General features: G+C 44.4%; 4 protein-coding genes and 2 long non-coding RNA genes across 8 annotated transcripts in view; 3 read left to right on the forward strand and 3 right to left on the reverse strand.

Moving 5' to 3' along the window:
• Positions 1 to 1,509, reverse strand: part of LOC8070645 (probable F-box protein At2g36090) — a 1,532-nt gene extending 23 nt beyond the window's left edge. Inside the window, exon 1 of the mRNA XM_002450256.2 lies at positions 1 to 1,509. This exon is cut by the window's left edge and continues 23 nt beyond it. Coding sequence (XP_002450301.2) covers positions 208 to 1,407 — 1,200 coding nt within the window. The 5' untranslated portion in view covers positions 1,408 to 1,509 and the 3' untranslated portion in view covers positions 1 to 207.
• On the forward strand, positions 21,987 to 26,717 carry LOC8058562 (cationic amino acid transporter 6, chloroplastic). The gene is made up of 5 exons (XM_002448972.2): positions 21,987 to 22,495; positions 23,665 to 23,887; positions 24,647 to 24,998; positions 25,363 to 25,594; positions 25,847 to 26,717. The coding sequence occupies exons 1-5, from the start codon at positions 22,063 to 22,065 to the stop codon at positions 26,431 to 26,433; spliced, it is 1,827 nt and encodes a 608-aa protein (XP_002449017.1). The 5' UTR covers positions 21,987 to 22,062; the 3' UTR covers positions 26,434 to 26,717.
• On the forward strand, positions 35,783 to 37,768 carry LOC110436038. The gene is made up of 2 exons (XR_002453743.1): positions 35,783 to 36,351; positions 37,233 to 37,768. It is a non-coding gene; the product is annotated as an uncharacterized LOC110436038 (long non-coding RNA).
• On the reverse strand, positions 39,754 to 41,442 carry LOC8070646 (B3 domain-containing protein Os11g0156000). Its single transcript, XM_002450257.2, has 3 exons — positions 40,557 to 41,442; positions 40,292 to 40,469; positions 39,754 to 40,206 (listed from the first exon to the last, which is right to left on the reverse strand). Exons 1-3 carry the CDS (start codon positions 41,188 to 41,190, stop codon positions 40,194 to 40,196), a joined length of 825 nt encoding a protein of 274 aa, XP_002450302.2. The 5' UTR covers positions 41,191 to 41,442; the 3' UTR covers positions 39,754 to 40,193.
• On the forward strand, positions 40,373 to 45,160 carry LOC110435433. Of its 3 annotated transcripts, XR_002453093.1 has the most exons (5): positions 40,373 to 40,500; positions 42,768 to 42,957; positions 43,131 to 43,177; positions 44,431 to 44,674; positions 44,918 to 45,160. It is a non-coding gene; the product is annotated as an uncharacterized LOC110435433 (long non-coding RNA). The 3 variants fall into 3 exon arrangements; XR_002453094.1 differs by lacking the exon at positions 44,431 to 44,674; XR_002453092.1 differs by lacking the exons at positions 44,431 to 44,674; positions 44,918 to 45,160 and having other exon boundaries at positions 43,131 to 43,502.
• Positions 55,178 to 57,957, reverse strand: LOC8058563 (lysosomal Pro-X carboxypeptidase). Its single transcript, XM_002450258.2, has 6 exons — positions 57,136 to 57,957; positions 56,822 to 56,934; positions 56,150 to 56,657; positions 55,862 to 55,941; positions 55,663 to 55,712; positions 55,178 to 55,511 (listed from the first exon to the last, which is right to left on the reverse strand). Exons 1-6 carry the CDS (start codon positions 57,910 to 57,912, stop codon positions 55,378 to 55,380), a joined length of 1,662 nt encoding a protein of 553 aa, XP_002450303.1. The 5' UTR covers positions 57,913 to 57,957; the 3' UTR covers positions 55,178 to 55,377.

A 71,340-nucleotide genomic window follows, 5' to 3' on the forward strand; every position in this document is an offset into this window, starting at 1 on the left:
ATTTCATAAACCTCGCTGTCTAGAAAGGAAAATGAATAGTAGAAAAAAAAAGTATGATGTTGACTTTCCCTGTTGTACATTTCTTTGACAGCCGACCGTATAACCTACAGCACAATCATATATTCACATTCCCTGAACTACACTGTACATGTCAACGGCACTCTGAATGTCGCTTCGGCGTCGCCCGGTGAGCCGGACGACGAGTGCTCACCGGAACGTGAGCACGGCCAGGAAGCCGAGGAACGCGGCGGCGCCGACGCTGGAGCAGCAGAGGTCAAGGATGCCCTCGCGCCTGGCCTTCCACTCCTTGCGCGCCCTCTTCCCCCTGACGAAGTCCTCGTACCTTTCCCTCGCCGCGTCCTCCCCGCACCCGCGCCGCCTGGGCGCGGCCATGGCAGCGGCGACGGCGGCGAGCCCGTCCCTGCCACTGACGCCGGCGCCATCGGCGTCCTCGACGCGCAGGCTGACCTCGCGCACGTGGCCGTACCGCTCGTCGCACGTGACGGCGGCGTCGAGCGCGACGCCGGCGGAGAGCACGACGGCGAAGCGCGCCACGGTGTCCCCCGTGAGCCACTTGCGGTCGACGGCCACGGCGCGGCGGCTAGACGCGGCGAGCGCGCGCCCCGTCGCCGGGTCGAGCAGCACCCAGCTGAGCTCGAGGTCGGCCGGGGAGACGGTCGCGGGTCCGGAGGAGGAGGCGCCGCCGGCCGTCGGCGACGTGAAGCCTTCCTGCACCATCGCGTCGACGCGGAACGGCGCGCCCAGGAACCAGTCGGAGGCGGCGGCGTCCGTCTCCACGACGCGGGACAGGATGCTGACCCCCGCGTGCCGCAGGTCGACCGCCGACACGAGGCGCGCCGGCAGGGTCGGGGGCTGGGACGGGGATGATGAGTCCGGCGAGCACGGGAACGGGAAGGCGTCGGCGAAGAGCGCCCGGTGGTCGACGGTGTAGGGGAGGAGGTCGCGGACGGCGGGCCACATGGCGAGGCAGAGCGCGCGCCACGTGTCCGGGTCGGTGGCGAGGCCGTGGAGCCCCGAGCTGGCGCACCCGACGGCCGCTAGCGACGCGCCGTCGAGGCGGCGGAGCACGAGAGCCAGGACGTCCGCCGGGAGGTCGTCGATGGTCGTGCCGCCGCCGTGGTCGAAGGCGGCCGGAGAAGAGGCTTGTTCCATCGCGCCAACAGCCATGACGACAGCGATGGCCGGCCGTGGATAGGAAAGAGGGGGCTTGTGGCGGTGGTTGCGCGCGAGTGTGGTCGCCGTCCGGCGTTGGAGGCTTGGCAAGCTACTGGCTGGCTCGTTGGTTGGTTTATAAATGGGTAGCTGCGTTGCCTTGTCTGGGGAGGGAGGGAGGGGAGGGCGAGAAAGCGAGGTGTTTCTGCCTGCCGGGCGGCGGTGTGCGTGCATGCCACGACCGACCGGTCGCCGGTCGCACGGGGAGAGACGCGGCAGAGCTGACGAGAAGAGTAGACTCTAGCAGCTCGCTCTCGCGGTGGCCTTTGCGTTCCGGGAAAGGAAGCCCGGAAAAGTCCGGGTTTTTATTTTTGGTTTATTTATCACAGACACGGAGGACGAAGTGAAGCTTCTTCTCTTCTCTAATGACGGCGACGGCGGCGACGGCTCCCGCCCACCATCTGGGATCACACGGCCGGACGTACGTGGCTGGGCGACGTGTCAGCCAGGTAATTGGGGATGAGGCTGACGTGGATAGTAGTACGTCGTGGAGTGAACCAGGCGACCAACCAACCAACCGTGCGCGGTGGTCACAGAAAGGCAAAACTGCTTTGCACGCAGCCGTCGTCGTCGTCCGGCCCGGCAGGCGGCTCGGGCGTCGCCGTCTGCTACACCGGCAGGCAGCAGCCGTCGTCCGGCCCCGGCTGTGGTTGTGGCGGCAGATGCACGCTGTGGCAGCAGCCGCCGCCATGCGCGCGCGCGCATTGGGATTTGGGAAGGATCGGAATCGGAGGCAGCATCGACCCGCCGTGATCCCCTCACCGGCCGACCTGCCGCGATGCGATAGATGGGCATTCGGATTAGGGCATGTACAGTACAGTACTACGTGTCATGTTACGTTGACGCGCAGCAGTACGTACGTGCGTGCTTAATTGGTCCCGCGCGCGGCCACCGCCCGTTAATGAGTTTGCTCGCGCTAATAACGGACCACTAGTATGTGTACGGCCGGCCTTGATTCGCTCGATGGCTAGCGGATCATCATCAGGCATCAGCGCGTACGTGTGGATTACTAGTATGTGTTGATCTGCATCGGGCTCGTCTCGTCTAGATGCCTAAGTACGTGCCAAAACCACGCGCGCGCGCGGGTTCAAAAATTAAACCCGTGTGTGCTCTTTCAAGGTTTCGGCGCGCCGCGGCCTCTCTCTCTCTCTCTCTCTCTCTCTTGGCTTTGGGGGCGACCATGCATGCATGCATGGTTGCTGACCTGCAGCGTGCCACCGCGCGCTGGCGTTTGCCATGTCACGCTTGTTAAAGTTACGACGTTCCACCGTCGTACGTGTGAGGCCTTAAGTTTGGCAAAAATAAATAAATAAATTGGATCATTATCCAAAATTTTGAGCAAAATAGTTACCATTTTATATTCTGGATTTTGACTTTAAGAGCAAAAAAAAAACCCCAAAAGAGCAGCTTCATTTATTATTTTGGGCCCTGAAAATTTAAGCATTTTCGATGGAACTAAACAAACCTATAAAAAAATGATATTTTTGCATTTTATCATTGTGGGGGTATAAACCCCTATACCCTCATAGCCCTATATGGGCCGCACCATCAGAGGTGGCTCGGCCCACAGGATGAAGACGTGCGGCGCACGACTAGTCGGCGTGCACCGCAAGGCTACAAGATATTGTACCAAATAGGATACTTTGCTTGTAACTCTGTCCCTTCAGGATATATAAGGAGGGGCAGGGGTCCCCTAGGGGACGGATCACATATTATTCTCTCAACACAAATCAATACAATCAGACGCAGGACGTAGGTATTACGCCCACACGGCGGCCGAACCTGGATAAAAAGCTTGTCCGTGTCTTGCGTCACCATCGAGTTCGTAGTTTGCGCACCGTCTACCGATAAACTACTACCGTGGGTATACCCCAAGGTAGACTGCCGACCAGCTTTCGTCGACAATCATTCTAATCATATGTACTACCTTCATTCCAAATTGTAAGTCATTCCAAGAATCTTAGAGAGTCAAAGCATTTTCAAGTTTAACTAAAATTGTAGAGAGAAATACTAAGATTTGTAACATAAAATAAGTATATTATGAAAATATAATTAAGAAAGAATCTAATGGTACTTAGTTGGTATCATAATAATTATTATTTTATCATATAAATTTGGTCAAACTTAGGATAGTTTGACTTCAAGATTTTTAAAATGACTTATAATTTGGAATGGAGAGAGGACGTGTTAAAGAGCTAATAAAGCAAACTTAAGCCTACTTCCCTTCATCATTCTAGTTGCTTGTACTATCCCCTGTCTACTCTAGCTAGGTTACTAGACTGTGGCGCAATACTATCGATCACTTGGGCACAATGCAAGCAAATCCGCACCTCATCAGACTGTTCACTTGGGCACAACGCAAGCAAATCCGCACTTCATCAGCTGGTATGAGCTGTTTTTTATCAAACACTTACTTCTAAAACAGTTTCATGGGTGAAACTGTTTTTCTTCTCCTCTCACAAAGATATGAGTTGAGATGAAGCTGAAAAAAGTAGCTTATTGCAGTGCTCTCCTCTATTTTTCTCTCTCATCTATGCATAAAGTAGTTGGTGAAGATATTTTTACCAAACACTTTTTTCAAAATAGCTCAGCTTCACCTATAAAGTTGCTCATGAAGCTATTTTCTAAAAAATAGCTTCACTAATAAAGTTGAGCTGTGCCAAACATATATATCTTTTCCTCGTGGTGTCGATGATGCATTATATTGACACAAGTGGATGTCCCTGCTGCTTCTAGAATTCATAATCGCAATCGTCAACCATTTATACGGTCTAAGTTTGACACAATCGCCCTTAATTCTCTGATCCAAACATTTTTATTTGTCCACCGCTCTGAACTTGGCCAACTTGCATTGTTATGTGGTATTATTATCGGCAGTTTGGCACGCACAGCTACGTACGTGGTCGGCGCCTTGGCGGGAGAAACGGTCACGTCAAACTTCTTCTCTTTGCGAAAAAAATATTATTTACCTCACTTCTCCTGTATATATTCTATTGGTGTCAGATTTTTTATTGTTGTTGTTTATTACGGTTTTGGTTAAAAATATATAAATTATGCTAGTTGTTTATATTTTAGTGCTTTATTTGTTAACATATAATGTTTTCCATTGTTTGACTATGAAAAAAATATAAATAATCTCTTGTGGGTTATCCTAGAAATTATTTTTGGCGCCGGATCTGCCATATGGAGCAGTACCGCCGGGAGAAGAGAGCCGTCGTGTATCGCCAGAGAGGAGAGCCACCCGCGTTGCCGGAAGTGGAGGAGGGTCGCGTGCAAGAGAGGGAGAGAGGAGGCGCCGTGCTCCCCACGCGTGAGAGAGAGAAGCAGAGCCCCACGCCAGCGACCACCATGGTCCGCGTGAGAGAGAGAAGCAGAGGTGACACACGTTGTTGTTGGAGAGAGAGAGAGAGAGAGAGAGATGAGGTGAGGGAGAGGGAGAGGAGCGCTCGGTGTTGGAGAAGTAGAGGGAGGCGCGCGGTGGAGAGGCACTTGTGTATCGGAGAAGCAGAGGGAGGCGATTTGTGCGGCCGCGGGAGAGTGGAGTGGATGAGAGTTAGGGTTTAATGGTCTTTACGGAATCGTTATCGGGCCTACATGGCTAGTTGGGCTCAGCGATGATTAATAGAGACAGACGTTATAGCTGCCCGCCTCCATAAATACATTAATGGAGGCGGTTTCTATAAGGCAACTGCCGACGGTTTATCGGGTATTAACCGAGATGGTCACGTTAAGGCGACTACCTCCATTAAATATTAACCGAGACGGTCGCTCAAGAGGCCGGCCGGCTAGGGAATAAAGGTGGCGGGCAAAAGTTGTGTCTGCCTCCAATAAAAAAAGTGCAACGCCACTTAAAAGAAATCGTGTAGTAGTGGTGGCCGATAGGTCCTGTTATGAGCTCTGTCTCTTCTTTGATTAGTTCTAGCTAGAGATGGCAACGGGTACATACCCGACGGGTAGTGGCCACCCGTACCCGCACCTGCGAAGTCTAAATTTTACCCGTTGGGTTACCCGTACCCGCACACGGGTAGAAAAATAATTCCATACCCGCACCCGCGGGTAATTTCTACCCGACGGGTAACCCGCACCCGCTAGTATACTCGAGAATTACATATAAATATCATATATTTACACAAAGAAAATCATATTAAACCTCCAACAAGTTACAAACTAATATTCATATGACAAAATCAAATTCATATACATATATATTAGGAGAGTTTAGTTGGATTTAGACCAAATTCATGTGCTATATAGGCTAAAATGACAAGGGTGGCTAGTTATTTTGACGGGTATTTTTTACCCGTGGGTAGGCGGGTATGGGTAGTACACACCCACACCCGTACCCGCCATACCCGATGGGTATAGGATTTTGTTCAATAACATACCCACGGGTAGAAAACTCATTCCATACCCGTCTCTTTATCGGGTTTCGGGTAGCCGTTGCCATCTTGAGTTCTAGCATTTGGAGTGGCATTCGTGTCGAACCTTCAAAGATATCCAAATCAATATCGAAAATCATCCTTGAGAATCGATTTCTGATTTTGTCTACGTCCCAGTAAATGCCTCATTTTTACTATCGTCATTGCGTAGGCCTTGTTTAGAAACTTTTAAAGATTCTCCGTCATATCAAATCTTGCGGCATATGCATGAAGCATTAAATATAGATGAAAGCAAAAACTAATTGCACAGTTTGTCTGTAAATTGTGAGACGAATTTTTTAAGCTTAGTTGCTCTATGATTGGATTATTTTTGCTAAATAAAAACAAAAACGCTACCGTGTCAAAATTCAAAATTTTTCGGATCTAAACAAGGCTGTAGTAGCGGTTTCAAAAATCATCATTGAGAATCCATTTTGACCGCATGCAGATAAAAACTGTGTCTGCATCGTAGTGATCGTAATTCTTAGAACTTAATTGAGAACAAGCATGAAAAAAATTTTAAGTGGCCAAATATTAAGATTAAGACATAACAGTATTATAGCTAGCTAGTATAGGTAGATGAAAAAGATAGCGTAATCGTGCCCTTTCAAAAAGAAGGCTTTGAAGCGATGTGCAACCGATCGATCGTTACGCTTACGCACACGCACCTCCTCTCCCTTTCTCGGTGATTGAGCGATCGTGCCACGAACCTACTACTCGCTACTACTACCACACCAAAAGGAAACATCGGCGTCCGTGCCTGGGTCTTCTCGTCGTCGTCGACGACGACGACGACGCGTACTTGCACTGCACCGTCATCGATCATGCGTTGTTGTTGGCGCGTCGCTCTCTCCGGCGGTTTTCAGCTGCATGCGCTTGCGTGCACACACAGGCGACGGCCACGTCTCTGCACGTCCGGCGGCACGGTGTGTGCCGACGTCCGACGAGCCGCCGCCGCCGCGTTCTCCACTAGGCCAGGACGTGGCCGCACGTACGGTACGGGCAACCAGAAGCAGAGGAAGCGACAGGGTGCTGCGTGCATCGCATGCACTCGCTTGCGTCTAATAACGTTTATTAAATATGATTTTTTTTTGGTTTAAAATATTGTCATTTGGCGAGATTGTGGCGGTTAGGACGTACTATATACATACTTCAAATCGAGGTCCCTGTTTATTTGAAAAGGAGATTGCGTATGGTTCATGCATATATGATGTCAAGTAGTACATGCTCATCAGTCATCACGTTGATGATGGGTACGTCGTCCGATCGAGCGCAACTTGTCAAGAAAGAATGGTTCATGCATGTGTCGTCATTTTTTCTTCCTTCCCTATTTAATGCCTTAGAAAGCACAACTTCTTTTCTAAGAGCTTGTTTGCTTATCTGAAACTATTTTGCTAGTTTATTGTGAGAGGAAAACACTGTTAAATGATTGACATATTCGATAGACCTCCAATAGAGACACAAATGGTCATACTACCTCCGCACTGATTAGTGATCACGTTTATTTGTAAATGCCGGAGGGCGGAATGGTGGGCACATACCTAGAGCTATGAACATCAAAGAATAGTTGACACCTTATAATCACACTGAGGACGTGTTTGGTTCCTAACCGCAGTTTGCCATGCTTTGGTTACAGTGATACCATAACATGTACATGGTGGACGATTTGGGCGCCACATCCGGCCGTGTGGCGAGAGTAGAAAAGCTGTGGCAGCCTAAAGTAAATGAGCAACCAAACAATAGTAGCAAAAAGTGTGGCGGCCTTTAGGTGTGGCGGTGATGCATGGTGGCTGAGAATCATACACGGCCTAACTATCACTAATATAATCTGGATTATAAATATGATTATTGTAGTCTTTTGGGTTTGGATTGCTAGATCAAAGTCTATGTAGTTTTTTATTTGTAGGTTTGATATACTCCCTCCGTCCTATATAATATATTGCATTAAAGCATTCAAAAGTTGTATCCAAATATAAGAAGTTTTAGGGACAAGAGATAGTTTTGCATTACATATAGTAGCACAAATTTGGTTGTTATTGTATTGTTACTTGTCATTTATCAAACAATCTCCATTAATTATGCTGATGAAAGCGTCTGATCAGGAAATAAAGTAAGGATATATGTGTGATGTGTATTATTATCTCTTAATTTGTCATAAAAATATGTAGTATACACTATATTATATTATAGGACACAAGAGTACATTATATACATAGGATCGATTACAATGATATGTTGGTTAGATTATTATAATCCGATCCACGATGTGTAGGATCACGTAGAGGTTGATCCTTGGTGGAGAGAGTACAGCCAGCTCGATCGCTCCCAATTCCAAGGCTGCTCTGTTCTCTTAAAAGACTTGACAGGCACAGAGCATGGTCTTAAAATAGTCTCATCACTCAAGTTCAACCGCAAGCTACTGTTCTAAAAGCCCACTTCTTGTGATGCTCATATCTACCTCTCCCTTGCTAATAACTATTATTTCTGATTGTGACTAGATTAAATATACATACAGTAATAGACGGTGGTTAGATTCAAATCATCACTGAAAAGAGAGTGGAAAAGCATGCATGCAGACCCCCTTGGCTTGACAAGTAAACAAAAGTTTCAGAGGCTTTCAGACGAGTCATCTTCATCCCCTGTTCAACCTGTAACCACCAGCAATACAAATGCATACGCTATTGCAAGTGGCGAAGGCGACGCAGGAGGAGTTTTGCTTGGATTCGAAGCACGCACGCAGGCCTTGCAAGCATATGATACGTATATCGTAAGATCTTTGGATTTGGATTGGAAGAAAAGTTGAGCGTGAGGCCTTTTTCGTTTGGCAGCGTCCCATTTATAATTAGTGCAGTGACAAGTGACACGCACTGTTGAGCGAGCAATGGCCATTTCTTTCAGAGCTGGTTGCTGCGATATGGGCAGCGAGCTAGCAGCCGGAGAAGATTGCATTTTTTTAGTATTTGTTTACACACTGATAATGACATCAATCTCTCTTTTATTTCTATTTTGTTATATATGGGACGAATGTGACAGCGACATCTTATCAACAAGAACTAGAACAGTGCGCGGCGTTGCCGCGCGGAATGTGCCCGCACATTAGTTTTGGGCTAGCGAGAATTTCAGGCCTCTCAACATATTTTTTAAGAAGTCGTAGAAATACCGTAGCTCAAAAAGCATGAATAATAACTTTCTAGAGTTAGAAGTTCTAAAGACACCAACTGTTAGCTAGCATCACTCACGCCGAGATCCAAACAAATAAGGTCATTTTTTGTATCAAATCAAAAATATATAATTCAATAAATTTTGGTATGTTATTTGGCTTTGGTAATCAAAATCCTATACGATGTTGTATTTGTCCATTAACACGAAATACATAAGGACCATAATCTTGAAAATAGACTATTGTATTGCCTTATTTTGTCTAGAAAATGTTTTGATCTACTGTCATCATTCATTATATTGTAATAATGTGGATAAAAATTCAGGTGGCTCTTTAAAAGGGGGTATTTTAAATTTTCCTTCTTTGCAACATTGTGTGTAAAAATAATATTTTTGTCTCTATTTCTTTCATGTCTAATTTTTCCTCAAACCAAAATATAGCTCCACAATATTTGCAAATATTTGAAGCTTCACCATAATATATGAACGGTTAGGATAAGCTTCTTTTAGGTATTGTACTAGCAAAATATGCCCGTGCGTTGCTACGGGATCAAATAGACATTTGTAGAAAATGAGCACTTTGTTATATTTATTTGTGTTTTATCCTTTGTATTAAAATTGACAATTTTTAAGCTTTTACAACTGACTTTGAAGCAAACTGTCTATATATAGTTTATATACATGCTCTTAGACTTTTTAGGGCTTTTATTTCACGCACAATGGCACCTTATACTCTCTGGTTGAAAGGAGCCTAATAAACTTTTGAATTATAATTTTTAGATTTGATTTCGATTTTATATAGATTGTATAAGTTTCTGTCAATTTGTGCATTGTTCGTGAAAAGACAAGAAGCTAACAATACACTTTTTATTGGTAAGCCGAAGTCTATATATATCTTGAGATTGATTTTTATTATGCGTTGCAACGGAGGAAAGCATCAAATGGCCATAGAAAGTTATGACATAATGTTACATTCTATTTATGTTTATGTTTTTTTATAAAATTTAAAGTCTATAATTTATTTTATTGATAACCATGACATCTATGGTATTAAATAGTTGATACTTAAACTAATATACTAATATGTAGCTTGGAGACATATTTATTTAATAGTAAAAATAAAAATTAGTCAAACCTTCTCTTACTTTAATATTACCTCTTCATATACCTTAGTATATTATATTAAAAATAAGAAGTTTGTTGGTAGCTTTATTTTTTATTTAGATTAGGATTTCTATAAAATATGATATATCAGTTAAATGTATGTAGATTATAAACACATAGACTTATAAAGTGTTCACATAACATAACAACACATCATGCAAAAGTAGTGTAAGCATCCTCAAGCATAAATTTAGTTAAATTAGTAAATCAGTGAGATATATAGGAATTATGCTAAAATTTTTACCACAAATCAAGCATCACATTAAATAGGCTATTATAAAATTTTTATAATAATTGGAGCAAGATAACTACAATTTTAGTTTTACACTAAAAAGCATAGACAACCATCTACCAACAGAAAAATATACTAAAATTTATGATTTTTTTTGTTTACTATATGGATTTAAATATGTGGAGCTGAACAAAATTTGTTTTATAATTTTTATATTTTTCTATGAATTACTATATATTTATTAATTTTATAGAAGATTTTGCATTAGGAATCTAAAAAAACTTCTATTCTTTTCCTTCTTCCAGCCGAATAGATTGTCTGACAAATTTGCACTTAAGCCCCTGTACTTTCTTTAATTTTAATATGTTCTAATGTGTATAGAAGATTTTGTATTGGGAACCCTAGAAAAAATTTTATTCTTTTTTTCCTCCTCTACTAATTCCAAACGGAAACGGACATACGGACGGAGTAGCGGATATGTTGGCAGGAAAATATGAGGCAGACTGAAATTTTCTTCTTTTATAAATAGGTATAGATGTGCTTCGGAAGATAAATAAATCATACCACATGGAATAGACAGATGCACTATTTTTTCTGTATGTTAATATTTTTTTCGCTTCAGTCTGTTTTCTTTTGTATTTATGGAAGGTATATTTATATCTTGTTTTTGAATTGAACATGTACTTTCAAAATTTATTTTCTTAGAATGTTCATTTATATTTGATGTGGAATTTAAATTTATAGAACTATGTGTTTCTTTCATGTCCAACTTTATTTTCTTTCTACACCCTTCAGAATCATCACTGTTAGAAATAATACGTTTTTTATTTTTGTTATTAGTCATGTCTTTATATAAACAAATATATTACCCATAAGCAGACATATCAAAAGATTAGTAATTACACTATTTTTTATTTTTTATTTTGCTTTATGTTTTACAAGTGGCACAGTATGGAAGAAAAAACATTATATTGTGAGTTTACACAAACAATTTTTGTACTGAACTGGTGTTTATGTTGGTTATAACAATTTGTTGGAGACATTAGCTTTGAAATGATTGGAGGTGAAAAGGGAATACATATAATTTACTATAGTTTTCTAGAGTCCTCTTAACATTACTTTATGATGAAGATATGAAGTGCTGTCACGGTGTACATGTAATTTTTTATTTATCTATATCCTACGGTAACTTTCTAAAGTCCTGGCCAACGGTTCAGCATTATCAGATGATGTTATGATGACGTGGCTCAATAACTTTTGTTTACCGCGACGCGGTTTAAGTCTTTAAAGATCTGTTGCTTTTGATGCAGAAGAAGATACAAACTACAGTAGATTCCAAACAAAACCATTTTTATTTATAAATAAATAAATAATTAATTATCAGGCAATCCAAGCCCACCCACTGCTCATAAGGCCAGACCCCCTCACTCAGTCAAGCTCAGCCCACACGCTATTTCGTTCCTATACAGTTATATACTTCGGCCATTTCTTATTGCTATTGGGCTGGGCTACATGCCTACTGGTCCTCTATGCAATGCTTCAGTTTCCTCTGTCTGTTAGGTCAGCCGAAGGTTGAGACAGATGAAATAACACAACTTATTTCGATTATTATTATTAGTCAGAAGCTAACCAATTTACTTGGTTCCAGTTGTTTCGGTTTGGGTCTCAATTACTTTGGTTCAGTTTCAGGTCTTGGGTCTATTGTTCCCAGCTCTAATAGAGTAAGCACTCCAAGGACCAAAACCATCAGATTTTTTTCATCTCCTAATATACTTCGTTCGTCCTGTCAATCAAACATGGAGTACGGAACAGTGACTGTCAGCAGGAAAGCAAAACCGGTTGTTGTCGTGGGAGGCCTAAGATCATATTTCTGCTTTTCAGTTCTTCATCAGTCATCCCCTTTGTCTATCCTCATACCAGTGCTCTCCCCATTTATTTCATTCCATCTGTCGTCCATTCAGAGGTTCAGATAGAAGCCTAGTAGTGTTTTTCCAGCATATCTTTCAACTACACCAATAATCATTTCAGCTCGGATTAGTAGATTCAGATAGAAGTCGCGGAAGTAGACTAGAGCTAGCCCAGTGCAGATCCTTGGAAAGAATTTGGACACTGTCTCTCAATGTCCTGAATGCGATCTTATTTATTATTCAAACTTATACCCTATATAATCTTTATTTCATACTCTCTTTTTTTTTGAAGTAAAAGACTGTGGGGGAGATCCCCACAGTGAGATTAGATTAAAATTAATAAATGGCCCAAAAGGATTACAATCCTGAATTAACTAAAGGCGTCTAACCAAAAGCAGAATGAGGATCTAAGATCTTCCTTAAATCTAACAGACTGCAGAATACATTGATTTATGAAATTGGCAAGCCAAATAGCAACATTGGGGTCTCTCCTCTGGAAGACTTTATTATTACGAACTTTCCAAAGCTCCCATGCTGCAATGAGGGAAGCTTCTGTGAAGAACTCTAGATTGTGTGCATTGATCGCTGCAGTCCATCGTTCCAATATTGGCAAGGCGGTATCCCAGGTAAAACTGATGGAGTTCCAGCATTGCACAGCAAATGGGCAGTCAAAGAACAGGTGATCAATGTCCTCTTCTATGCCTGTGTCACATAGAACACAGAGTGTGTCGCCCTGTATGTTGATATGTCTCCTCAGCATGGATTTTGTGTTTAGTCTATCCACAAGTATCAGCCATGCAAAGAACTTGATCCTTAGTGTGCAGCTTGACTTCCAGAGAGTTTTATAAGACAGGTGGGCTTCTATGTTACTGAAAACATAAGCATTATCAATTTTCTATATGCTTATCCATCCCATTCATAATGTTTCTCCTTTGCACTGCACCTCCAAGTGTGTTTGATATATCTTTAGTTGACAAGCTTGCACTATGTGTTTTCACATATCAAAATTGATGTCCATAAATCCCTTCCTACATCCATGTATACGTGGTTTGCATGATTTTTATCTTTTTACTTTCGTCCATCCAGTGGCCGATTTAGGTACGGGGCGTCTGGATAGAACTCTTCGGAGCAAATTCTCCATGAGAATCACTCATTCTCAGTCAAAATGCACATTGATTTTGATGGTGAGCAGACAAGAATCACTTTTGCATCTACAATGTGTGAGCCGAGAGCTAAAATAAGTGTTCTCTATTCAATCTTCACTAGTATCATCAAAGAATACATTGTCACGTGCCCACCCATGCCCCCCCACTAAAATAAAGTAGAATCACTCCACAAAAGAAATAAGCAGAGGTAGAGAATCACTGGGAAAGGGCCTTAGCTAGTCTAGTGGTTATTAAATAGGTCTTGAAAAAAAATAGGTTAAGGTTTCCCCTGCTGACTTCGGTCAAAAAAAAGGTAAAGAATCACTCCACCAAACATGGTGTTAACTTGGGGACGGAGCGAGTAATTAGTTAGGTAAGATGCTAAACTAGTAGGTAGCCGAGTATAGCTAACTTGAGCTCAAGTTTAACACATGACAGGTACTAGACATGCACATTGGGTGTTGTTTCTGAAAGATGAGGGTGTGTGTCGATCCGGTGGTTGGATACGATCACAGTGGCACTGGTGTCTGTTGAATCTGACAGGAAATGGACATCATGATCATATTGTTGTGCACGAATTGTGGACGTAGCAAGCGTCGTCTCTCTGTAATATAATGTCTCCCCCTACCTCAAAGGAGGATTGCTAGATCGTTACACACCAGCAATATATAGCATCATGATTTCCGTTCAGACAAACAGCGCGCAGATGATTTACTGAATTCGTTATCTTCAGCTTTTGCACGAGCTGATGCGATGCGATCTGCGACCGATCACTCGTGATATATAGCTAGACGACGCCGTATGGTATGGTATGCATGGTCTGGTCACACACCGGCACTGATGCCCTTCATGGTCCCCAGCTACACACTGAATCTGAATACTCGTATTGTGAATGATCTGATCTGACGATGATCGACAGGCCGTATGGGCCTACAGTACAGTATTTAACTTTTGCATTGGAACAGGTTCATCAGGCCCTCTGCTGCCGGCGGTCTGGTTCCAACTTCCAACTGTGCACCCTGCTGTGTCGTCACTGGTCATTTCGTCAACACTGGCAGGCACACATGTGGCCATTTGGCCAATGCTCTTGTTGGCTTGTTGCCCTTTTGGGTCACCTCGCTAGCTTGTCTCGTTTCGTCAGATATCGTCGTACTGCACGCACGTAGGAATGATCGCTCTCATCGCGCCGGTGCCTCTCGATCCCATGCATGCACGTCTCGTCAGTCAGCAGTCAGTTCTCTCATCTCTTGGTGGCATTGCTGTCGATCGATCAACGGACGCAGCATCTAGCTTGCTGTCGATCGATCAACGGACGGATCGGACGGATTACTGTCGATCGGCTAGTAGGATCAACCCATGCATGTTTTCCCATTCATTTCCTCTCTAGGCAGCTCTATATATTTCCTTTTTTTTCATGTGCTTTTGCAGAACGAGCTGGGCTACAGCTACGCAAGGCCCAGCAGCATGGAGATGCATGGACGGTAGTGGTAATGTTAACCCGAAACCCGAAACGGAGAGGCGCGGTTGGGGGGTGGCAGACGGACATAGAGCGAGACAGCGAGTGAGTGAGCGTGGTGATGATGGGGATGCGTATAGGTGATAGGTTTTGGCCCTCGGTGGCTCATCAAGAGAGATGAACATGGATGGAGAAAATAAGTATTTAGATGTGAACATGGAGTTGGATTGTGGAAGTGGTTCTCTCTTTTAGATGATGTGGTAAACTATGAAGTAGTTAGCTGACTTAATTATTGGAGGTGTCTTAAGCGATGATCGATGCAGTCTCCGAGTTCTAGCTAGAAAGCCTTTTGGATAAACTTGCAAGTAGATACCTACTGCAGCCATATAGTATGTACTAGACCGCAAAGCAAGCGCTTTAATTTAGAGATGCTCACACATGTGGTGTCACTTTTTTGATAACTAGGCATCAACAATACATATACTATGGTATAATCTGGTCCAAACTATACTAAGTAAAATAATGAAGATTTGGTGCAGTATCGAGAAGGGTCCATGTATCACTGTTGACCTAACTAAGAAGGCTAGCTAGCTAACGGATTTGAACGTATCATTTGATGCCAATGGATCAAATGAGCAACCATAGTGGCAATTGCATCAAAGTTAGTGAATATATATTTATATGACTTGTCCAAAAGAATCGCAGAAACCATAGTACACTTTTGTTTCGAAGATATGTATGCATATTTTGCCGGTTGTTTAGATCAAGTGACAAGAGATTCAAGTCCCTCTAGACTAGTGCCAGTACATTCGCCAATATAAAACCATTTAGCAAAGTTGCTAACAAGCCAAATAATTAAGCTACCTAGTACTACAACTGCACAAGTCCACAGTACATGAAGAAGCATCAGATTTGGGAGACATATAACAAGTTGCAGGTTTCTAATAACTTTATAAGCTTTGTAATTGTAAATGCTCAATTGAGAATTTTGAAAAGCCGCTAGCCGTAGATATATAAAAAAATATCACTTCCCGGAGAGTCAAACAAATTATAGTTTGACAAAATTTATAAAAAATATTAGTAGTTATGATGCTACCGAAAAAAATTAATTATCAATTCCCGAGAAGCCAAACAAATTTTAGTTTGACCACATTTATACCAAAGATACTACTAGTATTTATTATGATGCCGAAGCTATAGATATATAGATGTTGTTTGTCTACACTCTACCTACTCCCTCTATAAAAAACAATTTTGAAACATGTTTGTCTACACTGTACCTACTTCTTAATAAATCAAACAAATTCAAGTTTGACCATATTTATAAAAAATAAATATACTAATATTTATGATGCTAAGTAGGTATCATTAAATTAATTATGAAACATGTTTTTATAGTAAACCTATTTGAAAATACAAATATTCTATATTTTTTTAAAAAATCCAGTTAAACTTTTTTTAAAAAGAAATTGCATTCTTTTCTGGGTCGAGCCTGTTCTTTTTTCCTTTCAGCCGTATTTTTTCTGTCAGACAGCAGTATTTTTCTTTCATAATAAATTAGCCAACAGTAATATAAGCCTTGACTTTTTAAACCAGCGAACATGCTGGTGTAGTCTGGGCAGATTCCGTGCTCCAGCTCACGACTCTCGATGGCTGTCACTTGTAAGTATACCCAAGCATACCCAAATTGTGGCATCGTACTATACAGTAGTACTTAGATCGAGAGAGTAATATAAAATAAAAGAAAGTAGTCGTACAGTACTGGTATAGTATAATGGCAAAATTTGACTGCTGAAGTGAGGATTAGAATCCAATATATTCAGGGCCTGTTTGGAACAAAGTTTTTTCACAGGAATTTTAGAGGATTTGGTTCCTTTGGAAAGGATTCATGTGATAGTACCTTTGGTTCAACTCAATAGAAAGCATTTTGCTTGCTCTCTTCTTCCTGCAATCCAAACAGCAAACTTTAGATATTCTTCTGTTTTAGATTCCTGCGGTTTTTCAGTTTCTACTATATCACATTCCTGTGTTTTTTCTTATTTCTCTGTTTTCTATTCCTGTGTTCCAAACAGACCCTCACATAAAAGATTGAAATAAAGGGTGCTCGTTGATCTGATGATTCATGATAACTTAAGTATCGCATGGCTCTCGTGCCGCATCATGCATTCAAAAAAGAACCCAGTATTCACACTTCGATTAGCTCAAACAGTGTTATGAGTTAGTATGACTCTCTGGCCGCATGCATGCCATGGATGTCTAGCCGCGTTAGGCGATGTTGGAGAGCTTTGCTTTGACTAATTGACTTGTGACCATTTAGGCATTCCATTCCAACTTGCCAGTTTTAATGGACAGTGTTACTGTACGGTTTCACATATTAACACGTTATCGAGATTGAAATGAAACCATCTATGAAATAACCCCAGCAACGGAGCATTTCACTTTGTTATTGCAAAATGATTGGATCACATGCAAGATGGTGAAACGATTTGGCCCTCAGTAGAAATTTCATCCCGTTTCACCGCGTGGGAAACAATGCCCGTGGAGTTTCACTATGATGAAACTACTTCCTTCTCTCTCCTCTTCGTTTCATGCAAAAAATACAGTTTTGCTGACATTGCGCTCTAATAAATGTGCATGGCATCCTAGTGAAACCTGAGACTGGCCAGCAAGTGTAGGAGCAAACATGCATGTGCTGAGGCAGAAACATATATAGTAACTAAAGGCTATAGGTAGGGAGTAGGTGTTAACCTTTGATTAGCCAAAAGTAAAGCCCAAAACAAGGCAAAGCACCCGCTGCGCGCCGGGGTTAACCTTTGATCTGGTGGTGTGTGTGCTCGCGGTGGCACACAGACACACAGCGTGGCAGGCGAACCGTACTGGCACTGGGAGTACGTACAAGGCCGCGAGGACCGGTGTGTACCGCCATGCATCGCGGACACGGACACGGCGGGCGTCGCCGCCGGCGCCGCCTCGGGACCCGTGCCCGTGGGTGGGACGGTAGGAGTAGAATAGAGGAAGCCAGGAATATTAATTAGTTGAGTTCTATTTTTGGCAATTTGTTTGTTACCCTCTTTCCTCTCCTCTCCTCTCTCTCTCCCCTTCAATCCGGACACCGGCCGTAGCCGTGACGTGATCCGCACGGGCGCAGCCGTGTCTAGAGCTAGAGCTATAGATCATACCCACACTTGGGTCCGCTGATGAGCCGGTTTGGTCACTTGACCCAACTCGGGTCCACCGATGAGCCGGTGATCGATGAGCAGGTTTGGTTGCTTGACACGACTGCTTCTCCTTTGGTTGAGCGCATGCATGCGCTATCTTGTTGTCGTGCCAAACCTGCTACAGTGGAACCTATCTCGAGTCCCTCTTCAGATGGGCGGGCTTCAATGTTGCTAACATCTTTCTCCATCGTATGTGCCCCTTGCTCTGCCATGCTCACTATAAAGATGGGGGCATACCGTCCTGCATACTTGTCGTTAATGATTATTCTGTTCTTTTTTTTTCCTATCCACGTCATGTTTCATTCGTTACAAGTCAGCTAGCTAGCTACCATGCAGATACGATACATCTATACTCCCTCTATACCTGAAAAAAAGTCATTTAGGATAATAACATGGTCTCCAAAGCCTAACTTTGACTTTTTATTTTTATAAAAATATTTATCAAAAAGTAGTATAGGTATATTTTTACAAAAGTATTTTTCAAGATAAATCTATTCATATAGTTTTCACATTTTTAAACTTAACAATTTAAAAGTTATTCATAATTTATATTCTCAATGTTTGACCCAAACCATATATCCAAAAATAACTTTCTTTATGCGTATGGAGGGAGTATATATCCTAAGATTCTATTGCCGAAAGGGGATGCTTTGATAACATTCCCAAATTATTTCTTTCTTGGCTTTTGTCATAGTACAATTGTTTGTGCGCTACGAATATCGAAGACGAATTTTCTTTTCTAGTAAAATGAACTAGGCTATACGGTACGGGGAATATGATTAAAAGCTTTCATAGCAGAGTTCAGATGATCACTCTCTTTCTTAGCACTGCATCTGCATTGGCTCGAAATTTGTTTATGCATTCCTAAGGTCTTTTGGCCTACTACTAATATGATGCATATGCTGCAACTTGTTGACAGTTGTATATTAAAACCTGTTGCACATGGGTTCTTGACGAAAAGAAAGTGTCCAAAAGTGTGAAAGGAGAGTGAGCACGAGTCGAGATGGATGGAAGATATGGATGAATGAAAATGGGCTTGGGTCACATGAATAATAAAGCTGGTGGAGACGGTTACGTAGGTTAATAATAGGACTCAACTTGCACCTTTTCTTCAACCAATCATGTGCATCAAGGGCCTGATAACACACACATCTATTTCCGTACGTACTACCTTCTTTTTCCCTGATTTGTAGAATTTGTGTCCAATGATTCGTCCTTGCAATTTGACCGACCAATGACTAAAAAGCACATGAATGTTGCCCTATGTAGTACTCCTTCTATATCTGAAATTCTTGACGTCTAAGATATGATTGTGGTATTTTTCCTCCTTTACTTTTATTAATTTGGTCTACAGATGCAATTTTTTAAAGAAAGTTATGTAGTTTAGACGGTTAGTGCGTGGCTGCAGAGGAGTACTCCCAAATTTTTCTAAATGTGCGTTAAAATAACAGAGGAGTACTCCCTCCATATCCGTAAAAGCTATGCAAAAACTAAGAAAAAAAAGGCATAGACTTGCATGGCTTGGAAATGCCAACCACGCACTAACCGTAAAAGCTATGCAAAAACTAAGAAAAAAAGGCATAGACGCACATTTTATGCTAATCACCTTGTCAGTTTTTTTTTTTTTTTTTTGCAAACAAGATTCTTAGATCTTGAATATAGGACGAGACCAGATTAAATGTAGCCCCTCTCGGGCCATAAAACATCACTAGGGTCTGAAAACCAAAAACTTTTTAAGATTTCCCGTCACATCAAATCTTGGAGCACATGCATGAAGCATTAGATATAAGATGAAAATAAAAACTAATTGGACAGTTTGCCTGTAAATCACGAGATAAATCTTTTGAGCCTAGTTATTAATCTATGATTGAATAATGTTTGTCAAATAAAAATGAAAATGCTACAGTGCCGAAATCCGAATTTTTTTCGGGAACTAAACAAGGCCTAACTAGCCATCAGCGGATCAGCCCATCACGCGTACGTGTGCTTGTCTCTGACAGAAGTTACTACCGATGCGCAGAAAGGATATATCAGATTATCAATCCCCGTATTATCCCTATCAGATATAATATCTTATATAGCGACTGAATATCGGACATTTAATCGCTCTCAGCAACAAAAGCAAAGATAGGAACCCGTGATATATAGTACTATTTAACTATTCAGATCCACTCATAGTAATAGTTACTTCTTCTCGTTTCTGTTTAGTTTACCCTGAAAATCAAAAAAATTTCAAAATTCTTCGTCACATTGAATCTTTCGACACATGCATAAAACATTAAATATAGACGAAAATAAAAACGAATTACACAGTTTACCTGTAAATCACGAGACGAATCTTTTAATCCTAGTTATTCTATAATTGGATAATATTTGCCACAAACAAACGAAAATGCTACAGTAACAAAATCTAAAATCTTTTCCCATTAAACAAGGCCTAAAAGACTTAGAATCCATGTCAGTCATTTTTTTAACTTTGATCAATTTTATAAAAAACAATATTAATATTTGTGATATAAAATGAGTATGTTATGAAAATATATTATATCATAAATCTAAATGTATGAATTTAGTACTATAAATCTTAGTATTTTTTCTAAAAATTCAGTCAAAGTATTAAAATTTTGACTTAGAACAACTCAAGAAGTATATATTAGAGTAGTTCCAATGCTAGAAACTATATATGGTTTCTATACCTATTAATTTCTATAGATACTACATATAAAATTATGGTCCCAATGGATAGTTTCTACACAATAATTTTATATCCAATCACATTCATTCTCTCTCCATTGTTGACCAATCATATTACTTCATATCTTGGTTCTCGTGTAGACATAGTTTCTAACTTAGACTCGGTTTCCATGTTTTTTGCTCTCTCTCTTCAATAACTACCTTACCACATAAGCAAAATGCTTAAGTGGCACTACAATTAATGTCTACAGAAATTATAGAAACTATAGATCCCAAATTAAATCTTTACATCCAAAACTTTTGGCTATAAACTTTACATTCCAAATCATGAGCATCTCTAAGGGTTTTGCATAATTGAGTTGTCATTTGTTGTTGTTTACAAACTCCCAAAACAAAATGCAATGTCTAAAAATAGGCAATCTCTAAGGGTTTTGCATAATTGAGTTGGCAATTAGCCAAAGTGGACATGGCCGTGATTTTTTTTCCTTCGCGTGCGCTCGCGATCATCTTTGAGTGCGACTTTCCTTCACGTGCGTAAAGTCGTCGTCGGTTCTCGCTTTTTCCTCATAGGTTGCGCCGCCAATTCTTTCTGCTCCCCACCGCTCGTTGCAGGTGCCGCCGCAACAACTCGTATCAGACTCGTTGCAAGTGACGCTCGTGGTTTTTCTGTCGCGATGGAGTCCCTCGCGAGTTCTGCAGCGAACAACGACGATGGTGTTGCTCGTGATCGATGGACCATATATGGCGCGAAGAAAAGTCCGGGTTGCGCGGGGGACCAGGAGTCGCGCGCGATTGTCCTTTTACCAAGCCGTGCGCGGCTTGGCATATATGCCAAGTTTGCTCTCTCATTACCAAGTTGCCCAAAATGCAAACTCCAAATACAAAACCATTGGATATCTCTTTTTGTGATTTTTGGCAAATTATAATAATGCAAAGTCCAAATACAAAACCCTTGAAGATGCTCTGCTTTCCAAATTTTTTTTGTCTACAACACACAAGACACGGGTCCCTAAGCAAATTTACTTTTAGAGCTCTAAGGTCCCAAATTTCAAATCTTTACAGCCCCTGTTTAGATCCATTCTTCTATAATATGCTTATTTTTCCAAAATTTTTGGCTGTTTGGATACATTTAAATAGGGCCTTAGTAAATTGTTTGAGTTGCTCCTAATATATATATAAAAAATACACGCAGATCTCGTATATGGTACTGCTGCATTTACTGTTTTATTTATTTATTACCGGAGATGCCCTTCCCAGCGAGCTAGCCACACGAGAAAATACCACCAAACCGCCACGCCCTCCTCCGCCTATTTAAATACCGCGCGCGGCCTCCAGTCCTTGTCCTTCCACTCCCCACTATCCTCGCCTCCTCCCGTCCCGTGATCCCGTCCGTCCCTCCCGCTCCCCGAATCCCGGAGCAACCGCCGCCCGCCGCCATGGACAAGGCCGCGCTGGTGTCCGAGAGCACCGACGACGTCGGTCCCGCGGGCGGCGGCTCGTCGTCGTCGTTCTCGGGGCTGCGCGCGTACGGGCGGGCGCTGGCGCAGACGCCGCGTCGGCTGGCGCGGCGCGCGTGCGCGGCCACGGCGCCGCACGAGGAGATGAGCCGCGTGCGGGCGCGGTCGGGCACCCGGATGGCGCGCGCTCTGCGGTGGTGGGACCTCGTCGGGCTGGGGCTCGGCGGCATGGTCGGCGCCGGGGTGTTCGTCACCACGGGCCGCGCCGCGCGGCTCTACGCGGGGCCAGGGCTCGTCGTGTCCTACGCCATTGCGGGGCTCTGCGCGCTGCTCTCCGCCTTCTGCTACACCGAATTCGCCGTCGACATGCCCGTCGCCGGCGGCGCCTTCAGCTACCTCCGCGTCACCTTCGGTGAGTGAGCACGTATACTGAGCCGCACTACCGTACCGCCGCCGCCGTTGCAGAGCCACTTTTGGCGATGTCGTACTCGCCGGAATTAAAAACCTTGGCTGGGCTTTGGCATTTCCGATCGATCCATTGATCAGCTGGATGGGAGTTTTTGTTTTTTTATAGTCGCTCGATTTCGTCTGGGTTCGATCCTGTTCGTGCGATTTACGGCATTGGGGACCGAGACTGACGACATATGCTGGACTGATCATACGTTAGTTGAGAAGGATGGTTTTGTTTTCTCATTAAATATTTGATGGTTATCTCAGCCAAGTGCATACGTGCTCTCTGCTCTCTGCTTTCAGCTCGTCAAGTTGCCAAATAAAAACTACTCCTGTATATAGTACAAGTATTCATGTCTCATGTGTATGAGTGAAGCCACCTTAAAGTATCCTTGAGCTGTCCCTGTTGATTCTTTGGACGTCTCTTTTCTTTTTTGTTAAATGTTAAAAAAACTAGAGTGATTTTCTATCTCCGACACCGTATACTACCTCTCCGTCCTAGAATAAATACATTTCTAGCTATGCACTTAGACAAACGTTTGTCTAGACACATAGCTAGAAATATGTTTATTTCGTGATGGAGGGAGTCCTTGATTGTTGACACTGTTTTTGGTTCTCTCTCTTCAGAGTTTCTCTACATTTATAGAATCTATCTAAAGAAGACCAACTTTCTCTAGACCAATTTTTCCCCATTGAGATTATCAGAAACACCAGCATGAACAACAGAGGAATGAAAAAGTTTGATTGCGACTCAACAATTTTTATGAGTGACTCACACAAACATCCATATCCAAATAATGCTGGAGCCTGGAGGTCCCTTTCAGCAATCTTCAGCGGGAGGTTCGCCCTTTTGGTCCCTCCCCTCATGGGACCTGGACTTCCTTCCAAGAAAGAGCTAGATGCAGCCATATATGCCACTCGTTTTCCACAACCACTATGAAAAACTGCCCTGTCCTTAATTTGGATGCCACTCTCTGCACTCCATCCATGTAGCTAGCAACAATGGACAGCGACTGCTCCTGCTGCTAATACTACAGTAGTTAGTATATGCGTGCATCATGCATGTTTCTTCAGTCCAGTCCAGTCCATGACCAAGAAAGAACCTGCTGTGTGGTTTGCCATGGCATGCAGGGGAGTTCGCGGCGTTCCTGACGGGGGCGAACCTGATCATGGAGTACGTCTTCTCCAACGCCGCCGTGGCGCGCAGCTTCACGGCGTACCTGGGCACGGCGGTCGGCGTGGACGCGCCCAGCAAGTGGCGGATCCCAGTGCCGGGCCTGCCCGAAGGGTTCAACCAGGTGGACCTTGTCGCCGTCGGCGTCATCCTCCTGCTCTCCGTCTGCATCTGCTACAGGTCCGTCCGTTACTATGTTGACTACTGTTACTTACCTGTGTAGTCAGAGGTCAATGCCTGGGGTGTGTCATTTCATTTACCTTTTTTTTGTTTTTTTTCTCTCAAAAGAAATATTTTGCTACGGAAAAAGGTTTTGCCTACAAGTGTCATTGTACTTGTCTTTTCTCTTGGTTCTCAGTCTTGTCTGTTCTGCACTTGCTGTAACAGAACTTTTTGGTCCTTTCCTGCACAGAGTCCAAACTTCAGTTCAAATATTTTAGTATCCATTATGGACAATTTGATCCAATTTTTGCCAGATTGTAATAGTATATCTTTTCTCGTCCAATTGTTCATCACCTCACTGGTGTAGGTGCATCTGGTGGTTTTGTTGCTGGTTTCATTGCTTGCTCTGCTCTAATCTGAAACCAGTTCAGTTGTGATCTTGTTCAGAGCAAGTGGAACCGATTCGCATCTCCGGTTCTATCTTTTCTGGAAAATTTTAATATATTCTGTCATCTGAAAGGAGATATTCTTGCCCATCATCCATTCTGGCATGAAGCAAAGTTCATTTTTTTCCAAAAAAAAAAAACCTCTTGTGGTAATGCAAAACAAGTGTTTTTTTCCCCGGAAGCATCTTCATCCTCATCGAAATCGAAAATTCGACAAATAGTTTCGTCGTCGAAGCGTTTGCCAACCATTTTCCAGATTTCCTGATGAATGCTGACGACGACGATACGAATTCCTCCTCCTTTTTTTTCCCATGGCGGCGGGCCGGCGCAGCACCAAGGAGAGCTCGGTGGTGAACCTGGTGCTGACGGGGGTGCACGTGGCGTTCATCCTCTTCATCATCGTGATGGGGTTCGTGCACGGCGACGCGCGGAACCTGTCCCGCCCCGCCGACCCCGTCCACAACCCCGGCGGCTTCTTCCCGCACGGCGCGGCGGGGGTGTTCAACGGCGCCGCCGCGGTGTACCTGAGCTACATCGGCTACGACGCCGTGTCCACCATGGCCGAGGAAGTGGAGCGGCCCGACCGCGACATCCCCGCCGGCGTCTCCGGCTCCGTCGTCCTCGTCACCGCGCTCTACTGCCTCATGGCTGCCTCCATGTCCATGCTCCTCCCCTACGACGCGGTACGTCAGTCAGTACGCTTGCCCTGCCCTGCCTGCATGTCATCCCTGACGTACTACTACTGTTCAAGTCCCATGTGGAAGACGACATGAGGTCGGCAGCCATGGCACAGTGACAGTGCCAGTGTGCCACTCTGACACTTTTGGGGATGTTGGTCGTGCGATCTGGGACGAATCTGCTCTCTGCTGTCCCAATCGCAATCGCAGAGGACGGACGCCCTGCAACTTTCTGGGATCGAAAGAATCAAAAGAAAAAAAAAAGCATCTTGGAATTTCACTATTCTGCTTTCCTGGTGGACATTGGAGACAAGGACTTGTGGCAGATTTCTCACCTGGTTTCGGATGCTGTGTGTTTCCTGTCGTGCAGATCGACCCGGAGGCGCCGTTCTCGGGGGCGTTCAAGGGGCGGGACGGGATGGCGTGGGTGTCGAACGTCATCGGCGCCGGCGCCAGCCTCGGCATCCTCACGTCGCTCATGGTGGCCATGCTGGGGCAGGCCCGGTACCTGTGCGTCATCGGCCGCTCCGGCGTCGTGCCCGCCTGGCTCGCCCGGGTCGACCGCCGCACCGCCACCCCCGTCAATGCCTCCGCCTTCCTCGGTGCGTTCCTTTCCTGCCTCTCTGCCCTGTCAGTCAACGCCTCGAGCTTCTCATGAGCAGAGGCGACAGCCGACAGCGGCGAGCCGCCGCGGCCGCGGGTCTCCCGCGCCGGCTCCCGTGACGAATCGAACAGGTCACGGGTTTCCGGGGCCCTGGTCGTCGTCGTCGTCGGATCTGACTGGATGGCAACGAATCACATGAATCCAAGCGCCCTGCTTTGACGATCACTGAGCGTTGACAATGTCCGTGCAGGCCTGCTGACGGCGGCGCTGGCGCTGTTCACGGAGCTGGACGTGCTCCTGAACCTCGTCTCCATCGGCACGCTCTTCGTCTTCTACATGGTGGCAAACGCCGTCGTGTACCGCCGCTACGTCGGCGACCCCTGCCCGGCCGGCACCGGCACCGCACACGAGACGAGGGCGTGGCCGACGCTGGCGTTCATCGGGGCCTTCTCCCTGATCGCGCTCTCCTTCACGCTGCTGTGGCAGTTCGCGCCGGGGGGCGCCGCCAAGGCCGTGATGCTGTCGGCGACCGCGGCGGCCGCCGTGGCCGTGGTCGCCGCGTTCCAGGCGCTGGTGCCGCAGGCGCGGGAGCCCGAGGTGTGGGGCGTGCCCGGGATGCCATGGGTGCCCGCCGCGTCCGTCTTCCTCAACGTCTTCCTGCTCGGCTCGCTGGACCGCCCGTCGTACGCCCGGTTCGGCTTCTTCTCCGCCGCCGTCGTGCTGGTCTACGTGCTCTACAGCGTGCACGCCAGCTACGACGCCGAGGAGGGCGGCGCCGCGGCGGACGGAGGCGCCGGCGCCGGCGACAAGCTGCAGGACCATGGGTGCGAGGTGTAGCAGAGTCGTTGACGTAGGCAGAGGCAGACAGCGCAGACTTCCTTGATCTATCTTTAGCTTTGTTTTTGTTATTAGATTATTATTAGATGTTTTAACTAATTATTATCATCGAGTTAGTGCTGATGAATGTCTGACATCCTTGAGAAAGAAAAACATACAAATAGAGACAGAAATGACAAGCAGATGCAGATGTAGTTTGCAAGATGGAATGTGATTACATAAATTCTTCATCTTTTCTATAATTACGGGTGGACTGAAAAATAAAAATCGCGCAATCCTGCTGGTGCCAGTATATTTACCATAGAAATGTTTTCACGATGTAAACAAATAATTTAGTTTTGCTATATCATGACTCGCGAAAAAATTCTCTCCGCCTGAATTTCGTGAGCAGGAGTTCCACTTCCACACAACATTAAGGGCTAGTTTGGCACGGCTCAACTTCACTAGTAAAGCTGTTTTTTTTAGAAAATGGCTTCATGAGTGACTTTCTAGATGAAGCTGAGCTGTTTTGGAAAAAGTGTTTAGCAAAATAGCTTCGCCAACTACTTCATCCATAGTTGAGAGAGAGGAATGAGGGAGAGAGTTGTAATAAGCTACTTTTTTTTCAGCTTCATCCCAACTTATATCTTTGTGAGAGGAAAGAAAAAACAGCTTCACCTATGAAGCTATTTTGGAAATAAGTGTTTGGCAAAAAACAAAAACAGCTCACAACAGCTCATGAAGTTGTTGTGAGTTGTACCAAACAGACCCTTAGTGTTTGGTAAAAAAAACAGCTCATAACAACTTCATCTTATGAAGCTGTTGTGAACTGTACTAAACATGCCCTAAATGTGTTGTAAAAATCATGTTAAATATTATGTCCCCATCCGTGAGCTTTTAGGTAGACAACTACCTATAAATTACACTAAAATAACATCCGTAACTCTAGTGCAAGGTAAATTCGACATAAGTTAACAGTAGGTAAAATTGGGAGAGAAAACTTTCGCCCTGAATCTTTAGTTACACCTATTTTACTTAGAAATTGCACCCAAAATAAACACCACAACTCTAATACAAGTCCATTCTAAATCTAGCACAAGTAAACATTAACTTCTTTTTTTTTTTGCAAACGGGCATTAATTAAAAGTATTGTGTCGCAGAGAAGATTTTTCACTCAAATATTTGCTTATTCCTTTAAGTATAATAACTTGTCAACCGGACAATACATATAGAGCATCTCCAACACGCTATTTACACTATTTTTATGTAGTAAAGTTCCAAAAAAACTCAGTTCAACAGGCTATGTATTAACTGACGCTCACTCTTCCCCTCCTATTATCCTTTTCTATTGGGCCAACGGACGTCTACCTAACGGCACTCCTCTCTTGCTAAAGATGACAATGGGTATAGATTACCCGCGTGCCAACGGGTAAAAACCCAATAGAGTAAGGGTATGGGTACAACTTTATGCCCGCGGGTGTGGGTGCGGGTTTGTAGTTGAATCCAACGGGTAAAAACTTGTGGACATAGAAAACTTGTACCCGTGCCCGCAAACCCGTAAATCCACTCCAACCTCGTGATACGTAGATCCCTTCTTATACTATATATAAAGAAAGTAACATAGTTTTATGATTTTCTCCCTCATATCTATTTATATATAACAGAATCATTTTTATGTTGGTATAATGGTGGGTAGTTTTGATTTTTATACTTAAACTTCTTTCTATAATCTATGCATGTATTATTAATTTATTATTATGTAGGTTCACGGGTGCGCACGCGGGTATTTGTGCCCGTGGGTACGGGCGTGGGTGTAGACTTCTATCCGTGGCGGGTTACGGCTGCGGGTTTGGAATTCAACCCGCGAGTGCGAGTCTATATATCTCGCACCCGCGGGTAAGGTGCTCGTTGCCATCTATATCTCTTGCTAACGGATGTTTCTTCGAGCGCTAGTCCTGACGCCGACCATCAACCTCTCATCGCTGGTTGCCACTAGCCTCTTCCTCCCTGACCAACACTCGGCACACTGCCCGATGCATTCCTGCCGCCACTCGGCATCTTCTTGAGCGTCTGTGTCCGCCCCGTCATGCCATCATGCCTCTTCCCTACCAGCACGTCGCACCTACTCCCCGCTAGCACCATTGCGCCTCCTCCCCACCGCCGCATCCGTGGACCCTGCTCCTCCTACCCGCCAGAGGCCATGCATGGCGAGGCCGTAGGGAGTGCTCCACCTACTTCCTCCGACCCTTCCTTGTCGGTGGACGCCTTAGTGGTGACCCTCCCCCTCGAGGGCTCGAAATGGGTGAGTTATTCAGTGGTGATGGCCGGAAGAAAGAGAATGAGATGTGAGTCCCACATGTCATTCTCTACTAGATAAATTTGGTAGAACTGTTTTGGGTAGTGTTGCTGGAGAAAATAAAACAAAATTAAGTTAGTTCTAGCATAGTTCAATTAGCTACCTAAATAGAAAAATAGGGTTACTCTCACAAAATTGAGCTGAGGGAAGATTTTCAACGGGGATGTGAAAAACAAGGGTTGGCTGCAATTAATATCAGTCCATGGAGGTGATGGAGTCTCGCACGGCACGCTGCATTCTCATCGTCGTCGCTGACCTGTGACGACCTGACGTGACCAACAAGCACTGGCACTGCACCGCGCACTGCCGGCCGGGAACGGGACGAGATGTAATCTTGACCTGAAAATTACGTCGCCGTCAAGATCGATGCCCCGGACAACAACAAGCGAAAGGCACGTACAACACCATGCTGCGTGCGTGCGGGGAAATCGGTCAAGATCACGTACTACGACGACGACGACGGACGGTCCGCGCCGCGATCACGTCGTGATCCACTGATCCGCCATTCCCCCCATCGATCCCAAACGAAGCCGGCAGCTCCGGCGCGCGCATGCGTCGCTGCCCGTGTCTCGCTGGTTGCCGGGGCGGCGGCCGTGTGTGGACAGCAGGGGTGGCGGAGCTGGCTGGTGGTGGCCGAGCGACGGCTCCTGTGTACAGCAGCCTCTCGAACCGCACCTTTAATTTTATGAGTGGCTGGAGATATGAGCATTAGGGTCTTGCACCTTTTTTTTTTCTCCCCGTTGTGTTCGCGTACGTAATGATGATTGAGATGAGCATTACGGCGGTGTTATTGCACGTCGACGACGATCGATCATCATATCCAGTTTATGTCATGCCCATGCATGCATGCTAGCTAATCTTGTGAAGATTGTGGGGAATGTGGAGTGCCAGTTGAGTACTTATAAAGCAGCTAGCTATAGGTCGTTGCTTTTCGCGCGTCGAATGGATCGGAAGTGAGGGTGACAGCATATCGCTCGGAGGAACCGGCCGGCCGGCCGGCGATCTGGATAGCTGATGCAGGTGGCAAACGCAGGGTTCACCCAGCTTGAACAGACGACGACGCCGCCAGAACAGAAGAAGATGTAGATTGCGTTTTCAGCAAAAAAATTTTTGTGTTGTGGCTGCAAGCAGGTAAGTAGCAGTCGTTGACGTCGTCGGCGGGCAAGGCAAGCAATGCAACCAAACCATGGATCGATCCATCAGTCAGAACAAGAGGACGCACCGTCGTCGACGACGGCAGGACAGTGAGGGTCCTAGTCGAGGAAACCCGGTTGGCCGGCATGCATGTGTTGCGAGATAATGAGAACACATTTGTAATAAAAGTTTGGCCGGCAGGACGCAGTTGTTGCAAAATCCATAGAGTTGGAGAGGAAATTTTTTTCACTCAAATATGATGATATATCAAACATCAGAATATATATTTTTTTTCTTATAACATGCCCATAAAATTCGGATACAGGGAGAGTTTTTCAACTGGAGGACCAAAACTGTGAAACTAACCTCGGCTGCAGTTAATCAATACTCACTCCATATCCATGAAACTATATGAAGTCGCACGCACGGGGTTGCCATTCTCCTCTGCGCGCTGACCTGTGGCGAGTGACGACCTGATGACCTGACCTGACCTGACCTGACCAAGCACCGCAACGCACGCACGGAAGATGTCCACTGACCACTGCCGGGGACAGACAGAATAATGCAATCTTGACCTGAATTAATTACGTCGCCGTCAAGATATGATTCCCAGCGACAAGCCGAGCGTAAAGCTATATACTAGCCGGCCGCCACCATGGTGCGTGCGCATCAAGAGATCACGTACGGCGGGCCGCCGCCGGATCACGTATATTATTCACTCGCTGGCTGGTGCGGCCGGGGTGCCGGCGGCCGGCGCGCGCGCGCAGACGTCGCTGCTCGTCCCGGGGCACGCACGCACGGCGCCGCGCGGAGCCGCGGGACGGCGGAGACCACGCATGCGCATGCGCATGCACACGCAGCTTCGTCGAGACCCTCTGGCTGGTACACGTCGGTGGCCGTGAGCTGAGCTCGATCGTGGCCCCTGTCCGGCCGGCCTCCGCACGTCGCGGCCGGCCAACGTCTCGCTCCACGTACGAGTACGTGGCTGGAGAGATGAGCAATATATTATATAATTAGGGTCTTCCCAGACAGAACATGGCTGGAGAAGATGAGCTTTTTACTTCTGTGGAGGAGAGAGAACTCCGTCCTCCATCTCGGCCGTCACCTCGCCGCAAGTTGACGCCGCCGGGAGACACAGGCAGCAAGCAAGTCAACGGCGGCGCATGCATGCACGGTCGTTCTGCCTGCTCTGCTTCCTTCACATCACTGCCGATCGATCGGTCGGTCGGTCCGCTTCCGCATGCCCATTGACGGCCCAGATACGGAACAGCGTAGGGCTCTTGGGCGGGGCTGTATCCACGCTGTAGCTTTAGGTACGGTAGGCCTCTCACAGCCTGAGTGATCCTTGCAACTGTGTATGACGTGTACCTCAAAGTGGTCACGTGTTTTTTTTTTCTTGTTCTCCTAGTCGCGAGTGAGTTGTAAAGAAAACTAGGAGCATTCTCCGCGCGTTGCTGCGGGTATGAAGGGAGAATATAAATATAGCCTCACAGTAGTATATTGAGTCATCTATATATAATTTTAGTAGTCAGCTTCAGAAGAGAAAAAGAAGAGATCACGTGAGAGAATAATTGCTAGCAGTATGCATGTATGGTCATGTGTAGGTAGTTGCACCCATTATTGAAATCATTTGTGAATGGACACTTAATTGCATGTAGAAGCAGGAGAAGTGGATGATGATGTGGTGTAAGGAGGTGTAAGAGAATTAGTTTAGTGGGGTTTGTCTTTATAGGATATATAGATACTTATGTTCTGATAAAGTATTTGTTTCGTAGAAAAAAAAAAGGCTATATGATCAGCTTCTCAAGTGGAGTTAAAACTGTTTTGGTGAAACGTTTTACTCCTAATAGTTCATGAAAAAATTAATATCTTTTTCCTTTGCGAAATGAATATCTATTAGACCAACAAAGACCATTGGTCCCGTTTTATATAAATCAAAAGGGGGAACCATTAAGTTCAGAGTGCCCAAGGCACAATCCTCTGAGCGATCGACGGTTCAAACAGACCCTCTGACACGAAATAAGGCAAACCCTCTAGGCCAACAGTTCTTGGCGAACGAGAAGACAAAAGAACAAGTAGAATTACATCCCAAAAGAACGCTACACAGAGCGCTAAAGTCATGATGACAAGATAAAGAACGAAAGCATTGCACAGCTAGCCTTGCCCGCTTTGCTCCAAATGTCCTGAAAGTCTTTCTGCCGTCTTCGAAGCCCATCTCTTATTTGTCACCCTTCTCCTATTTTTCTTTCTTTCTTTCTTTACCTTCTCTCCTTATCCGCTTGCCCCTCCACATCTGCAGCACCTCCCTTGCCTTTGCCTCAGCTCCACTCGTGCTTCTTTGCCACCACCTCGCATGAAGGAACCTGTCATTTGCCCTACGCTCTGCTCTGACCATCGCCTGCATCGCCCTTGCGCAAAGGAGGAGCAATTTTGGAGAGGATCCATGTGTGCACGGACGGAGTAGCTTGGGAAGCCATTTTTTTGCTCTCATGGTCGATCCTGACTCCAGCTACATCTAGTGTTTTTTCTAGGCAGAGTGTAGAGCGGAACATAGAATAATTACTAGTTGGACTAAAAATTAGCTTAAATTAATTGAGATTAGCTAGTTAGTTGGCAAACAATTAGTTAAAGATTCGGTTAAAAAAATTAGTCCATCTATTAACCATTTCTATTTAGATATACTAGAGCTAATTTTAACTAAATTTTAGCCAGCTGCTCTGAAAGGAGGGCGGTCCAAGCCCGGCATAGAATATCCAAGGAGCTGTATATTTTTGGGAATCGGAGAATATGATCGCTAAGCTAGCTATTGCTGTCAAGTGTCCGGAAAGATGCATGGCATCGACAACGAAACTTGCCTAAGCAAAAAAGGGCCGGGGATCTGGATCAGAACGAGAGGACGGTAGGAGAGTGAGGGTCGCATTGCCGCGGATTCGAGGAAACCGGTTGGCATGCATGCATGTGTAATGTGTTGCAAGATTTTCTAGATTCGGCATGTCATTGTCTAACCATAACTGTATATAGACGGAGTGTGATCTTGTATTGGGCTGGAATTATTGGTCAAGTCGTCTGTGTGGTGCCCCTGCTTTTGATTCATAACAGAGGTCCAACGCAACTCGCGGCTTTTCCTTCTTCTTAGAGATGCAAAGCAGGCAAGTTGCTTATGAACTTGTAAATAGGCTTGGATTTTACGGGTTATTCAAAAAAAAATTAAAACTATTCACAGGTTCACGAGTAATTTGTCTTTGCATCGTCCTTGCTTTTTCACCTTTACCTCTGAACGTAGCATTGATTTGTCATCAAACCTTCTACCTCATTGCCGCCCTCCTAGTTGTCTTTGCGTTGTACTGCTCAAGGTTATGAGATTCACACCAAATGGGCCAAATTCCATTGAAATTCATCCAACTTGGCAAGGTCCGGACAAAATAAAACTGGTAGAAGCAAGTTTGGCCAGATTTGAATTTTGTGGCCCCCAAGATCCATAAAAACCCAAAAGATACATCCCCTCAGTATTAAAGCATGAACCTCGCTCCAAAAAGCCTAGATTTTTTTCATTTTCCCCTCCTCTCCCTTGGCGGCCGGCAAATAGTGAGCCACTTTAGATGTAGTGGCGCGGCAATGACTAACCTCACCTTTGGCCTCCTCTTTTTCCTCCACCTTTGTGTTTAATCTCCTACTCATGGAGGTTTCACGAGATCAAATGGTGAAGCTTCATTCAGATTTGTTGTTCTTATTTCTTCAGTTCTCTTCCCTCTCATACATATATTCTCTGTTTGTCCCTCGTGACGCGTGTGCTTTAGCACTGAACAATATGGTTAGATGTGGCGATGATGCGATTAAATTACAGCAATGCTATTTGTGTAATAACCAGGGGGCAAACTATGAACTTGAGTCAAATTTTGGTAAAACAAAGCTAAACCATGGTCTGAATTTTGTCTGTTTGATAGGCTCCGAAGTTTTTATTTTTCAATATTCCTATAGAACCCTGATCCCGCTGACCACACCTGACGTAGCTGAGTAGCTGACCCTTAGTGTACATGGTGGCGCAAAAGATTTTCCACACGCCGAGAGCAAGAAAAAGATATTGACCTGAAGCAAAGCAAGCACCGAAGCATGCAGGTACGTCGTCGTCAAGATTCCACCGGAAAATCGGATCAGAGGCGGCACCGGCGCCGCCCGTGCATGCATGTCATCATGTCAACATCACATGCGCGGCAATCCGGCGACAACAGCAATCACAATCCCGATCCAAATCCGGACGAAGCGCCACCCGCGCGTAGACGCAGCTAGTGCCCTGCCATCTGCACCTCACTCAGGGATGAGGTAATATACTTATTTGCGTATATGAATATTGATATTATTTAATATATTTTAAGTTAAATTTTAAAAAGTTGACTCCTCGAGAAATGAGATGTGCATTTATTCGCGAACGGAGAGAGTATGTTTCATACTTAATACAATGGTTACAGGTACAAGTGTGCTTAGTGGGAGTCACATTTAGATATATAATAATAATATCTTTATGATTTTATTACTCTTTTTGAGTCATTTTGACTTATTAGATACTTAACAAAAGTTATGGATCTAAATATAGTGTATGTCTAAGTGCATAATAAAGACTATATACCTTAAAAAGTCATAGCGACTTATAATTTAGAACAGACATGAATATTTCTCGCTCTACAGAATTCCTACACATGTGTGATATCATTTAGTTTTCTATTACAAGAAAACAACCACTCACGCTTGAGGCTCCTACTAAGTGGATTCTGTTTTTTTTTTTGTTCTTTTAGAGGAAGTTATTCTGTTCGTGCGAAACTGATTTAAGATCGCTTGGGCCAATGTAGCAATTCATGTCCCAAAATCCAACAACTAAGTGAGGCCTAATAAACTTGTGGTCTTAATTGATGGTTGCTTGCACACGAAGCTGGTTTGCATATGATACGTTGCCCTAATAAAAGGCCTGTATATGGCTCCCGGGCCTCTGATTTTCCCACAAGAGAGGCGTTTTCCAACCTTTCCCCATGATGATATAACCTGGGCCCATGCCTTTGTTGGGCTTGCAGGACGAAACTTCCAAACGCCGGCCCAAGGCCCAAGCAAGCCCGGCCCGCCATTTTCCATCCACTCGCCGTTCTCCGACACACCACACAACACTGGCCGGCCGCGCGGCGGATCGCCGCCCCTCGCATCCTCGTCGCGCCGCCGCCGCACCGCACGTGTTCGACGGAATGCCCCCCGCCGGGACCCGGCAGAGGTACTAGCCATTCCCCTTCCCCTCGCTCGCTACATTGCAGGTGCCGTTCAGTGCGCTCTCGCGTCCAGTTGTTGCTGCCGCGATTTCTGCATCCCTTGAAAAGTTGAAATCCCTGTGGTTTCGAGGAAACGTGAGCGTTTTCGAATTTCGACGGAGGGTTGTGACTTATTGTTGAGCTCGCGTCGTCGTTGTCTGTGTGGACCTGTGTCGCGCTGTCCCATGCGCGCCACGGGAACGCCTTGCGATGAGCTCCTCCTGCTGCCTGGCTGCTCTGTATTGGCTCTCGTGCACCAGTTGGGTTGTGAGATGGATGTGCTGTGGCTTGTGGCTGTTTCCAGTTGGTGAACAGGTTTTGTGCAAGTTGTCAAGTAGATGTTTCTAGTATGGGCCCGATTCATTGATGGATTGATTAATAACACAAGCTGAGGAAAACTCATTTTGAAGCAACAAGCTTGCTCACAAGATTAACTGCAGATGTGATTCGCCTGATGTAGATGATTGTCTAACTGAATAGCCACTGTAACACCACATTTCAAATTTCCTCTAAGTTCTGATATAAATACAGGAACCTCATGACCTGCAGAGATTCCATCCACGCATTCCTTCCAGAAGATGGCAGCCCAGGTTACTGGACACCTAGTCACCGTCGTCGTGGTCGTCAGAACTCAATAGTTTTTCTACGTTTTAAGGATGGATGATGGTCATGTGGGGACTTCTGCTGATTGAGAAGGACTGAACGAGAAGGAGCAATCGCCTTCCCGTGGTACTGCCTGTCATCATGTGCCAAATTATTGTCACGTGAGTAGTGACACTGCTGCTCCAAAGATCTATGTCAGGGCTTACAATGACAGGTTCCTCATCCAGGTCAATAATGTCGTGCTACCGGCCCCATCTGGTGTAATATCAGCACTATCATCTTGAACTGTGCGTAGCAGATGGAAGCGCAGGTGTGGGGGCTGGGCCTTGCTCATCTGAAGTTCTGAACGGATCTCTATCTTGTATGTCAGTTCTGTTATTACCGTAACACTGTATGTTCTTAGCTATGCTAATTTTGCTGTTGTAGAAGTTCGTGTGGGAGTTGGATCTCTTTTCCGCTTTGTTTTCATTCGATTGAGCACTGTACTCGCTGGATACTGTTACTGTACTGCAGTACACGACGAGCTCCTGAAATTTTGTTAGGTTCTCCTTTGCTCAGGTACTCTTCCTTTTATGCCCTTCACAATTTTTACTCTTCAGTAGTTAGCTAGATTCTGTGTTGCAGTTTGTTATATTGCGTGAACTTCATTTTTATTGGAATAGTATTATTGTTGAACATACCCATCTAGGTTTTATATCCATATTGCTTTTAGCTTGAGTGAGGCTCTTAGATTTTGACAATTTTTTTATTGTAACTTTAGTTTGCAGCAATAATTGTTTACTGTCGGTCTTAGCACCGGCATGGCAATGAAATGGAATATTCTAGAAATAATCACGATGACGAACACTTTTGCGCCACTTTTAATAATTATCTAATGGCACACAGTTGTTTCGACTTTGCAAGCACATGTTATTTTTCATTTTTTTGAAAATGAACTGCGCTATTCAATACTATGCCACAGGCGGTTTCTCTGTCACTGGCGCGTTGTTAGCAGCAGTGTAGTGTTCTTGTGAGGTTAAAGTGTGTGTGTTTGTGTGGGTATTTTGTGTGTGTTGTATGGGTTCTTGTCCCCTTTTTTTATCTTCTTAATATAATGATGCGCAGCTCTCCTGCGTTTTCGAGAAAAAATACTATGCCTTTCCCTGTTTTTTAAAAGATTTCTGTACTTTCATTGCTCATAAATAAATATTAATGTGATTTTGCTACTAGCATGTTGTTTCTGTTATGATTACTGATTAGCCTCCTTTGAGGATCTTGAGGTATTCATTATCATCGACTCCAATATTTGTTCCCACACACTCTAGTACAGAAAGATTTGTATGATGTGAGGAAACACAAATCAAATCTTTTTTTTTTCATTTGTTGGCATTTAACAACTTACTAATAGCTATGGGTGATTTCTGCACCATAACGCGTTGGATCATGCCATTTACTTACAGAGACCATTGGTTTACTATCTGTCCATGCGACATCTGGTTCTCAAAGCAGGCACAAGAACCACTAGCAACGATTTTAAAAGTGACAAACATTGCATATAAAAGGCCAGTTATCAGGCTCACCACTAGCCTTTTCTTGAAGACCATGCTTGTTCATAACCTTGAGGAGGCAGTGGCTTCTTGGAAAGCAAGGAAATCAAGTGGTTGATTGCCTGATGGATGTATCATGGGCATTTTGTTGGTCCAGTCTGAGTTGGCCCCCCTGTGTGCCAGTTCGTGGGTCGGGCCTCTACTACGCATTTTCCCAGAGGGGGACCATCTCTTATATCTGCTGCATCCTCATCTTGGTGGCTTTCAATCTTGTGATGGTTACTTCTAGTGCCCCACCATCATGGCGTTGTCATATGTATTCTTTCTTTGGTAGCCCCAAGTTTTGCATCCATGCAGCTGAGTCTGCAATGAAACTGCTAGGTTGAGCATCAAAAGGTAAAAGTTGAAAGATTTCTGTGCATATTTTACATGGATGACGTGATTAAACTGTACTTTGTAGTCGGGACCCTTTGATATTTTTCTTTTCCTCGGTATGTGTTAAGTAGGGTGGGTCTACTTTATCATTATGGCAGTCACATGACCCATTTGTGCTGATGTTAAGATAAAAAATTTGGTGTTCAAAAGTCTTAATCATGTAACCCTGGGATAAGGCTCATCTTTTGCCACTAAGGAAAGAACCCCGGCACATGGCTTGTGCTCTAGACTTCTTAGTAAGCAGACAGGAAATCTTGTTATTGATACGGTAGTTAACCTACTTGTTTAATCATCATTACCGCAGTTGCCACAAAACCCATTCAGATGAATCTGAAACCTGCGCAGTCATCATTCCATTAATCAATCTAATGCTCTGGCACCATGTTTAACAGTTCTGCCTCTGTTCTGTATCTATAGCAAATAAATACCTAGCTTGAGATACTTACAGTATCCCGTGGTCTTTAGGCTATGAACTAAGTAACTAACAAGTGCATGCTACTGAGTTACATGAGATACTTATTAGTTAAGTATATTATAGACTCTACGTGCATGTATTTGTCTTTATCTTTGATGTGTTTCACAAATTGATGCTACAGTAATCCTTTTGGCTTACCCTCGGTTAAGAGCCAATGTTTAGTTAGTTGATACTCCTCTAGGTGTCTACTTCATTTTATTGACTGGCTGTCTAAGTAATAAACTGTTGTTAGCTCTGTACGAGCTATTTTTTGCCCCTTCTTTACATAAGCAACAAAAGTAGGAGACAGTCCTCTGTTTTTCTTTTGATACATGCTGTAAGGAATCTTCATGCTTATTGGAGTTTTGTAGCCTTTTGTGTCGAACCTTGCCCCTTAGACCATCAACTTAGTCAGCCTTTTCTTAGTATCCTACTAGGGCAATTGATCCCACTTGCACACTTAAACTTTTGTTGCACCTTTCCTTACGCCTCGTTTAGTTTCAAAAAAAATTTACAAAATGGATACTGTAGTACTTTCGTTTGTATTTGACAAATATTTTTAATTATGGACTAACTAGGCTCAAAAGATTCGTCTCGCAAATTACATACAAACTGTGCATTTAGTTTTTTCTTTTGTCTATATTTAGTGCTCCATGTATGTGCCGCAAAATTTGATGTGACGGGGAATCTGAAAAATTTTGCAAAGTTTTTTGGAAACTAAACAAGGCCTAACCAGGGAACAAAAAGGTGGAGACCAGCTTTAAAAGATTAGGACATGAAAATCCCCAGGTGTCGGCATCACTTATGCCCCCATCATTTCTATAAAATTGAAGGTCTGTGATTTTTCTATGTAAATTATCACTGTGTCTATGTATCCTTTATGCCATTATTTAAGGGTAGTAATTTCCTTTTCTTTCTTTGATTATGCTCCTCTCATCACTCTTGTAGCCACCCAAAAATTTATAAACACAACACTTTCATTCCATTTATCGTGATAGTTCCATTCACCTGCCAAATTAACCATTGACTGTTACTTTGCTGTTGGCCTATTTATTTTTCTACTGAGTGGGCAGACTACCTCCTATAGATAACCTGTTAGGTTCAAGAGAAAGCACACTTAAATGGTTAAATAATTCTGAGTCTCATGACACCAACAATGAAAAATTTCGACAACCTTGCAATAATTGCTATTGGGTGACGAAACAATACATATTTGGGCAAAACTCTGAAACAGAGTTTTTGTCATTTATCTCACACAAACGTCCTATCTGACGGTGATGGTGTGGAAGGTCATTGCTTGCAAAATGTTGGGCATGTAAGGGAGACCGTCGCTATTGACAGCATAAAAGGATTAGCACTCAAAATATTGTTATGCAAGTGACTGATTTTCGCCTATAATCTTCCATAACTGGATTGCCACCTTTTTTTTCGAGAAAAGGTGAAATACATTACTTTTGCACAATTGTCTACTTATCCCTTTATGTGAAAGCATTGCACCACTAGTTGATTGCAGGATAGAACAGTAGAAGTAAGGAGACGGGGGAGGGAACAAAATCCCCATGGGGATATTTCATTGTTTCTTCAGGAGGCAGGCACATCAACTTCACAGTTTGTACTCTATTGGACCCACATAGACATAGGTACAGATGACACATACATACACATCTCTGTCTGTCTCCTTTGATCTCCCTCACAACTTGATGTTTCCTGAAACCTCCCACGCATGCCTGCTTGCCAGATCCCGTACAGTAAGTAGGGTTTCTGGAAGCCATGGAAAAAAAATAAAAACAGAACAGCAAAAGGCAGCATTCTGGGGATGGAAGGAAGATTGCCCGGGAAACAAGGGATCTCTCCACTTCCTTCCTTTTCCTTGCACAGGTCAATTCAAACCTGTCACTTTGTGCAAGTAGTACTAGGCTGCTGCTAGCAACTACTTTTGTTGTTTGGATTCTGCAAGCATAGTCTTAAATCTGCTCATCATGTTGTTATGGACTACTCCTGACATATTAAAGTTCCAAAACTCGTTAGCTAGAGAAACATTTATATATGATGCGTCAAATTCTGATGGATTTTCAGTGCTGACCAGTTATTGGAAGTGTAGGGGCTTTGGTGCATGTAGCCATACATTGCCGTTGGTGTCTCTGGCTCCAGCTCCGGTCCTGGACCGCAGTCAAGGTTCACGCCGAACAGCCGGAGCTGCCGTGACGACGGTGCTGAAGCTGCACTGCAACTCCTGTTGTCTCTGTCCGATTGAGATTCTCCTGCAATTGTTCAGCAGAAATCGTGTAAGAGGTATCAGAAGACTACGTTACAGACCTTTCTTTAACTTTTGCTATCAGTCTTTTTACCTGCATGTTGCATGTTGCTATGGTCATGGTCCACTGAGTGACGGTAGGCATGGGAATTTGCCGGGCTGGTTGGGTATGAGCCTGATGTGCTGTAGCACATTGGGCTCCAAGGCTGCTGCTCTCCGCCGCCAGTGCTCTGCGCAGGTGCCACCACGCGCACGGCAGGCGGCGGCGGCGGCGGCGGCGGTGCCGCAGCCACCGTTGCACTCTCACCATGACGCCTGTAGCTGATGAATAGGCGGTCACCCATGCCAAAACTACGCATCCTCTCGAAGTGCACCACGTCGCCAGCGTCAAGTTGCTTCTCCTTGACGTACCGGCTCCAGCCCTTGGTGAGCACGTAGCTCTGGCTGCTCGTCCAATACGAGTACCGAAACCGCCATGGCTTGCCAGCCTCGTCCTCGAAGGACAAGATAAGGCCTTTCTCACCAGAGTCGCCACTGAGAGGGAAGTACCTTTCGGCATGCTGCTTGGGGATCACCAGCCTGTTGAGCTTGCCCACGTCGCTCGGCGTCAGGGGCTTCTCGAACAGGTGCTCCTTCTCGTAGTGGTGTTGGTAGTGTAGGTTTGTGTACATGGCCACACCCCAGGGCCAGGCCTGGGGGTGCTCTTGGGAGAGATGATTCATGGCCATTCTTCTGCTGGAGGAAAGAAAGAGTTAGCGGAGCCAAGGAGTGTGTGTTAGGTTCCTGTCTGCAGCGAAAGCTTGCCGGTGGGGAGGAGTAGCAGTGATGGTGTGTCGCGTAGAGAACCATGCAGGTGTCTTGGTCAGGCATTTATAGCCTCCCAAGCAGGACTTTGGGAGCCTCTATGCGATGTAGTATTAATATTTCCCTGGTACATAACATGAGGTCTCGATGCATTTGATCTAGCTTGGAGGAGGGCAGGAGTTTTTAATCTAGGCTAGACAGGAGGAATCAAAGTGACGGGCTTCAGAGGTGCTGAGGTTAGAATATGTAATCTGAGCGTAGCTGATGAGGGGCGATCAGGTGGTGGTACTTCAAAGTTGGTGCCTGGCCATTGTGGCCTAACCACAGCCATCCAGGGAGGTGGAGAGGAGTAGGCCCTACCATTGTTTTCCATGTGCTCTGGTGGTTGAAGCCTACGTGAGAGCACTGTCATTAGCTCCCCATTTTTATCTGCACGAGTGTAGGTTTTTCAGTTCGATCTGTCTCTAGGACGGTGAAAGAAAGTCCTGGTTGTATTAGGTTCTGAAGCTTGTAGAGTGTGGACTGTGGAGGCATGAGGTACCCTAGGCTAGATTAGGTGAAAAGATGCGTCCATAGATTGGCAGCAGTTTCATACCTGTGGTCCGGGTGGAATAGCTGGTGGGCAATTACTTGTTAAGGGTACTGATCTCGCAGGATGTGACACTAGAGGCGTATGGACCGTGTGCTCTAACTATCACGCACTATTTTGTACTAGTACCAGCCATTTTCTGATCTCAGATTCAATACAATCAAGGGTTTTGTCAGGCCTGTCTCATTGAATAGGTGGCTGACCACCTAATAAGGCAGCAAGACTTCCATGCAACAAGCTGGTTCGGGTTGGATTCTTACACAATTGATGGAATGGGCTGTAAGATATTATTTTCTCATTCAAACCATCCTTGTAGGAGAACCTGCCTCTGCCTCTGTTGAGGACGCTAGGCGGGTACCAATTGCAAAGAGAGAATACTCTATTTCTCTCTGTTATTAGCTAACCTTTTGTAAGGACCGGTGCTCTTCTCAACATGGCATTGGGCATTTGGGGAGCACCTCTTGTTGTTGGAGGATTGGGATGCAGAACAGTTTATGATCTGTTTTCTTACATTTTTAATGACAGATCTGTATCAAACGCTGTATAATATGTAGGACAAAATCAGCAATGTCGCTTTGCTTGGTACTTTGGAGACAAGTATTCCATCATATGGTTATGAGAAGCGTAGTACATGGTTAGATACATTGTATGATGACTAATATATGCTCTTGTGAAATTATTCAGTTTGTCAACCTTTGGGAAACCAGAGGGGCCATTAGGGTCCCTCCTCCTGTTAGTAGGTACGGTCAACAGACTATAGTGACGGAACGGATCTTCAAAGATGATCACTCCGTTCATTCTGTTACTTGGCTCTTTCTAACATTTATAATTAGATTATTAGGTTAGTTCCACAAATTTGGAAATCACAGATATTTATTTTTATTCTGACCCAGCTTTTTCTTTTGGATCCAGGACCAGAGAATTGGGGATATGCGATTATTATCTCACGTGGCATTAACCTTATCCGTCCTGCTTTCTGTTCCTGGGGCTTCAAGTTCCCAAGCGCCACAATATTCGAACATTGGAATGGGAAATAGGATCAAGATTGGACCTGGACAAAGATCTGCCCTGTCCAATTTCCAAAAGCTTTTCGAGTCAGATGGTATGATTTTTGTCCCAAGCTCGTCCTTTCTCATTGATGCATGTATACAACTCACAGCCCTCACAGTTCCTTGCCTCCATTTGAGACGTTATTCTTAACTTTGTTGTTTTCTGTGTTCATGAACTTTGGAATACGCAGCAACTGAAGTTACTAATCACTTGCTACATGTACAGATGCAATGCAAAAGACTAGTATACTCGATGGCATGGCAATGGCATAGGTAATCTTGATTAAACTATAATTAGTCTATATTTAGCATCTCTTGGAGTATGATGAAACAATTGAGTTCAGTTTGGTTGGTGGAATCTGTCATATAAAAGCTTTCAAGGGTACTCCATTGCAGCTCGATGGAAATGATGAGCCCTTGTTCGCTAAAGTCGACTAGGCTTGTAGAGTCCCATGTGTTACATTTTGCAGTGGCCTCATGAGGATGGGATCATGAGAGGGAGACTTCATGAACATGTCCCATTATAAAAGTTCTCATGACCATTCAAACCTAACAGGAAGACTTTGTGAAAAAAAACTGAAAGAAATTTACACATGAATTCGATAGTCTTGTATTAGTATTATTGGCAATAGCATATATATTTGCACGTATTACGTTGACCAAGACTGAAGATACTATATGGTTGAATGAGAATTTATTAAACATGTGTCAGGATGCACTACTAGATTGTAAACTACACGGGAGCTCATTTTGCAGCACCGGAACAGTGCATGCATGTCCGTGTCCTGGGCTATGAATTTTGACCAGAGAGTGCGTGATATTTAAAAGATGACCATGCGAGGTACCAGTAGGGAACCACGCAGCAGGGTCCTTTTGCTAACTCAATCATGCAGCTCACCTGCCCCTCCTTCCCAATGCACAAGAGCTTTTGATAATGTAGGTTTGGTTTCTCCATGCACATGAATGATTTGGTATCTTGTGGGAATTGAATACAAGATAACTCAAGATAAGGGGACACATGCTATTGCCCCTGGGTTTTGTTTATTGTTGTGGTCTCGGGTTCCCTTTTTCGTACGGCCATGCCTGTTTGGCCACAGAGTTCATGCATGCATATGCATTGGGCTGAAAAACCAAACCCATGTTACTCTCCCCCTGTTCATTCTCCCAAATGCGGCCCTGGAAATGTGCAATCAAAGCCTTGCCCATTTGGACCTCTGAATGATGGCATTCATTTATTATTAGCGAGACTAAACTAAGTAATTTACATTTACAAGTTGCTCTTTTCGATCTAAATTGTAAGTCGTTTTGGTATATTTTTTTATACATAGATGTTATTATGCATCTAGATAGTGTATATCTAGGTACATACCAAAAGCTATATAGCATCTAGAAAAGTCTAGAATAACTTACATACCAAGATTGTGGCATTGAAAAAATGCTTGCATAACCATTCAGCATTGATCATACTATTACAAAACACGCGCTAATTTGACATGCACTTGCTTTTAAAACTCTGTGTCTGCTAGGATGGATGCATTGCATCAGTGTAAGCTGCACGAGCGTGATAAAAAAAGCGTTTATATATACACGCCGGTCCTGTTGTGGTTCCTGCATGGCATTGGCACCAATAATGGCGGGCATCATGTGGCTATCATGGCGAAGTGCTCGCTCACTCACATCACATGCCCTAGAAAACCTCTGAACCACCCCAGTGAATTCTGCTCTGGCTCTTACAAGTTATATTGGGGAAAAAAAAAAGGAGAACAGAAGGTAAAGACGCCGCCGATTTTACATTATTCCTTGTTGCATACACCTGCATCCGTCGGTGCTTTGCTTGCTTGCCTGCCTTTTGTAAGGAGGCAAGCAGCAGCATCCAGGAGCACGCACATCTTGCAAGATTTTTTTGGTTTTTGGGTGCGTAGCGTAGGAGTACGTGGTGGTGGTGGCAGGGACCATTCCTCCAACTGATGTCATTTCATTTCTCACATCTCTCCACTTGTGCTGCTGTTGTAGGCGACGCCGGCGAGGCTAAAGGCTGCATAAAGCTTTTTCCTTTTGGTACCACGTTGAAGACGTACTACTGCAAGTGCGTGTGTGCACATTCGACTTGCAATGCTCTCTGATCTCTTGGAGGTACGAGTACTAGGGTTTACCTAAAACCAAAAACTTTTCAAGATTCCTCGTCACATCAAATCTTGAAGCATATACATGAAGCATTAGATATAGACGAAAATAAAACTAGTAGATGAATCTTTTGAGCCTAGTTAATCTATGATTGGATAATATTTATCAAATAAAAACAAAAATACTATAGTGTCGAAATTCGATTTTTTTGGGAACTAAACAAGGCCTAGGCAGCTAGCGTATCTTTGTGTGCAGTGCAGGGCAAAGCAGAGGCGTAGACGATCCGTGCCGTGCCTGCCGCCTGCCTGCGCCGGTTCTGCTTTTTTTCTCACGCACTGATGAACTGAAGGCTCCTCGCTGACGTGACGGTGAAGAGAAGGGCGCGCCTGCCCTTTTTTCTCGCCGCCGTGGGCAGTGCCTAGGCCTGCACCGGCGTTGCATGCACGGCCGTGGTGCGGTGCGGTGCCGGCTCCGGGCTCCATCGCATTCTTTTCAGCGAGCATTGGAGAGGCCAAGGCCTCGGTGGTGAGGCAGAGATGGGGACAGAGCGGACAGCAGGCGGTTGTGGCGAGGCGTGAGCGCGTGCACAGTGCCCGAATTTGTGTGTGCATGACACTGTGGACTGTGGAGGCTCCATGGATGGATGGATGGTGGGCAGTGGTGTCATCAGTCATCACCCGTGGCCATGTATGGGCATAGGCTGGTTGCATGCTGAGAACAAAAGTTCCTGCTCCCATAGGGCTTTTCAGCAAGCTAAAGGGTGGGTTGGTTGGTTGGTTGGGTGTGGGTGTGGGAGTGGGAGTATAACACCGGTTGGATTTTATTCTTGGTGCCTTGTTGCCCATATTCATGTGGATTTGTTGGACCATTTTGTTGTCCAGCTTGAATCCCTAGCAGTGGCGGATGTAAGATTTCAATCATGGAGGTCCAGACGAAAGCGATATAGTTCATCAACATAAATATAACATAATTAGATGACTAAATAATGATAAAATAGTTGTGAAGGTAGAGTGTTGAGGCTGTTAAATGAGCTAAGCAGACAATTGTATATAATAATGTATTATACATGTACATGTTGTTAAAGGATATATATGCTAAGTGTTTTTCAAAAAATTTTGGGCCTACTGTAGATCCGCCCCTGATCCCTAGCTAGTTGCTTGGATTCTTTGCTAGCCTTTGTGTTGCCTTCCGTGTTTAGTTGGTGTAGAAAAAAATTTCGCGACACTGTAGCACTTTCGTTTGTTTGTGATAATTATTGTCCAACCATAGACTAACTAGACTCAAAAGATTTGTCTCGTATATTTCGACTAAACTGTGCAATTAGTTTTTACTTTCGTTTATATTTAATATTTCATGCATGTGTCTAAAGATTTGATGTGTTGAAAAGTTTTGGGTTTTTAGGTGGAAGTAAACAAGGCCCTAGAAATCGTATGTAAATTTAGGGTCGGCTTGCTTCGAGGAATGTCTTGTCTCACCTCGCTGCGTATAATAGTGTCTGTCAAACAAACCAAGCAGCCTCTTAGACTGTGCACAACATAGCGATGGCAACAAAAAAATTATACCTGACACTAGACACCGGCGCCTGAACTTTTCAATCCCCACAGTATATAGGCACCGATGCTTGCATGCACATGGACCCTGACCACAATATCATCTCCTTCCGTCTCGATGCTTGTCTGCACTTGAGATATAATTTTTGAACCTTCCAAGCACCGGTGAACCTACATGATTCGGCTCATGTGTTTTGGAAGCCACAACGTTTCTACCCGATGCCTGACACTCTCTCTCTCTCTCTCTCTCTCTCTCTCTTCATTGAGGCATCGCCCAAACACCACATTATGGCCAGTCTTATGTTTGGTTCTTGAGCTAGCTTACCTCGTAGTCTGTGCGAACAAGTTTTTGGCTTGGGCCTTGTTTAGTTCACCCAAAAACAAAAAACTTTTCAAGATTTTCTGTCACATCGAATCTTGCGGCAGATGCATAGAGTATTAAATATAGACAAAAACAAAAACTAATTGTACAGTTTGCCTGTAAATCACGAGATGAATTATTTAAGCCTAGTTAGTCTATTATCGGGCAATGTTTGTCAAACAAAAATGAAAGTGTTACAGTAACGAAATTTAAAATTTTTTCGGAACTAAACGAGGCTTGCTCTTGTGGGAGAGCCAAAATGGCTCCCCCCTGGCAAGGCAAGGCTTGTAGGCAACCAAGCAGCCGTAACCGTGCTCATGAATAAATCATGATGTGGATGTGGTCCAGTGTCCACTGTCCAGTGCATTGCATTGCATTGCAGAGAACACCTTGGTGCAGAGCAGTGTGCGGGCATGCATGAGCAGAGGACGAGAGGTCAAGTAAGAGGACGGAGGTCTCTACCATTTACCACCATCATCTCTATGGACGACGCATATATATGGCCAACGGGCCGGTCCGGTCCGACACCGGGCCTCCTCGGGCCACCGGGCCAACCGGACCGGGCCACCACGGGTCACGGACTGGGGGCGCGGCCCATGGACCGGTCCGCGGACCATTTTGCCGGACTGGGCCGCCCGTTGAGTCCGTTGCCTCGGGCCGGTCCGTAGCCCGTCTAATTGATCACAGTTCACATTTCAAATTCAAATACACATTTCACATAAATCATCACAGAATGAATATTGATGATCAAAAGGAGAGCTGTTATGTACAATGCTGCCTCATTAAAAACCTTTCTAGGTAAAACTCACCTTTGTGAGAAACCCTAGAAAGGAAAAAAGAGTACAGCCAGCTCTCAAATAGTTTAGGTTCAAGTCTTTCTTACAAAAGCCAACTCAGTGGCTAGTTTCAGTTTCTCACTTACAACATACAACATAGAACATACTTATAAGTCATACTACCACCAGTACACTACCAGCCTAGGCGCCTAGCCATGTCCAAGTCAAGTCACTCCTCGAGGTCCAAGTCCAAGTCACTCCTCCACCTCCAGGAGACCAAAAGTTGCAAAAGCTCCTTAACTGAAACAGAAACACCAAATAAGTTAGTTGATGCTGATGATGATAATGATGGAGCACAGGAGCAATATGTTACCTTATCAATTATCTTCTTACGCTGCCGGTGCCGGTGCCGGTGCCGGTGCCGCTGCCGCTGCCTTCAGGAGGAGGATCATCAATCCAAAGGTTCTTAAATGCCTCTTCTAGGTCTTTGTCCAGAGCTGTATGCTGAGCCCTTCTTGTAGCTTGATCCCAATCTTTGATGCAGGTGAGCATCTCCACATGCTCAGGCACCAGACGACGCCGGTGGTCTTCGAGTATTCTACCTGTCAAGCTAAAACAAGATTCGGAGGAAACAGTAGAAACAGGGACAGCCATGATATCTCGAGCCATAATAGATAAAATTGGATAGGTTAGCTTATGTTCACGCCACCAATTAAGTATGTCAAAGTTGTCATCAAAGAATGTAACAGGGTCACTGTCCAGATAAGATGTAAGCTCACAAACAGCAGATGGAGCAGCTAATGAGGAGTCTGGGTCAGGACCTCCATAGAGCCTACTCCATGACTGTTTTCCCCTACCAGCAGAACCAGATGGAGGAAAAACAGGCCTTCTAGGCCTTGCTGTACCATATTTGTCCTCATATTTGGAAAACAATCTGGTCAACTCAGATCTCACATCACCATAGTACAAATTGTAATCATTATTAGTTGCTTTACCAAGTAGTTCTAAGGCTCTATGGAATCCTTTCATCTTAGCTCTAGGATCCAGAATGAATGCATATGAATAAAGCAGTGGGATTTTGTCCCAATATTTAAGGAATTTCATCTTCATAGGCATTGCAATTTCTTTGAAGTGTTCATTTCTCTCAGCTTTTTGCAAATGCTCAGCAATATCAATCAAGTGATGCAAAACAAGTGGAGCAGTAGGATAGTATACACCAGAAAGAACAACAGTGGCATCATAAAACAGTTCTAGGAATTTAAATATGTGCTCAGCAACATACCAATGCACATTTGTCAGTAACATATGCTCAGAGTTGTAATTAGTATTAATGAACACAGTAAACACTTCCTTATATGGTATCAGATGCTTAAGCATCAAGAAAGTAGAATTCCATCTAACATCCATATCTAGGCCAAACTTCCTAGGTGTCATACCTTTAGCAATACAGAATTCTTTGAACCTTGCAATCCTATTTTTAGAAGAATTTAAAAAGTTTATTGCAGTTCTGATATCATCAAGATAATCTTTAAAGACATCCAAACCACATTTAACAATCAGATTTATGATATGGCAAGCACAGCGCTGATGCACAAGCAAGTATTTAACTTTGTTAGGATCTTCTTTAGTAGGAGTTGGATAAGAACCAAGATAACCAAACAAAACAGGGCTAAGATATCATAAGCCTTAGAATTAGCAGATGCATTGTCTAGAGTCACAACAAAGACCTTATCAACCAAACCAAACTCCTCAAGTACACAAGCAATAGAATTAGCAATGTTTTCACCAGTATGTTTACAGTCAATCAATCTGAAACCAATTATCTTTTTCTGAATCTCCCAATCATTATTAATATAATGGCAAACAACAGAAATATAGTCCTCCTTGGCATTACCAGACCAGATATCAGATGTTAAAGAAATAGAAGATGCAGCAGGCAACAAAGATTTCATAAGCATGTCACGATCTTCAGTAAACAATTTAGCCATATCTCTAGTCGTGGTCTGCCTAGAGACAGATTTAAAAAGGGGGTTATGAGCACGCTTAATGTAATCAGACCAAGCCTCTGTCTCACCTATGCTTAATGGAAGGTCTAGCCTAGCAATCAAACGAACCAATTCAGTACGAGCAACCATAGGATCATACACCCAATTACCTAAACCATTAGGATTCAAAGCAAGCTTAGACTGTACCATATCAGCATGGTTCTTTTTTTCATACAAGAATTCCTGTGCCGCCTCAAATGAGCAGTACCATTAGCAGATATAGCAGTGTATTTTTTATTGCAATGTTTGCAAACAGCACTAACACGAACTCCATTCTCCTTTACCTCATGGAAGTAATCCCAAACAACGGATTTTGCCTTACCAGAGGTAGCATTAACATCATCACCATCGTTATCATCGATAGTGATGGGTTCAGAGGCGTCACCTTGTTCCAGATCGAGGCCGAGGGCGGCCGCATCCTCGAGGATGTCGTCGTCGTCCTCGATCTCCAGGTCGTCGTCGGAGCATCGCTCCTGGTCGTCGCCGTCGACGGGGACCGGACGTTCTACGTCCGGCCCTTGCGTTGCGAGACCAGCACCGCCCCTCAACGAGGATGACCCACCCCGGCCCCGGACAAGGCGCTGGCGATCTCCAGCACCGCCCCTCGACGGTCGCTTAGGCGGCCTGGCCATGTCCACTCCCGAGGAGGAAGACGCGGCGTCAGGCACAAACCTGGGGACGGAGCCCGGTGCCGGAGATGCAGAGGTGCAGAGCTCGTCGGCGAGGGTCAACGATCAGATCAAAGTGGTAGGGGAAGAAGGAAGGGGGAGGAAAGGAACACGGACTCACATGGCCATGGCGCTGGAAGAGGACAGAGGAAAGTAGAGAGAAAAGGGGATTAGGGTTAGGGCGAGGTCACCAGAGATCACCGACGCGGAAACGAGATCGCCGACGCGGACACCAGATCACCGGCCGCGGACACCACCGTCCACCAGGAGGGTGTGGACTGGGGAGTGGGGAGGGAGGGAATGGGATTAGGGTTAGGGCAGCCGGGGGCGGGGGCGCTTATATACGCCGCGGGCTGCTACCGGGCCAGACCTTTTCACCGGGCCGGGCCGGTACCGGACGACGGACTGAGGTAGCGGCCCATGGCCCGACCCGCCTCCCGGGCCGGGCCGCCCGTAGCCCGGTGACACCGGACCGGGCCGTAACTCGGACCGGGCCGCCGGCAGACGGGCCAAATGGCCAACTATAACGATGCATATGCATGCATGGACAGAAGGGAGGGAGTGCAATGATCGATCGCACACACGCAAGAGCTCTTTCAGACAGAGAGGAGTACAGTCAGCGTGCAATGCAAGAGCTAGCTAGGTCTAGTAGTACTGCAAGATGCGATGAGCAATGCTGGCGTCAGGGAAGGGGAGGGGGGGTAACGTGCGGCAGGTGCCTTGGGCGCCTGGGATACGCATGCACGCACGCTCCTGGATCTGCGCGCCATTATTATCAGCTACTAGCATCCGGACACGTACAGGTACGTACAGGAGCTGCACTGCACTGGACGTCGATCTGCACACCGGCATCTAGCTACATGCATGGTCCATGCATGCATGCATGCATTTGTACGTATATATACTAGGTCGGTCCCTTCTTCTCCCTTCCTCCTGGCCGGCTCGCCCACTCTCTCGGCACGGCTGGCTCCTGGTCCGGCCTCCGGACCCCGCGACGGGACCCCAACGTCGTACGCCTGGCCATTGTTATATATGCTGGTGGTCCGCCGGTGGAATTAACGTGCCGACAGACACCTGGATCATCGCTCCCTGTCGTCTTCCATCATCTCCCTCCTCCTGCGACGATGCAGCAGCCACCAGCACACGCCGTATCCACCAGCAGCAGGCCCCGGAGCGTGTGAGTCCGGCCGGCGTCTGGCTGGCGGACGCGACTGTTGTTGGTGACCGGCTCGGCTCGACTAGCTGCTGATGAGCCCCCTGCTCCCTGCTTTTGGTCCTGGGGCTCCTGCATGCCGTGCACAGGGCAGGCAGATGCATGCCCACACATGCAAGCTAGCGAGCTCCATGCTCATGCTCATGCATGAATTGATTTCCCCCCGGCCGGGCCACTTGCTTGTGGTTGTGTGGCGCCTCCAAATCCAACGCAATCAGCAATCATGCAGGTGACTGCATGAACCACCCTGACCTGAACGAACCACCCACCCCCAATGACCAGCCCCGCCCATCTCATGCGGTGGGTGGCAGCGCGGTGACAAGTGACGTCGTCGTCCTCGTCCGTCCCTCTCCGACTCTGACCAATCTGACACCAATGTAAGCACGCATGCATGTAAAATGAACGACTTGTCCTTAAACTTGTCTCATAGTGACTAGGGGCCTGCTTCGCCATGCATTGGCAAAGTGCAGCTCAGGTTGCGGTGGAGAAATCGTCCGCCATGCTCGCCACAAGTTTGCCACAGTCTATATGCACTAAACGACATGCGATGGGAGGAAAACGACATGACAGAATTCTGTGGCTGCCTAAGGTTAAAAATAGAACCAAACAACCGCTAAGGTTGCTGTTGGCTGCCAAACTTTACTCATGGCGAGTTGTGGCCGTGATCCAAGCAAAACCTAGGTCCCCCAACTCTCAAAATTGTATTTTGAAGATACCTGAACTTATCTTAGGATGTCATCTAGATTTAGATATCTAAAAATTTTAGTTTTAGGTCCTTAAATTTGCCATAGAATATGGGCGGATTGGTTACGATTGAAGGAGACATCCAGGATGGTGACGAGGTTCAGGCTCACGGTTGGTGCCCAGTACACAAGCATACATGCAGGTTTGTTTGGTTTGTGTAAAAATGGGCTGGACCGGGATGAAGAGAGTTGTTGATTGGTTAGGTATATGAAGAACTTTTTTGTATGGCTACAAGTGGGGCCCCAACATTTTTTCTGTATTATCTCAGCCTATATCGCAAGGGAAGCTCGATTTCTGTGTACGCATTGCATGCATCAGGACGGCCTCAAATGCATGGTCCCGTGCATCATTTTTATTTGGCAGAAGAAACCAAACACAACGCAAAAACTACTAAATCATGCAGGGATGAACTGCTCCAGCCTACCAATCAACCCCTATTTATGTGATCTAGATCCAACCGAGCTCTAATTAACTCACACGTTGATCTTTAGCACTCCGTCTACACGCTCTCCCTCTCTTCTATCTTCATCTCCATGTTTTTAGCTCTCCTTTTCTCTTCTAGCTCCATATCTATTCTATGCTTTTCCAATCTAGTGAGGCATTGCATCATAGGCCTTATTTAGTTCACCCTGAAAACCAAAAAATTTTCAAAATTTCCCGTCACATCGAATCTTGTGGCACATGCATGAAACATTAAATATAGACGAAAACAAAAACTAATTACATAGTTTAAGTGTAAATCACAAGACGAATCTTTTGATCCTAGTTAGTCCATGATTGGATAATATTTGTCACAAACAAACAAAAGTGCTACAGTACCGAAAACTTTTCACTTTTCCGAACTAAACAAGGCCATAGTCGCCGACTTGCCTTTTCTAAACTATGCCTTCCTCATTCTCCTAGGCCACACCGTCATCAGTAGTGATGGCAGTAAGTCCAAAGCTGTTGTTCCTTATGTAGCACAGGTATGCGAAACGATTGCTTTGCCAACTCTTGCCCCTGGTCAAGAATGATGTGTGGATACTGCTGTGATACTGCTATGTTATGTAGCATCGTGATGTAGAGTAGATCAGGTTTATGTGGATAAGTTCGAGAACCTAGAACTGCATTTTAAGAGTTTGAGAGCCTGCCCATATATTTTACTCAAATACAATTGTCAATACTATTTTATATAGACCTAGTAAATTTAAAATTTAAAAATGATCAAATACTCGAAAAATAAGATGCGCACTTTCTTTAGGGAGCGAATATATATATTTGCGGAGATAAAGAGGATGCATGGACAACTAGACATGATGGACGCATGCGATGCAATTGGGCGCATGAAAAGGGGCATTCAAACTGTTGTTCCGGTAGATCCAGCATCCATGATATGATTGATCCATCCATACATATCCAAGGTTGCTTAGTAGTGGAGCTAGTTATTGTGCTGCCGCGTCATCCACCCTCCCTCTTGCCGTGTTGCTCGTGCTGTGCCTGCTCCGATCCCGTTCAGTCAGGTAGAGAAAAGCAGCCGCGCAAAATGAAAGGCCCTCCATGACTCACCCCTAGCTAGCTCATGCGGGGTTTGTGCAGTACGGGTACAAATAGGCTACTACTTCCTAAGCTATACTTAGGGCTTGTTTGGCACAGATCAACTTCACTAGTAAAGCTGTTTTTTTTTAGAAAATAGCTTCATGAGTGACTTTCTAAATAAAGTTGAGCTGTTTGGAAAAAGTGTTTGGCAAAATAGCTTCACCAACTACTTCATGCATAGTTGAGAGAGAGAAATGAGTGAGAGAGCTATAATAAGCTACTTTTTTCAGCTTCATCCCAACTTTTTTGTGAGAGGAGGGGAAAAACAGCTTCACCATAAAGCTGTTTTGAAAATAAGTGTTTGGCAAAAAAAAAACAGCTCACAACAGCTCATGAAGCTGTTGTGAGCTGTACCAAACAGGCCCTTAGTCCAACTTCTTCAAAGTATTTATGCAGCCAATAAATACATAAATTAAAAGCCAACCAAACAGGTGCAACCTGAAGTAGTTTTTTTTTCAAAAACAATTATTTCTGTGTAATATAATTTCTACAACACTTTTGACACTGCTTTTGGCTTTCGTTTTTTTTTCAAATGGTTGTAAATAGAGAGATATTTTGTAGCATTTTCAAGGTAGATAAAAGATAAGGGATAGATTTTATAGTTGTGTTCAGCTAGATATGTTATAGCTTTTTCACAACACATAGTTTTTTCCACATTTCATAGCTCGATCACAATAATTTTTCCGTACCTCATAGCTAAACCAAACATACCCTAAATTGTAAGCTGTTTTTTTTCAGCAAAATTATAAGCCTTTTTATCAACTGCTCACATGTGCCGTGCCGCCACTTGTGACTTTGCGTGTGAGATCCCACGTGTCTCTATGGCAAAAGAGATAACAACTTTCATCCAGATGTGGCGTCTGCATGCTTGCAAACAGAAACTTCCTAACTTTTTTAAGCAACGCTGTTTCTGACCAATCTACCAAACAGGGGCCTCTAAGTCGTGTCGTCTTAGACACCCAAACAACATGATATCATGAGGGCACTCACAATACAAGACTCTATCACAGAGTCCAAGACAATTAATTACATGTTATTTATGGTATTTTGCTGATGTGGCAGCATATTTATTGAAGAAAGTGGTAGAAAAAATAAGACTCCAAGTCTTATTTAGACTCTAAGTCCACATTGTTCAAGGTAATAAATAACTTTAGACTCTATGATAGAGTCTGCATTGTGAGTGCCCTGATACTTTGCATTGGAAGATGCATGTGTTATTTCTCTGCAAATCTATTAATGGCTCTTGATCCGATATGACAGTCTGAGAAATAAACCACCTATATAGCAAACTAAAACGAGATTATATGCATCTGGATGACTAGCCTGCCTAATCTACTAGTCTACGTGACAGTAATAATTAATCTATCAAAGAACACGAGGAGCTGATTGAGGAAAAAGAAAACAATAAAAAGCTTCTTCAGGTTGCAATGCCCTCGTCACTGTAGTATTGCTTGAGCCAGCGCGCTATGATCCTCGTCTCCTTCACCCGCACCTTCTTCAGCCACTCTGGGTCCTCCTTGCTCGAGAATCTCAAATCCACGTGGTGTGCCCCTGCATGTACACCATATGTTTTAAACAAGTTTATCTTAGACAGACAAAACAGAAGTTTATCTTAACTAGACAGACAAAATATATACATGCATGCATGGTGGAATATATTACAGGGAAGACAAGAAGTTGTCAATAAAAATTGCTCACTGACCTTTGGGCTCCACCAACGCAATGATGCTGTCAGAGATGCTCTTCAGTACGCTGTGAGTAGCCAAAAGTAAAAACAAAAATGTAAACACGTCTGCTTTTTTATGACAGTTTACTAAGCTTGACCGAGCCATATATATTTTCCTCGGCAAATTTTCTTTGAATCCATTTTTAAGCTGGAAAAAAAATTCGGCCCATATTACCCTCCAGTGCTCCACGGATCCCGCAGCCCGTTGAAGAAGATGATATTACTAGCAGATTTCTTCAGAACATTCGCAATATCCTGAAACAGAGAAAACCATTTTTTTACGAATTTTTTTTTTGACAAAAAGTAAAGAAATCCCAACAAGCCCAAAACCAGCCCAATCATCATGCATCGAGCCCGCCATTTCCAGCGACCAGCAATTGAGCCCAGCCCAATAGACGGCCCAGCCCAGTAGGAAATAAACTAGGAATCCCGCCGCCGCCGCCGCCGCCGCGCCGCCACTTACGTATCCGCCGAACTCGGTCTCGATCCAGAACGGTCGGGGCGGCAGCCCGGTGACGTTCCGGCAGTCGTCGACGACCTCGGTGAAGTTGAAGGGCGCCGGCTGCAGCACGGTGCCATCGCGGACGCCGTACGCCATCACCATCACCTCCGTGCACGCCTGCCAGTTCCACCCGTCGTACAGGCCGTAGGGGTCGTCGTCCTCCTCGGCGCGGAAGCACGCCGCGCCGCCCGTGTGGTTGTAGTACACGTTCATGGCGTCCCGGACCTGCTCGGACAGCAGCAGCAGGGCCGTGCTGCTGCTGCTGTTGTTGCCGTCGTCGTTGCCGGAGCCGGAGGTGGAGGTCGACGCCGCCGCCTGCTGGTGGCGGGCGTCGATGGCGCGGCACATCGCGCGGACTGGGTACGCCGGCAGCGGCGTCAGGAACCCCGACGTCGTCGGGTAGTCTGTCATCGCCGCCTCCACCATCGCGTTCTCCAGTAGAGACGGGATGTCCCACACGCTGCTTCCACTGCATATGCATGGATCGATGTGTGTATAGATGCGTGATCATCAGCAGACAGATCGATATCGATCGTATAATAATTTCATCAATTTGATCGGAATTAATCCAGTGTTGTTTTGTATGAAATTCGTGCAAAATTCTTGCTTGATTAGTTTTGAGCACACACTCACTTGCACATGTTGAATGTACGTCTCAGCTGTGCCTGGCCTTCCTTGGTTGCGAGCGCATCGTCGAGCACGTCCCACGACTTCCGAAGCACGTCGTAGCAGTTCTTGCTCTCGCTCTAATCGCACACAATTATTAAATAAAACAAGAACATGAATCAATGGTGCATGCAAATTTCGCGCGCGCGCGCGCGCGCGTGTATATATATATATATATATATATATATATATATATATATATATATATATATATATATATATATATATATATATGAGAGAGAGAGATAGAGAGAGAGACACACACACACTTGAGTGCATACCTTGTAGTCGTCGTTGATGCGGTCGTAGAACGCGTAGGGATCGACGATGCCATAGAAGCTAAGGATGGGCGCGGACGACGCGACGGCGCCCATGACAACATGCGGATACTTGAGGCGCATCCACGCCGCCAGCATGCCGCCGTAGGATCCGCCGAAGACGACGACGGGCGCCGCCGGCACGCTGAGGTTGGCCTTGAGGCTGAGCACGAACGAGGCGTAGTCGGCGAGCGCCTGCGTGACGGTGAGGTAGCCCTTGGTGGCGGCGTCCCGGAACGCGGCCTCCCTGGTGCCGCCGAACGGCATGGACTCGCCGTAGTAGCGGTGCTCGACGAAGACGAGCATGGCGCGGAACCGCGGCGCGGCCTCCCACATGAACCCGGTGTTGTTGGTGAACAGGTCGATGTCGCCCTCGTTGCCGGCGTAGAGGAAGATGGGCGCCGTCCGGCTCCGGCCGCCCCAGAACGTGTCGTTGATGAGGTACCGCTGCTGGAACGTCGCGTAGCTTGAAGGCAGCGAGTTGAAGTGGTCCAGCCGCTGCGTGTACCGCCGCGTCTCGTACTGCACCGCCGGCGGCACGGAGGAGGAGGAGGAGGCGGCGTCGTCCCCTGCGCGCGGTACCTGCAGCGATGTGGCGTAGTGGCGGCGGGTGGCCAGCGTCGGCGGTGGCCGCCGCCTGGTGACACGGCGGCGGCCCACTCCGGCGGCTGCTGCTGCTGTTGCGGCTGTTTGGAGTGACAGGAGAAGGAAGACGGCGGCGATGATGATGGCTCTCTCCATGATATTGCAGATTGATTGACTTGTGGAGAATTGGAGTACTCAATCTGCTATAGGAGAGAATACTGCCACTATATATATATATATATATATATATATATATATATATATATATATATATATATATATATATATATATATATATAGTAACTGACGTGCTTGGAAGTTGGAACTAACTAACTGCCGATTTGACCAGGCGGGGATCTGGCTAGTAAAGGGATATACAGTAGTTAACTAACTGCTGCATCGAACCGCCTCTGTCAAGAATGGTGGCGGCGCATGCGAAGTGGAGAACGCATCTCCTGCTACGTTGCATGCCCACATGCAATGCAAAGCTATACTATAATCACGCAGCTGGCTCTCTGTGCTCTTCCCCCCCACATCCACATCGATTTCTTCCACCAAATAATTGGAAATTTGGTAATGAATACGTTGCCCCACGCGCATATATTTCTGTCAGCATCGGCAAGGCATCGGGACAGAACGTGCATGGTCACCAGCGGGAGCGACGCCGATTCCGACGCGGTGACCACGAACCAGCACGCAGCCAAGGTGCGACGGGGTGATCATGCCAGGCGCATAAGTGTGCGGTTCAGCGGGCAATAGTGGGCGTGAGCCGGAGGCATCCACAACTGCGTCTGTGTGGCTTCACGCGGGCCAACGGCCTTGTATAAATTGCGAGTGAGTGACGGAAAAGAAGATAGCAAACACAATTTGTTATCTAATGAATTCATCTACTTCCTAACCAAGTTGCAGTTCTTGCTTCACCTACCCCTGATTCTGCCTATTCCCCTTCCAATCTGTTAACAATTTCATCCGTGCGTGAGAATGCTGCCCAGTACTTTCTCACGAATGACTATCAATCCAGTACTTTGTGTTGGCACTGAAAAGGTAATATTTCGTTGCAACACATGGGTACGATTCTAGTATAGTTATTAAATTCCAACCTACACAACTTTATGCCACTATGTAAATATGAGTTCATACGAGTCATATACATTGTTTCGAGTCATATTATGCATCGGATGTGCAGCTTTTGGCCCGCTCATGTTCCACGGTAGCAGACCCGCAAGTCCAACTTGATTTCAGTCCACCAACGAGGATCTGCCAACTTCTTTGACCTTTTTTTTTTTTTGAGACAGGGCTCTAGATTAATAGAGGCGGTTACGTCTCTATAAATGTCAGGCAGGTTTTAGGCAAGCGCCAGCCTCTTTTCGTTATTTTATACTCTTATAAAACTAAACCCCATTAGACATTTCTCTCAACATACAAGCTATCCACATCATCAATCCACTAAAACTTGTGATTATAATCAACTAACACATATAATTATGATAAGTCATCTCTTCATCTACTAACATGCATTTAGCTGGTTCATATTGATGTGTCAAACCATTCAAAAAAATTAATTTAAGATAATTTTATTCATATAACTATAAATGTAAATAGTCTATTTTTTTAAAAAAACTATCTAAAATTTCCACAGCAACGCGCGAGATATTCTCCTAGTTTATAATAAAAACAAACATAGGTTATCTCTGTTAAATAATTATTTATAAAGGCGGTTGTATCAAGATATACAATATGGCTCTATTAATTAATAATTAATTAAGGTGGACTTTTTTAAAATAGCTCCTCTAAAAATGGCTACTAATAGAGCCGATGTAACACCCAAAAATTTGCTTTTGAAGTAATAGGATTTAATGAGAATTATTTAAGCAATTTTTGTGGGCATTTAATCTAGTGAATAAAATATTTTTGGTCAAAATTAAAATTTATCCTAAGTTTAGGAACTTGTTTATGCATTCATGCTGAAGAATATGTTATTTTGTATTGTTTGCCTCTAGCTTGAATTTATTTGCATTCAAGATTTTTATTTGGAAAAGGTTTTTTTTGAAAACGAAAACAGAAAAGAAAATAAAAAAAACAGAAAGAAAACCCCAGCCGAACTCTCCCCTCTTCCCTCTGGCCTGTTTCTCTTTTCTTTTCCGGCCCAACAGACCCCGCGGCCCAGTTCCCTCGCTCGGCCCGAAGCGCAGCCCAGCGGGCGCTCTCCTCCCCTTTCTCTCTTCTCTCGCTGACGAGCCGGCCCCGCAGCGTAGCGCCCCCTCTTCTTCTTCACGTAATCGGGACGGACTCGCCCTCCCTGATCGCGAACCGATCCCAGGAAAGCCGTGATCTCTTGCCCTTTTCGCGAATCGAGCCCTATAAAGTCCCTAGGTCAACCCCGCAATCCCCTCTTTGCTTCTAAATCGCGAAACCAAGCACTAGCCACCCTAGACTGCGTGCTTTTGGATCTCGCCGTGCGCAAAACCATCCGCCGCTGCGGCACGCCCTCCCTGCACCTTCTCGGCGCGAGCTAAGAGCCTAGGTGGGTTCGTCTCCTTCTTCTCCATCTCCCGATGTGATTCTTTTGCTCCGGGATGCACCAGAGCGCGAGAACGAAGAGCTCCGGCGAGCTTCCTGCGGCCGGCAATGGCGCCACCGCGCCGGAGCAGGGAGCCGGCTGGCCGGACCGCCGCCCGTCACCCCTGGACGCGCCCGATGCGTCCGTTTGAAGATCGACGGCCAGCAAACAAAGATACCCCTTCGAGGGGATTTTTCTTAAAGAGACCCTGGAATATTGGAGAATTAACCCGCGGTCCAAAGGCGCATTCGCGATTTTACGTTTCCTCTGTTTTAAAAACGTATTCTAGCCGGCTGGGTCTAAAATGTGTTTTCATATAATTACAAGTTTGCCACTAGAAGTATTTTGGTCATAATATGCTCATTTTAAATCCGATTTGATCCATTCAAATTTCGTTAGATTTATTTTTACGAGCTCTACATGTTAGAAGTATTATTTCACTGTTTTGAAACTTTTTATTTTCGCAGTAGCATTTAATTAATTATTTCTCTATAGGAAATCTTAGAAAATTCATATCTTCCACGTTTTAATTCTGTTTTTCGTGAACTTTACGTTTGTGTGATCATAGCGCTGCGTACAATATTTTCATAAACTTTTATCTTTGTTTTACCACTGTTTGGTGTAATGTTCTAATTATAGCTTGTTTGCTTTGTGTATGATTGTCTACATTGGATTGCGTGTTGTTGATTGATGTTTGGGAATATACGGTGAGCCGTACGTTGGTGATCAAGACCAAGCCTTTGAAGGCCAGCAGGCTCAGGAGAGATTTGATCAAGGCAAGTATAACTTGAGATCATCCTTGTTACCTATTCACTTATATCTACACATATATATCATATGCATGCTTTCACCTTGTCGACCTTAGCAAAATCATAGATGATTGTTACCTGGATTCCTTGATACCTACTTGATATGCATTTGATGTAGTTGTGCTAGTGCTTGATATAATCCATGATCTTGTAAGATGATTAATAGCTATGCAATGAACATAAAAGAATGGCAAATAACTGTATGAGATCTTGTCCGTACGTGATCACCCGGGATAACAGTGCAACCATGAGGGCTATAATGGCTCTGGCTTTAGCTCAGTATGAAGACCTTTTCTAGCATGTTAGAGGTTACCCGAAAGGGCGGAGGGGCTGAACCGTTTTAGGTATAGTGCGAGCCCCTGTCCCTATGTGTATAGGCTGCGCGTCATTGTGCCATTTGGAAGGGGGTATCTATAACTGCGTGCAAAGGAAACCTTGCGGCCCTAACATGTTAGACGAACTTTTGAAAGGTTTCATAGTGATCCCTGCCGACCTCCCTAGGAAGGGGGTTAAGAGACTAGCTACCTCGGGCGAAAGGGTAAATCATGACTCATGGGTAAAGATGTACAACCTCTACGGAGTGTAAAACTGGTATACTAGCCGAGCTCACGGTCAGAAGCGGCCTTGGGGACATCTACAATAAGATGATGAGCTTGTTATGTTATTATGTTCATTTGATTATCGTTTATGCTATGAATTAATTATGCTTACACTTGATCATGTGATTAATGGATTATTACTGCTACCTTGACATTTGCTATTAATTTATGAACATGCTATCCACCATTAAAAGCTAAATGCAGTCAAACCAGTGTCAGCTAATTGAGCCTCATAAACCCCTGGTTATACTTGTTGAGTACGATATGTTCTCACTCTTGCAATTTTCCAACACCCCAGGTTATACAAAAGATGATGCTTGGAATGAGGATTACCGTTATGAGTATTAGGCTTGGAGTCAACCAGTCAACAGTGTCCCTGTGTGGAGCTTCCGTCGAGAGCGTTGTTTACTTCATGCTATCATTTTTGTATGAGATTATGTGATATACTATATTCCGCTATGTAATAAACACTGCAATGGTACATTTGAGATTTGTCTACTTATGTGTGTGACTGTTTCTGGGGCACATATGAGTCCTTTATGCATCCTATTTTGTTCTTAAAATATGGGTGTGACAGCCGAGCATCCTAAGATTCCATCCCTACAAATAGATTAATAGAGGTCACATTAATAAGAGGCTCGACTACAGAAATAGATGTATAAAAATAATTTATAGTTTTTCCAATGCACTTCCAACGGCTACCTGAAGTCACATGTCCTATGCTATCATTCACCTCATGGCTAGACTGGCCTCTAGCCTCTACTCACTTCTACACAATCAACTTCGATGGTCAAAACATGACACGACAATTGTTCAGTGTTCAAAAATCTGCATGGTCGGACAATCCACTCGATTCATTCCTACAGTGCCATAAAACGCTAGCCTTTGTCCTTAGTCTATTGATTGTCTAGTGTACTCAACCTTTTCTAGCTAAACTATCTAGTGTATTCATTAGCACAATTCTCTTTCGATGAGTCATTGATTGGATACCAACACTTTTGTGTAGTGCATTCATTTTTCTGTTTGCCAAAGTATTCATTGAGTGCATTCTTCTCTGTTTTCATCCCTAAGTTTTTCATATGAACTACAATTGGGGAAAAATTTATTCTGTTGCATTCCTTGCACCATAACCAAGCTCTCTCGACAATATGTTCATCAAAATTGCACCACCATGCACACTTAAGGTCAAGCATTTCCACTTAACTCTCCTGCATGGTGATCCTAACTCTTGAAAGGTCTTCAATCCTCAAGTTTTCACTTGCAATACTTGACTCCTCCATGATTCACATACTTAATCTTGAGTCCTCGATTACATCACTTGACTTCTTGATCGATCTCCTTCAATCCTGTGTTGTTTGATTGTCTTGTCATCAACCATTGGGGTTATCTTTATTCTTATTTCATGCATTGTAGCTTGGCATTAACACTTGATACTCCAACCCATACACTAGAAACACATGTCATGTTGTCCTTAGTTTGCTTCTCCATCCATGCTTGAGGATATTTCTTTATTTTCATGCTTTGCAATCTACATTGACATATTTCTCCAAAACACATATATTAAGGTTGTCATTAACCACTGTAAACACTTACCTAAGAGGACTAGAAGCTCACAGAGGGGGTGATGTCACAAACGGAATGCATGAACTTGTGGAGGACATCTTGCTAGGTAGCCAACAAAGAGAAACAATGAGCAGGATAACAATGCAAAAGACAATCTAGTTCAAGCAAAAGACAACAATGCAAATCAAATCTATGAAATGGCTTCTATGTTGTGGGACATCATAGCATCATGTGAAAGCATGCATATTTGGCAAATGGTAAATGAGACATGAGTTGATGATTTTGGATTGGTCTCTGTAATGGCTTGCTTTTCATGAACAAGAAGAGTTTGATAGTGAAATAGTTTTGATCAAGGTTGAAGAATTAATCAAGAATGCATAAGTGAAGAAAAGACAAGCAAAGGTCAAATGGCAAAGGACACAACTCATACTGGATATAAGTCAGTCTCTACATTGGTTTGCTTGTATAATTAAAAAATTGGTAAATCACTTTGCAATTGCTTTGATCAAACTAGAAGTATGAATATAGATATTTGAATAAGTGTTAGGAGTGTCAAGCCAAAATGAAGAGGAGATAAGGAATCATGAATTGGATAGACTATATAGATGTTGATTCATATATATATCTCTAAGTGAATCAAACTAAAGCTTGATTGATCTCAACATTCATATCTAGAAGATATTCAAGAAAGAATTACAATATTGAAGAAATAGTTTTTCAACAGACACTTAATATGATGTGACTTGAGTATGCTTGATAAGGTGAAGATAGCAAGGAAAGGGCTTCGAGGGACTAAGCGAAGGTGAAAAGCAAGCAATGCCTTATGGACTAAGGTACCATGGCTAAGGTGAAGAATAGAGTACTTGCATTGAGTCGAGAAACTAATCAAGCTACGAGGAGTCTTATTGTATTGAACATCAAAACATTAGTGGAAGTGACTTGAAGCAATGAATTGAACTCATATGTGTTGAAATAGTTCAAGTCATATGCTCAAGGTGTGTTTGCTCGGAGAGATGAGACAAGGTTGATGATTGCAATCCCCTATGAAGTGATATTGAGAAGAATTGACATATGAAGACATTAAAGACTCAAGTGGTTGAAATAGTTATATTCTCTTGATCTTGAGTATAGGAATGCTATACTATCAAGGGAGATGCAATACTAATAATAGACAAGTCTCAAGTGCTCAAACTAACCGAACCCAAGTGCTGACATGAGAGAAAATATCTAGCACTACACCTGCACTTGTTGATCTGTAGGCATTGTCTGCTGGGTTGGATAGCCCATGAAACAAGGTTTTCAAGAAGTCTAAGATCACTGAAAATAGAGTTCAGAGTAAAAAAGTTATGGTGTTTTCTCTAAGCTGACCTGTTCTGTTTCTCGGAGCTGCGGCAGTGCCACACTCAAGTGAGGCAGGGCCGCACCCTAGCAGTGTCGCGTGTCTAGTGCAGCAGTGTTGCTCCTTACAGACCATAGTGACTAGTTTTAGAACTGTAATGGCTAGTTTGTGTGGGGTGGCTATATATACCCATCCCATGCCTAGTGAGGCTGCTAACCTCCAGACCATTCCAAGCACATCCCTAACCATTTGAGAGCTCTCCCCATCCCTCTCTTTGTGGGAGTTAGTGATTAGTGTGTGATTAAGAGTTTGAGAGCAGATTAGAGCAAATCAAACCTTGAGCACTTGTTAGGCTTCGCCGATCTTTGTTGCGCATTTGTTACTATTGGAGGTGAAGCCTCTTTATCAGCTAGGCGTCAGCTGACGAGGTCCATTGTGGTGAGCTACGAGAAAGTTTATAATCACCCATTGATCTAGTGGAATCACCCCTCATCTCAAGAGTTTACTCTCTAGACTTGAGAACAAGGAAGGGTTGCAAAGCCCCAGTGCCGGTCCTATAATTTTAAGGCCCTCTGGCGAATTTATCGTGACGACCTCTCTAAACTATAAAATCTTATAATAATATAAGTTAATTTTGTTCATAAGAGGAAAGTAAATCGAATTATATATACATAAACTGCACTTCTTGTCTTTTCATTTTTTCAAAGCCCCCTGACAAATGTTTCTTAGGTAACACTCTAAAATTCTAACATATATATGACTATATGAGTACAAAGTACTAGACAAAAATTAGATAAGAAAAAAACCTAGTTCCTAAACATTTAGGACATGAACTAATTCAGAATCAGAATCATGATTCACAAATCACAAAAAATAAAAGGGTAGAAGGAAAGAACCAGATCACATGTCATAGCCCTCATCGAGCCCTACCAGCTAGTCATCGCCGTTGTCGTTTGGATTTTGGAATAGCCCTCGTCGAGCCCTGCCAGCTGGTCATCGCCGTTGTCGTTTGGATTTTAGAAGACTAGAACTCAAACGCAAAGGTTTCGGTATTATCCACTGCAGCTGGTGATCGCGTTGTGAACTAGTGATCGTGTCGCTGATGTCGTTGTGTCTCTCCTCGCGGTCTCGCCGTCTCACCAGAAGTCTAAAAGTCGTGACTCGTGATCGCTATGTGTGGTAGCGTGTGTACGGGCATTGGTGGCTCAGCTCCTTGGCTCACGACTTTTTTTAGTGATAGGCCTCCTGCATCGTATATATGTATGTACTAATAAATAATGACTATAGCTAAAGAATATGTGGTCTTATATACTTAGGATTGGGCCCCTATCCCGCGAGGGCCCTCGGCCGTCGCACCTCCTGCCCTCCCCTTAGGGCCGGCACTGCAAAGCCCTAAGCCTTAATGGCAAGCCTCAACAACATGGACATAGGCAATCCTTGGTGATGAGTTGAACCACATGATAAATCTTGTGTCTTGCGACTTTGTATTTTGAATTGTGTGATTTGTGTTCCACTCGATCTACTTGATTGTGAGTGTAGGTACTTGGTGAACTTGTCACTGGATATCTCTAGAACCTCTCTACCAAGTTTGGTCAGAGTTGAACTCTCTAGAGAGGTGAGGCAGTGCTACACCTAGAATTTAACTTTCGCTATGAGTTTGTTTGAAATAGGCATATTCACCCCCTCTAAGTGACATCAAGGTCCTTTCATGATTCAAAGCGGATCGGAGTAGAGGATTATCCATGCCACTTTCATACCTACCATCAACATAGTGGATGTAATACCCAATTTTAAGGACAAAACCAGATATGCACCATATGTGAGTTTTAAAAGACAAATCTCACATATAGCTACAAATAAGGGGTAATATCAAAAGACCCAAAATCGCCGCCGCCGTGGAACTTCCCCTCTGCTGCCGTGTTGACAAATCTAAGAGCTTGCCGAGCTTCGCGTTGAGGTCTTGAACCCCTGTGTTTTTCCATCATCTTTTTATCTCTCTCTGTGATGCTCAATTGCTCACCGAACTTCGCAGGAGCGCCTCGATCCGCCGTCTCGCGCTGCCCGCTTTCCCCGAGCTCCCTCTGCCCGCAATAAGCCCCAAGGTGAGTTCGCGTTGGTCCGCTCGTGCTCCCAGTAGTTTTCCCGTTCGAAACCGAGTTCCCTAGGCCGTTTTCCCCCGTCTCTGGCAAAGCTCCGGCCATGGAGCCGCCGTGCCGGAGGCCCTGCTCCGGCCAGCCAGCCGCCCCTCCCTCCGATCTGATCTGATCCGCCCAAAGAAGATCCAACGGTTCACGGTGGCCGATACCCTTTCGGCCTGGAATTTTGCTAAGAGCCCCTCAATTTGTTATATATTGAACCTGCAGTCCGTTACGTAATCCCTAAAATACGCTTTCTCAGCTCGGAAAGCGTAATCCAGCCGACTGAGTTCAAAATACGTTTCCAGTAAATTACAAGTTTGCCACTGATTTTCTTTTGGATATAAAATATTCGTTTTAACTCCGATTTGACCCGTTCAAATGTCGATAGATTCGTATTTACGAGCTCTACGTGTTAGAAGTATTAGTTTACTGTTTTGAAACTTTTTAATTTCCTGGTAATATTTAATTAATTATTTCTCTATAGGAAATCTTAGAAAATTCATAACTTCTCCGTTTTAGCTCCGATTTTCGTGATCTTTTCGTCTGTGAGATCATAGCGATGCGTAGAATCATTTTTTAAACTTTTCATACTGTTTTTATATGAATGGTGTACTGTTCTAATTGTAGTCTTATTTGCTTCGTGTATGTTTGTCTTCGATTGTTTGTGTGATCGATGATCGAGTTTAGACGGTGAGCAATACTTCAATGATCAAGATCAGAGCCTTGGCAACAAGTAGGACCAGCAGAACCAAAAGGATCAACAAGAGCATTTGGATCAAGGCAAGTATAGCATTTGGATTTTATTTCTGTGACCATGATCTTGTGACTAGATTAATGTGAAGTAATAAATGATAAAAATGACTTTTTAGCCACTTGATGATTTATCTGTAAGTGATAACCGGGACAACAGTGCAACCATGAGGGCTATAATGGCTCTGGCTTTAGTTAAGTATGAGTAACTTTTCTAGCTCGTTAGCGGTTACCCGTTGTGGCGCAATTGGGGAATAGCAGACCGTAGATTCCTGCGGGTGAATCACATGGACTGACTAATGAAATCAAGCGGCCCTAACTTGTTAGACGAACCTTTGAAAGACTTCATAGTGATCCCTACCGACCTCCCTAGGAAGGGGGTTAAGAGACTAGCTACCTCGGGCGAAAGGGTAAATCATGACTCATGGGTAAAGATGTGCAACCTCTGTAGAGGGTTAAAAACTAGTATACTAGCCGAGCTCACGGTCAGGAGCGGCCTTGGGGATTCTTGCTGCGACGATGATGATTCCTGTGTGTTAAATATGCTCATTATTTATTATTTAATGCTTTACATTATTTATGTCACATTGATCATGAGATTGTGGGAGCTATACAATCTAGTTGCTATACTTGTGTAGTTCGACATGTACTCACTCTTGCTACTTCCCCCAAACCTCAGGAGAAGTTTAGGCTTGTGATCAACCAGTCAGTTGGATCCTGTAGAGTGGAGTTAATACCCGAAGTTGGAGTTATTTATCCGCTGTTTGTTACTAAAGGTTATCTCTTTTATACTAAGTATGTTATATAATTTATGCATGTTGTCTTTTGATATTACCCCTTATTTGTAGCTATATGTGGGATTTGATTTTTAAAACTCACATATGGTGCATATCTGGTTTTGTCCTTAAAATCGGGTATTACAATGGAAGTGAATACTACAACTCGTTCCTAGACTAGGCTACACAACCTTTGTATGCTCATCACCGCCATTCCAGGAGACACCATCGCTACCAGTTTTCACCCTCTTTCTCCTCCTCCTCCTCTTTGGCGTGGCAATTGCCCCCTGCATGGAGGTGGCCTCTAAGATAGAGTGAGCCGAGGAGAGAGTAAGCCGAGAGAGAGAGAGGGAGGAGAGAGACTAGAGAAAAGTAAATGAGGGAGGAGAAAGAGTGGCCGGTGGGGCATGGAATACTTGTGCTCCGTGTGAGCACCATATGGTGTTGACTACAATGAAGATGTGGGTGACGGCGTCAATCCATTCCAATCGACAGGCACCATGTCTAGGCACACTTTTCATCACCATGTTTAAGTTTCGAACTAGTGGTAAAAAATGATTTTCACCATACGTTTTAATAAAACCGATGGTGAAAATACTATTAGTAAAAACCTTCTGTAGCTAGTGCACAACTATTGGTAATAAAACATTATGTAGTGCACTCAATGAAAAGGCTATCAAGGACCACTACTGTGAGTTGGTGTCTTACTATTATTCGGCCTTGTTTAGCTCCTGGGGTGTAATGTTTTGGGATGTTACATCGGATGTCACATAAGGTGTCACATGGAGTCTTCGATTACCAATAAAAAACAAATTACATATTCCATTAGTAAACTACGAGATAATTTTATTAAGTCTAATTAATCCATTATTAGCATATATTTACTGTAACACTATATTGTCAAATCATAGACTAATTAGGTTTAAAAAAATTATCTTACAAAATAGTCATAATTTGTGCAGTTAGTTATTTTTTAGTCTACATTTAATACTTTATGCTCATGCATGTGTCAAAACATCCGACTTGATATAGGGCGTAAAGTTTTCCAGCCTTGAGCTTTGAATCATTAATCAATGATAATGCCATCATCACATTGTTTGCATAGTACTACGTGAAGTACTTTACTAGGTCATTAACCTTCTATAGCTAGTAAGCTCTCATGTCGTCCTTGGCCTGTGAACTTGAAGGCATCTGAGACGCAGCAATGAATTGAAGCATGCAGTTCTCTGATCCACAACACTTAACTGCGGCACCGTCGTCCCTGCGCGCGTACTCGCATTGGTTTTTACTGCGTCCGGGATGCATGGATGATGTGGGTGCATCTTTTGACCGCGCGTCCCTCCACTTCTTTATTGTTGCCGCAGCGCTCAGTTCATCGATAGATCATCTCAGAGAGCAGGGCGTGCTCAGGAGGTGCTCGCGTTCGTGAGTACGTGAGGTCTCCATTGCGAAATCATTGTCGTGGAATCCCATATCCCCCGGCACCAGTACTGACAGCGGATGCCTTGCGCTTGCTGCCTCGCAGGCAGGCAGCTCGTCTCCGGCCGGTCAGCTCGATCGCCGCGTGCTGTACATACACTGTTCATATCCTTGAAAATCAAGGGGTTTTGTCTCATTGATTAACAGTGTTGTTATCACTGAGGCCCCCCAAATTTTGTCTTGGCACGAATTCGACCCACGTTTGAGATGGCCCCGGCCGTATGTTTGTGTGTTTCTGAAAATTTGTAAATATTTGGCATGGCATGTCAGCCTGTCGCAGCACCAATTCTAGTTGTACACTACAGTAATAACCTGCAGAGTCTCTCTGGTATTGACAGGATCTGGTTTTTTCTTTTACTACCTGGTAGACATAACTACTCTGAGTCAACCCAACAATGTGGAAGCCTTTTGTCAGATCACACTGGCAAGAGAATACAGTAGGATTTTAATTTTGTTTCTGGATGAATACTATATTTCAGGTTAATGTAATGTTTTTATTTAGTATATATTATAAATGTTAGATTTTTTTATAAATTTGATCAAAATTAAAAATTACTATTCTCCTTTTTTTTGGACGGGGAGTACCTGAGTGAAGGATCAGAGCCTGCCCCCGTTTCATCAGCAAGAGATCGTCCAAAGTAGCTGCAGCCTGCAGCAGCCATAGATACGTACCGAGATGCTCACTCTGCTATGAAACCAAAGCTGCGAAGGATTTCTGCTGATTCAAAGCTGTACTTGCTGGTGACTGCTGAGACGTCATTTCACACCTTGCACCTCAATTAATTTTCTTGTTTGTTTAGATGCTTTTGGAATGACAAAATTTTTAGCTTTAATCTTTTGCTGCAAAACTTTTGCTCATTCAAACTTTACATCTTAGTGTTTAGATATATGGCAAACTTTAGCCATGCAAATACAACACATGCCCCTAATTATGTTTTTGGCCAGTTTTGGGCCTCTTGAGTTCTAAATACCAAAAGTTTAGCAGCTCAAGTTTTGCTCTTTTTGCTGATGCTGTTTAGATCCATTTTGTCAAAAGATAAGGTAAAACTGCAAAAGTTTTAGGTGAAGTTAATGTGCTAGCTTTTTAATAAATTTTCTGAAATAGTATATAAAAAAGGATCCGAGTTAAGGCCTTATTGCTAGCTTTTTCTGCGAGGCACATCAAATGAAGTGGTGAAGTTTTTAATGTGCTAGCTGCTGCTGGATTCCTGTAACTTCATTGCAGGGTAAAGGGGGCATTGAAGGTGTTAGCTAGGCTGAAATGCAAAGACATGTAGGGCATCGCCGTTCAATTAAAGCATGTATTTACCTAAAGTGGCACATCTTCTATTAGAATCCATTTATTCGGAGAACCAGTGCCTCAGTTGATGCACATTTATTTGGATAGATGGAGGAATCCTTTAAGCCTCTGTTGTTAGCTAGCTAGTACATAGGAGGTCAGGAATCCTCTCTATTCATGAAGGGTGTTCAAGGTGTTAAGATTGGCAATCTTCCTTTGATAACTAAAGGAGCACTCTTGTCTTTTACTGCTAGCATATTTAAAAAAGGAATTAAGCATATAAGTTTTTATT

The sequence above is a fragment of the Sorghum bicolor genome, chromosome 5, assembly GCF_000003195.3.
Source record: "Sorghum bicolor cultivar BTx623 chromosome 5, Sorghum_bicolor_NCBIv3, whole genome shotgun sequence".
In the NCBI taxonomy this organism is placed as follows: domain Eukaryota; kingdom Viridiplantae; phylum Streptophyta; class Magnoliopsida; order Poales; family Poaceae; genus Sorghum; species Sorghum bicolor.

Bases quoted from the DNA above. Each gene is read 5' to 3' on its own strand.
- LOC8058562 (XM_002448972.2), top strand. From the start codon at position 22,063: ATGGACAAGGCCGCGCTGGTGTCCGAGAGCACCGACGACGTCGGTCCC. The intron at 22,496-23,664 runs GTGAGTGAGCAC...CATGGCATGCAG, and splicing joins CTACCTCCGCGTCACCTTCG to GGGAGTTCGCGGCGTTCCTG. The intron at 23,888-24,646 runs GTCCGTCCGTTA...GGGCCGGCGCAG, and splicing joins TCCGTCTGCATCTGCTACAG to CACCAAGGAGAGCTCGGTGG.
- LOC8070646 (XM_002450257.2), bottom strand. From the start codon at position 41,190: ATGGCCATGAATCATCTCTCCCAAGAGCACCCCCAGGCCTGGCCCTGG. The intron at 40,470-40,556 runs GTAAAAAGACTG...GAACAATTGCAG, and splicing joins TAGCAACATGCAACATGCAG to GAGAATCTCAATCGGACAGA.
- LOC8058563 (XM_002450258.2), bottom strand. From the start codon at position 57,912: ATGGAGAGAGCCATCATCATCGCCGCCGTCTTCCTTCTCCTGTCACTC. The intron at 56,935-57,135 runs GTATGCACTCAA...GTGTGCGATTAG, and splicing joins GCATCAACGACGACTACAAG to AGCGAGAGCAAGAACTGCTA. The intron at 55,713-55,861 runs GTAATATGGGCC...GGCTACTCACAG, and splicing joins GATCCGTGGAGCACTGGAGG to CGTACTGAAGAGCATCTCTG.